General features: G+C 46.8%; 4 protein-coding genes across 11 annotated transcripts; 3 read left to right on the plus strand and 1 right to left on the minus strand.

The window, feature by feature from the left end:
- Positions 1-1,592: 1,592 nt before the first annotated feature.
- Positions 1,593-7,097, plus strand: Il27 (interleukin 27). The gene is made up of 5 exons (XM_057779980.1): positions 1,593-1,623; positions 3,289-3,449; positions 3,538-3,636; positions 4,942-5,100; positions 6,855-7,097. The coding sequence occupies exons 1-5, from the start codon at positions 1,593-1,595 to the stop codon at positions 7,095-7,097; spliced, it is 693 nt and encodes a 230-aa protein (XP_057635963.1).
- Positions 7,098-7,294: 197 nt separating this feature from the next.
- Positions 7,295-11,435, minus strand: Apobr (apolipoprotein B receptor). The gene is made up of 4 exons (XM_057778327.1): positions 11,340-11,435; positions 8,530-11,043; positions 8,200-8,444; positions 7,295-8,115 (listed from the first exon to the last, which is right to left on the minus strand). The coding sequence occupies exons 1-4, from the start codon at positions 11,394-11,396 to the stop codon at positions 8,046-8,048; spliced, it is 2,886 nt and encodes a 961-aa protein (XP_057634310.1). The 5' UTR covers positions 11,397-11,435; the 3' UTR covers positions 7,295-8,045.
- A 314-nt stretch (positions 11,436-11,749) lies between these two features.
- On the plus strand, positions 11,750-27,012 carry Cln3 (CLN3 lysosomal/endosomal transmembrane protein, battenin). Of its 8 annotated transcripts, none has more exons than XM_057778329.1 (17): positions 11,750-12,226; positions 12,947-13,132; positions 13,264-13,443; positions 13,594-13,672; positions 14,616-14,712; positions 15,394-15,465; positions 15,847-15,926; positions 16,031-16,116; positions 16,741-16,813; positions 16,898-17,041; positions 18,474-18,586; positions 21,082-21,128; positions 21,204-21,272; positions 21,359-21,414; positions 21,529-21,622; positions 26,456-26,596; positions 26,681-27,012. In XM_057778329.1, exons 3-17 carry the CDS (start codon positions 13,398-13,400, stop codon positions 26,798-26,800), a joined length of 1,317 nt encoding a protein of 438 aa, XP_057634312.1. In that variant the 5' UTR covers positions 11,750-12,226; positions 12,947-13,132; positions 13,264-13,397; the 3' UTR covers positions 26,801-27,012. The 8 variants fall into 8 exon arrangements, with proteins under 8 accessions (XP_057634312.1, XP_057634313.1, XP_057634314.1 ...); XM_057778330.1 differs by having other exon boundaries at positions 12,994-13,132; XM_057778331.1 differs by lacking the exon at positions 11,750-12,226 and having other exon boundaries at positions 12,758-13,132; positions 13,261-13,443.
- A 6,896-nt stretch (positions 27,013-33,908) lies between these two features.
- On the plus strand, positions 33,909-52,398 carry LOC130880195 (eukaryotic translation initiation factor 3 subunit C). The gene is made up of 21 exons (XM_057779131.1): positions 33,909-33,956; positions 34,082-34,225; positions 35,829-35,894; positions 35,988-36,177; positions 36,993-37,118; positions 37,451-37,505; positions 38,291-38,397; positions 38,920-39,047; positions 39,965-40,124; positions 40,255-40,358; positions 41,426-41,567; positions 41,746-41,871; positions 42,403-42,496; positions 42,812-43,002; positions 43,240-43,464; positions 48,914-49,277; positions 51,378-51,537; positions 51,631-51,696; positions 51,783-51,870; positions 51,960-52,122; positions 52,217-52,398. Exons 2-21 carry the CDS (start codon positions 34,125-34,127, stop codon positions 52,297-52,299), a joined length of 2,739 nt encoding a protein of 912 aa, XP_057635114.1. The 5' UTR covers positions 33,909-33,956; positions 34,082-34,124; the 3' UTR covers positions 52,300-52,398.
- The last annotated feature ends 10,861 nt before the right edge of the window (positions 52,399-63,259 follow it).

Below are 63,259 nucleotides of genomic sequence, written 5' to 3' on the forward strand. Positions count from 1 at the left end.
CTGAGGTCCAGAAGGCAATAATCAGAGATGTGATTTATTCATGAGGGGATGGACAATGGGAGGGGCAGTAGACAGAATTGAGGGAGGACCAAGGACTGTGTGCTCCATGGTGGGGAGTGGGGTGGCTGTGCAGAAGGCCAAACCAATCTCTATTCTTATCATCCCGCAGCTCCCGACCCCCTACACACATCAGAAGTGGGTGGAGGAGCTGCTGACCCTGGGGGGACAAGGCAGCAGACACCTGACTGGACCAGGATGTGCTGGTCCGGTTTCCATTTTCTCCCTTGCAGCTCTCCAACAGCTTCCAGGACTTGGTATCTCCCTGGCACCATGTCCCGGGCATACTTGGGTGGGCAGTTCTTAGGCAGTGCTGAGGAGCTAGGGTACCCAAAGGGGAAGCCCCCTTGGTTTCTGTCTCACAGAAGGAACCCTGTAGGGAAACCCCACAAGTCCCAAAAGGAAAGTGGGAGTTTGGGGAAGACCAAGAAACCCCCTTGCTCTCTCAGAAGATGGGAAATCAAGGGTGTGGCTGAGAGCAGAGTTGTACTAGCAGGGACGCTGTGGTCAGGCTCCATCCCTGACCATGATCCTCATGGTCCTGAAACCCTGGGTTTACTGCGGGGCATGACTGAGGCTTGAACCTCATACAACCCCAAGCTGGCCTCAGGCTGAACCTCAGTTCTGGTCATTGGTTGAGGTCTTAGCCTAGCCTGAGTTTTCACCTCACTGAGTCACAGCCTCAGTCAGAAGCTACACAGTTCTGTCACCCATGAAGCCCAAAGCCTAACACTGACCAGCCACAAGCAGAGGGTTCACTGGTAGTTCTAGCACCAAATACAGAGAGAAAGCACACACACACTGGCTCCAGACTAGGTACTGAGTTTGGCCCTAGACCAAGTTCTGACCCTTGATGTGGACTGATCCCTAATCCTATGTGACTCTGTCCATAGACAGAGCCATTGTCTGAATAAAGCTGATTATGATACCGTGGTCTCGAGATTGGTCTCCTTCAGCCCTGACTCTTGGTTACAGATACCTGAATGCCAGCTCTCGGTGCATCAAACTAGTCCCTGCCAGCCCCACACAGACTCATTCCTCACTATGGAGCTATGACTTCCCGCACACTCTTCAGCCATCTGGTAAACCGAATGAGGGTATGGATGAGTCAACCCCACCAAGTCCCCTCTTGTGGGTAATTCCCTTACCTGGCCATCTGTCATTCACAGGACAATGGAGTGGCAATGGCCCTTGGATGCTAGTAGCAGTAGAGAAGTATGAGGAGATTGGGTCTTTTGAGTTTTACCAGGAGACCGAACTGTGTGAGTGGACTAGAGGTGGGGAGTTGAGGAAGGGGCTGGACCTGGGAGCCCAGCAGTAGGTTCGGAGCTCAGATGGGCTGAAACCCCGAGCTTCCCGCCACCCCCCTGCTTCCCCCTCTGGGAAGGGAAATTACATTTCCCCATTTTAGAAGGGAAGACTTGGTGAGCACAAAGCTGAAAGTACAAGCAGGACAGAAAGTGAAACTGGGCGCAACCCCCAGTATAAGACCCCCCTACCCAGGAGATGGCTGCACTCAGAGGCTGGGCCCTGACATGGGCCAGGTGACCGGAGGCCTTGGCTGGCGTGAGTTCCTGGGACTGGGCAGAGGGATGGGAGGTTTGACGGAGAGCCTGGGAGAGCTGGACAGGTAGGGCAGGGGCAGAGGGCTGAGGGGCAACACCTTGGCCCAGCTCATGGGCACAGCTGGCTGACCACAGCAGCAAGACTGGTGTAAGAAGGCAGGGGCTGGAACAGTGCGACTATAGTCTTGCCCAGACTGGGCAAGTGTTAGGATAGTTTGGCTGGAATGTGTAAGAAAGACTAGATAAGCAATGTGGCCAGGAGTAGGACTCTATAGACAAATGAAGACAGGGCTGAGAACTGAGGACAGTCAGAGGAACGGCATGGGGAGGGGGCTGGAACAAGCGATGCCTGGGACCAAGTGGGCAGCCCCTCTGATGCTTAGAGGTTCCCCAGTCTGCAGCTGGTAACCGAGGAGCTAGGGACAGAACTGTAGGAGGACAAGTGGCAGGACTGGGTAGATCAGGAGAGCCGGAGGATGAGGGCAGGCTTCATTACAAAAGGGGTCTTGGCGTGTCCAGAACTTAAAGAGGGTATGAGTTAGCACAGGTTAGTCTGGGGTGTAATCTTTACTAGGGCCCACGGGTACATGTTCTATCCCCATCCTAGAGCGAGGAAGAATTCTGCTTTGCTTTAGTCTCCAGGATGCTAGAGAGTCAGAGTGGTTCCCAAGCCTAGAAGCCTGAATGCCAGAGATCTCAGGCACTGCCTACTTCTGAAAGCCTATTAACCTCTTCCAAGGGCACTCAGAGGTGGTTAGAGATTATGAATAGACAGAGAAGGGGAATGGAGAAGAGCAGGATTGGGGACGGATTTGGGGATGGTTTGGGTTTCGAGGAGAACTGTGTAACTCCCGATTGAGAGAGAAACCTTTGAAGACTGCCCTCTTCCACTCCACTGTCCGGCTCCCTTCCTCTTCCACTCCACTGTCCTGCTCCCTTCTTGGGAACCTGGGACACAGAGATAACAAGTGACCTGCTCGAGGAAGGACTAGGATAGCCTCCTCCCTCCCATCAGTGCCACCCCACCCCACGTCCCTTCCAGTGCCATGCTGCTGATTTACCCAAGAAGGGCTCCAGTGCATTGTGGCCCTTCCATCTGAGCCCCTGGAATAGAGCCACTGGCTTTGCCAGGTCTCCTCCATAGCCCTAGGTTAGTTCAAAGCACCAGAGCTGCCTGGGAGAGTCCAAAGAATCCTTAGCAGAGCAGAGTCCCCACTTCTGGGACAGGAGACTACTTCATCTGAGTTCCCTGAGGAAAGCATGCTGGGCTGTGTTTGGATGGATCTGGAATCCAGCCCTGCCTCCCGGTTCCTCTCACTGTCTGGTTCCAGCTAGTTGCTTTTCCGGGTCTCAAGATCCATCTCCACTGCGAAACGGAGACAATACTAAGGACCAGGCTACATGCATGCAGTTATGCAGGCAACTGACCAAGGGAATCAGTGGGGGTGGTGTATGTGTCCAGGGCCTACCTTTGTCTCCTTACAACAGTGACATTTGTGCAGAGATGACACAGGGCAGCTTCTGTGGTCCAAGTGGTGGTTCTAAGGACAGCTTGAAGATGCCAGGGAAAGAGACTCAGTGTGATATAGACTTGTTCTCGTCTCTGGGGTTCTCAGGCCTTTATCTTGCTCTCTTTTTTATCTTGAGCCCTTTCTCCTCTCTCCAGGGCTCAGCCTGCTGCTGCTACCCTTGCTTCTGGTGCAAGCTGGTGCCTGGGGGTTCCCAACAGGCCCCCTGAGCCTGCAGGAGCTGCGCAGGGAATTCACAGCCAGCCTGCACCTTGCCAGGAAGCTGCTCTCTGAGGTTCAGAGCTATGTCCACAGCTTTGTGAGTCTCCTTAACGCAGTCGGGTCTGGAGGTGGGTGGGGACACCCCCAAGTCCCATTGGGCCCCACTAACAGAACTTACCCTTCAGGCTGAATCTCGGTTGCCAGGAGTGAACCTGGACCTCCTGCCCCTGGGACATCATCTCCCCAATGTTTCCCTGACCTTCCAGGCATGGCGTCACCTCTCTGTGAGTGAAGGGTAGGGAGTGGGGAAATTGGCAGAGGAGCCTGGTACACAGACAAGGGTTTAAGTGAACATGGATCTCCAAGTTTGTGTGGTTAATATGCTCTGTGTATAGAAGAGAAGCTGAAAGGATAGTGGATAGTGGCACACATCTGTAACCCCAGTCCTTAGGAAGCAGGGACTTCAATTTGAGAGGGGGGAGAGAGGGAGGGAAAGAGAGACAGACGGAGGGAGGGAGGGAGGGAGGGAGAGAGAGAGAGAGAGAGAGAGAGAGAGAGAGAGAGGAACAAGGAGGGAGATGAAGCATGCTGGAATTTGAAAATGGGAAAGGAAGAGCTAGTTCCAGGACAGGCTCCAAAACCACAGAGAAACCCTGTCTCGAAAAACAAAAAAAAAAAAAAAAAAAAAAACAAACAAACAAAAAAAAATGATGGTGAGACTGACTCCAGGTAGGGGAGGAGGTGGGGCTGGGAGTGCAGGGGGGTTGGGGTGGAGGAAAGATACGGTGTGGGCTAGTGACTTGGATGGGAGTGGGGTCAGGTCAGAGATGAGAAGATTGCTGTAGAAATCACGGTGAAAATTAGGCTAGGGACGGGCAAAAGGGGTGGAAGGGGCAAACAAGGAATCTGAGTCTGCAGGGAGAGTTGGATTAGGAGTGGGAATGAGGCAGAAAGAGGTAGAGATGTTGGAAACAGGATGTGATTGACAGGTTGGACAGGGTGGCAACAGAAGGAAGGGAATGAGACTGTGGATGGAGGGAGATGGGCTGAGTTGAGACCAGAGAAGAGTATGGGCTAAGGAGGGGATGGGATAAAGCTCACAGCAATGGTGGGGGAACACAAGAATAAATTCAAGGAGGCAGCGAGATGGCTCGATACATAAAGGTGCTTGCTGTCAAGCCTAACGACCTGAGTTCAATCCCTGGGACTACATGGCAGAAGAAGACAACCAATCCCAGCAAGTTGTCCTGTGACCTCCACAGGCATGTGCACACATACACATACGCACATGCTATAAACAAACAGTGTAACGAGTTCTTTGGGTTTTTTTGAGATAAGTTCTCACTATTTGCTCTGGCTATCCTGGAACTCAGTATGTAAACCAGGCTCGCCTCAAACTCACAGAGATCTACTGGCCTCTGCCTCCTGAGTGAGATTAAACACGTGCGCCATCACGGCCGACATAATACATTTTTAAAGAGTAAATTGAGAATGAAATGAAAACTGGCATGAAAAGAGACCCATATAAAGATGAGGCTGGGTTTGGGGTTCTGCAGGTGTCTCTTGACCATCCCCCTTCCCTTCAATAGGACCCAGAAAGGCTCTGCTTCCTCTCCACCACACTCAGGCCCTTCCTTGCCCTGCTGGGAGCACTGGAGAGCCAGGTGACCTGGACCAGCTCAGAGAGGGTGCAGCTGTGGGCCATGAGGCTGGATCTCCGGGACCTGCACAGGCACTTCCGCTTCCAGGTAGTGTGGCCACTACACCCTTGACCCCCAGGGATCTACAAGCCAAATTAACTCACTGGCTCCCTTTTGAAAGACCCCTGTGAATCAGGTTGCGGAAGCCTAGTGAGACCTTCAGGGCCTGTGAGTAAATGGAGGCATCAGAGCCTGGCTCTGCCCCAAAGTCTCTGCCTGCTCTTGGGGACTGGATTCCAAGGAAAGAACCCAGGGTCACCAGGACAGACTCTGCCATCATCAGGCCCAGTATCTGTTCTCTTCTCCCTCCGATTCTGACATCACTCAGATTCTCCTAGACATGTCAGAGGGCAATAGAAATTTTACCTTAGTAAAAGGAGAATAGAAAACGCAAGCAAGAGTGGGAAGTAGTTATGTCACACCTGCTGACCCTGAAAAATTCCTTAAGAGCAGAGAGGGATTTCCTGAGCTTGACCCCCAGGGTGACCCAGGGGATCAATCCCACCCTGTCTGTAGTGTCTTGCTCTACTATGGCCATCTTTTTAATTAAAAAAAAAAATAGGTAAGGGGGCTGGAGAGATGGCTCAGTGGTTAACTGCACTGGCTGCTCTTCCATAGGACCTGGGTCCAATTCTCAGTACTCACATGGAAGCTCACAAGCATCAGCTCAGGGGATCTGATGCCCTTTCTCACCTCCTTGGGACCTGGCACACAGGTGGTGCACAGACCTACATGTAGAGAAAATATCCATACACATAAAATAAATGTAAAAGTTGTTTTTTTTTTTTTTTTATCTATTAAGCCAAGTGTGGTGATGCATTCCTGTAGTCCCAAACACTTGGCAGGTTGAGGCAGCAGGATTGTGAGCTCAAGGCCTTTCTGGAGTTATGTAGGAAGATTCTGTAGAAACAAACGCATGCAAGAAATATAGAGCTGGAGAGAACACAGCAGTTAAAAGCACTTGCTGCTCTTGCAGAGGATAGATGCTCACAAAGATCCATAACCCCAGCGTCAGGACATCCAGCACCCTCTTCTGGCCTCCAAGAACACCAATCTTGCAAGCCGTGCACATACATACATACAGGCAAAACGCTCATACACATAAGATGAGAATAAGTAAATCATTAAAAATTAAAAAGAATTTTTGGGGGGCTGGAGAGATGGCTCAGCGGTTAAGAGCATTGCCTGCTCTTCCAAAGGTCCTGAGTTCAATTCCCAGCAACCACATGGTGGCTCACAACCATCTGTAATGAGGTCTGGCGTCCTCTTCTGGCCTGCAGGCATACATATAGACAGAATATTGTATACATAATAAATAAATATTTTTAAATAAAAAAAAGAATTTTTGGACTGGAGAGATAGGTCAGCAGTTAAGAGCACTGTTTACTCCTGGAAAGGATCCTAGTTTGAGTCCAGCATCCTCATGGTGACTTACAACCATCTTGAACTTCAGTCCCAGGAGACCTGATGTCTCTTTTCATCTTCTCAAGCACTACACACATGTATTGTACATACATACACTCAGGTACACACACATACACAGATAGATAGATAGATAGATAGATAGATAGATAGATAGATAGATAGATAGATAGATAGACAGACAGATAATCTTAAAGGAAAAGGAAACAGACTCCGATAAGATGTGAGATGCTGACACCCAAGGTGTCTCGGGGAGAGGCTGTCCAGAACAATCATGGCCGTGGTCATGAATGTCATGAGGAGGTGATGGGCAACAGAAGGAATGAAGACTCTCAGGTTCTTCATGTGGCGCTGTGTGATCCGCGGGCCTTTCCTCACAGGTGCTGGCTGCAGGCTTTAACTGCTCTGGGGAGGAGGAAGACAAAGAGGAAGAGGAAGAAGGGAAGGAGCTGCTCCTAGGGGCTCTGGATGGCCCCAACCAGGTGTCATTCCAAGTGTCCTGGCCCCAGCTGCTCTATACCTACCAGCTCCTACACTCCCTGGAGCTTGTCCTCTCTCGGGCTGTTCGGGACCTGCTGCTGTTGACCATACCCCAGCACCCAGGCCCGGCTTGGGATTCCTAACACCTAGCTTCCAGCCCTATGGAGTGACTTTCGGCTCCCTTCCCACACCCGTTAAGACGCTAAGGCTGGAGGCTGGCCAGCAGTATAGGACAGCCTCTAGCCCATTTGCCTTAGACCAGGCAGGGCTTCACTAGTCCCCAGCCCTGACCCAATAACTTAAATGTCCAACAGTCCTCACCAGATATTTATTTCTTGGATATTTATTTATTTTTAGGAAATGATGGTTTATTTATTGTCTCATTCTTGAGTTAGGCCACCGTGCCGGGTGCCTAATAAAGCCTTCTGGCCCACTTTGAGCCTCCACGTCTTCACAGGAGTGTCTGACACCCAAAGAGCAGAACAGCTTGGGAAGAGTCTGAAGCTTCTACCTGCCCAGAACCTTTCCCTACTTCTATATTCTTAAAGTTTCCACAATGTACCCCAACTCGGCCTGGAGGTTACCATAGCAACCTGCAGAGTTGTGATGCTGAGCTATCATTTTGGAAACTCAAAGCAGCTGGTCTGCTGCTCATGGCCTTTGGGCTCCAGGCCCTTGAAGTTCTTTCCCTCGGGCTGGCTTCCACCCCAGGGGTGTGTTACTTTACACAGCTCTCTGTAGGGCTCTAGCAAGATGGGTAGTTGGGTGGGGGGTGATCATACAGGGAAGACTTAGGGGGGAGAGTCTCCCTAATCCTGTCTTCCTTGTAGTCTCCTGAGTAGCCAAGACAGATGGGAAATGTGACCAGGGAGGGACCCATGATAGATGCCAGTGGGACCGGTGCTCCACCAGCTTACACTGTGGGATCAGACTCCTTAGATTCAAGGTCTTCATAAACGTCTGGTTTAGCTGAGGCCCACAGAGGGACAAAGATGTGTTTCAGTAGCTGAGGGAGTCAAGGGTAACCAGAGTCCAGCAGAGCGTCCTGACCCTCCCTTAGGAGGCTTGTCTCACAAGGTCTCTAGGCCCTGTCACTGTGGCTTTGGCCGGCTCAGTCGGGCTTGCAGCTCCTGCATCATGCCAGGATGGGCAAAGCCGAACCTGTGGAAGGAACAGACCCATGGGAACAGGATCCCAGGTGCCCACAGCCTCCTCACCATCCCAAGTGTAGTACCCCATGCCTACCCAGGTCCCAGCATTTTTCTCCTGGCTGGCACTGGGGTGTCTACAGGCCTTGTGGCACTTAGTTCTGAAGTTTCCTCTGGCTGAAACAGCTCCTCCTGGGGTTGGGGACTGGGAGGGTCATACTGCGGCTCAGGAGCGGAAATTCTGCGCAGCGAGGGCCTTGAGCGCCGCCGTGAGGAACTTCGGGAGAGAAGCACACGGCTCCGTGGGACAGAGACGTCCAGGAGGGTTCCAGGGAGCAGGGCCTGCAGGGCAGGGGACACAGAGGACTGTGGAGAGCTGACTTCCAACTTCTGCTTGTCCCTCTCAGGGTCCTGCTGGAGCCCTCACCTCATTCCAGCTGTGAGCATCCTCTGGGGCACTTGCTGTGGCCCCACCCGATTCAGAGAAGCCAGGCACAGTTATTGTGGGGATTTGATGTGTCTGGTGCCTCTCTTGGTCTGAGGGTTCTGGATCATTCTCCTGGACCTCTGTCCTCTGTGCTTCTCTCTCGGCATCCTCCACATCATGCAGCTTTTGTGTCTCTCTCTCAGAGTTGTGGGCCTCCCACTCTCTTGATAGCCCTCTCCCAGCTTCTTCTTCCAAGGGCATCTGATCTCCTAGGCGCCCCTCAGTCTCCATGATGGTTATAGACCCCTCAGCTTTCTCTGCCTGGGAGCCTAAAGTCACGCCATCTATTCCTGTCATTCCTTCTGCCATTCCAGATGTCCCCATATCTGCCTGCTCTCTCTCTCCAGTCCCACCAATTTCTTGGATATCATAACTAGGTGCCTTCTCCTCTACTGAGTTCTCCGAGGCAACTTCCTGCCCACTTTGTATCTCTGTAGCCTCTTCCAGCTCCATGCCTCCCCCGGTCTCTCCTCTGCCCTTGGAATGCGGGGCTCTCCCAAATTCCCTCTCTTGACTCACCCCAGCTTCCCATTCCGGCCCTTCCTCAGCTCCCACAGTCCTGATACCCATGCTAATCTCAGCCTCTGAAGAACTGGTCTGCATATCACTGTCCTGCAGGCTCAGGGCCACCTCCTCCAGGCTCCTCTTCCTACACATTCTGTTTGTCTCCCAAGGCACTGCAGCCTCCCCCTCACTAGTCTTGCTTTCCATGGGCTTGAATTCTCCCACTGACTGGCCTGTCGCTGCCTCTGCTCCTTGGCTTCCCTCCAGCTCCTGGTCTACTGCTATGGAGGTCAGTTCTGCCTCTGCCTCTGCTCCCCACCCTGGAATCTCTGGCTGTTGGGACTCCTGACCTCTTTCAACCTCAACCTCCACTGCCTGTCCTGTTGCAATCTCTTCATCATCATCATCTTCTTCTTCTTCAGCATCTGCTTTTACATCCTGGGTATTTCTATTGTCCACATCCCTTCTCTGGTTTTCCTGAGCTTCTAACTCAGGATCTGCAAATCCCACAGGCCTGAGACAGTCCTCCAAGCTCAGCGCCCCCTCTGGGCTCAGGTCTGGAGCTCTCCTGGTCTCTTCCTGACCCTGCTGTCCTTCCTCAAGGTGTTCAGTCAAGGTCTGGGAACCTCTCAGCAGCTCAGGGTCCTGTCCTTCCGTAACCTTTACTCTCAATACCTCTAGTCTCATCTGAGTGGCCTCACTCTCCTCTGCCATAAACAACTCTTCAGGCCTGGCTTCTGGAGAATCTTCCAAGTCAGGCTCACATTTAGCCTCCTTGTCCAGGGCTAGCACAGCCTCTGTGGTCCCATAGCCCCTTTCCTCCTCGGGGAACTCTTCTGCCTGCATCTCCTCTTCCAGACTCACCCTCCTATCAGCAGGGGCCAAGTCTTGTCTTTCCTCGCCCTCAAAGCTGCCCTGCATCTCCTGGTCTCCCACAGTCTCCTTCCCTACTATCTGGCCTTCGGTCATCTCTTCAGTCCTCTCGGTCTCCAGGGTCTGGGGCTGATGTCTAGCTTCAGCCTCTCTCTTCTCATCTATCTCACCTGGCTGCTCTCCCTGGCAAGCCTCTTCTAGGACCCAGACTCTCCCAGTAGCTTCTGGAATGCTGTCTTCTGAGTCTAACCCATAGTCTGCTTCCCTAATGCCTAAGTCATCAGCGTCCTCCCTGCCTGAGACTCTCCAGGCCTTTCTATCCAGCATGGCCTCAGATTCTGCCCCTGGGTGTTGTGCTCCCTGTGCCCCTGCACTTTGGCCATCCCTCACCAGGACTATCCTCTCTTCTTCCTTGTCAGCCCCTTTGGCCTCAAACCCCTTAGTTTCTGTGACTGCCTCCTTGGCCATCCAGTCTGTCTCTTTGCTATCCTCTGTTACGTTCTGCCTGTCAGGACCAGCATTCCCCTCAGGTTCCCTGTGCCAGGCTGGTTGTGACAACTCCACACCCCTGGCCATTCCGGGCTCTGCTCCTCTGACCACCTCCTCCTCTTCTTCCTTCTGTTCACAGGTTCTCAGCGGCTCCCCACTGTTCACTTCCTGCTCACCGTGCTCCCAGATCTCCTGGGCTCTCTTACTGTTCCTGTCTCTCTGAGTCCCAGGCCCTGCCTCAGGTTTCAGCGGAGCATTTGGCTCCTGGCCCCTGGCACCCTCAGCTGCCTTCCTGGACCCAGTGTCCTGCTTTTCTGCTCGGGGCCTTGGGGAGCTGTCTGCTCTCCACCCCCATGCCTGTTCACCAGCTAAACTTCCTGCTTGGCATCTGATGACCTCTCTAGGTGCTCCCACCCTCTGACTCTGGTCACTTCTAAATCCCTCCAGCGCCTCCTGGGCTTCCTCCTGTATAAACTTCCCCGGCTTCCCTGCAGCCACTTCCCCCAGTTCTTCAGCTGCCTGCCTCTCCCTCTCCACCGTGGGAACTGTATCTCCTATGAGGTAGGACACAAAAGCGCTGAAGGAATCCTAGAAGAGAAGAGAGCAGAGTGAAGACATTCAGGGAAAATCTAGGCCTTTCCCTAGAGGCACTACACCAAAAAGAGTCCAGGTAAGAAATCTGGGATTGGAAACCTGCATAAGGACCAAGACAGGGCCTAGTCTGGAGTACATGCATGCGCTTGTGGAGGCGGGAGATTGAAACCCAGGAAGTCTGGCTGACTGTAGGAAAGGACCCCACACCTGAGGAGAGGCTCTAAGGGAGGGGGAAAGGTGAGACTACAGGGAGTGGCTGGAAGCCTCTGGTATCTCTCTGCCCCTCTCACCAGTGCTCCCCTCAAGGCCTGATGTAGCCCAGGGAGGTGAAGCCGGAGAAAATCCATCCTGTCCGTCTCTGTCTGTCCAGAAAGCTCACAATGACCACCGTCCCCACCCACTAGTGCAAGCCAGTCCTCCCCAGCACCCAAGACACTTCCTCTTCCCCTGCCTGTCCCTGACGTCTCTCCACCCCAGGCCCCGGGCACCTCCCCCAAGCTCATGGATGACTTCACTACAGGCAGGGAGACAGCTGTACAGTGTCCAGGTGTCTCAGGCTCAGGGACACATCTGGAGCTACAGGGCAGAGGATCAGGCCAGAAAGAAAAGGTGGGAACCGGAGGCGGCAGATTTGGGCATGGGGGAGGGGGCATGTGGCAAGCGCAGCCTGAGTGACTCAGGTCTTCTATTCACACCTCAGCCAGTTCCGTCTCCTCCAAGCCACAGCCTTCAGCGAGAGGAAGCTCGGGTTTGTGGTTCCTGATTTGTCTGAGGAGAAGCAGTAGGACGGAGAATGAGGCCAGTGGAAGTTCTGGCTTCCCACTTCCATGCCACTGACACTTCTGAGGGGATGAAGGGCCTGGGTTGGTATTTCCAGTACCCATGTCCTCACCTGTGGCTATAGTCCTGTGGTCATGTGTCATGCAGCTTTCTGTGAATTCGTTGAGAACAGAGGCTGCAGTATCTCTAGGGCCCTGCATGGGGAGCAGGATCCTTGTCTCATTGGTTGAGTGAGCTAGGAAGAACACAACAGGAGGGCATATTTCAAACAGCGATCTTAATGACTGGTGGTTGAAAAGAACCAGTAGAAATGTGCACAAGCTGCTAGAAGCCATTCCCACAGAGGAATGGGCTTGATGAAGAGTGGTCAAGATGCTGCCCTACCACCGAGAGGAAGGTAAGGGAAGGACTCCTTATTTGGGGCTATGTGAGGTGACATATTCCAACTGCCCTCCCAGCCCCGTTTTCCTAATTTCCAAAGAGGACAACTGACTGACATCACAGAACAGGAAAAATTCTTGCTCAGTGAATTCAGCACCTCTGCTCTTTCTTTCTTTCTTTCTTTCTTTCTTTCTTTCTTTCTTTCTTTCTTTCTTTCTTTCTTTCTAACGGGTCTCTAAAGTCACCTATAGGTCTAATGCAGGATTAACATTGGGGAAAGGGGACCTCGGTTTTCTCATCTGTAAAACCAGGGGTTGGACTACTTTCGTGATATTTGTTGGTTCTAGGATAATATGGAAAAGGGCATTAAATGCCTTGAATGTTGCCATAGGCAATTCATGAAAACCTGTTTGGTGGCTGCTATATTTTAACTTTCTAGGTAATCTACTCTGACCTATCTCCTAGTTGCTTACTTTTTAGGTCTTTACAACAGTCTGTGAGGACAACAGATAAGAAGGACTTGAGGCTGGTCGCCTTTGCTCCGAAGCAGAACTAGTCCTTGGAGAGTTGGGTGGGTCTTGGTACCGGAGTAGAAAAGTAGCCATATTTGTTTCAGGCAAGTGAGGGCAGCAGGAAAGAAGCTGAAGCCTCCTGCGCCATGACTAGTACTGGCAGATTTGGTCGGCGACTAGAGTGCCGCTTTTCACGATTCTACTTGTGGCTCCCACCGTTTCAGTTCAAACCAGTGCTTCTCTTGAACTCTCCTTTTCTCACTCGCCGAAGTTTGGGAAGGCCAAAGGCGAAAAAACAGGACCCGGAAGTAGGGGAACCTTCTAAGCACGTGATGGGAGAGGCGCTGGCTCTGACACGTGACCCTCCAACCTGCTACTCTTCCTTGCAGGGAGCTCAGCTGCTCTTAAAGGTACAGGTCCGGGGGCGGGGGCTTTGCTTTAGAGGGGCTGGGGGCGGGGTCCGAAGGGTGGGGCGTGGTTGGACCTGCGATGGATTTCCGGGGATCTGGGGGATCTGTTGACGGACGGTCCTGTGTAGCAGACAGCCGGACCCGGGGCTGACCGCCTGGTGTTGGTCCTTCGCACCCACCTGTCCCAGACTTTCATCTGTTCTCTTGAAGCCAATCCCGAACACACGCTGACTCTGGGCCCTTTGGGGGACTCGAACTCGATGCTATGGAAAGCTCTGCGGGCTCGTGGAGGCGCCTTGAGGATTCCGAGAGTGAGTACTCTTGTCGGTTGTCTTGAGAGTGACCACCTCTGCCCCACGAGGCTTCTGAAGAGCTCGGAAACTGGCCTGACCCCCGCAACAGAATACATAAAACACGCGGGGCCTCCGTGAGTGGTGGGTCATGCCTTCTCTTCCTCCCAGGGCAGGAGACGAACTCAGAGCCCCACGCCCCTCCGGTGGATGGTCAGAGGGCCCAGTGGAAGAATGCGGTGGGTTTCTGGTAAGTGGTCTGAGTGCTGTGCAAAGGTCAGGTGCGACCGGAAGAAAAGGGGGGTGAGAATCAAGCCGCGAAAAGCAACTGAATCTACAAATACTGAGTAAAAAAAACTTGTTTACCCTTAGCTACCTGTGAGCTTTCCAAATCCCCTTAAATTACCGCCGTCACCTATTGATTAGAGCTTCTGCCATCTGTAATGTTCTTAAATGCTTTCCTCTCACCAACTCAGTTGCAACTTTGTTATTTTTATTTTTTTATTTATTTTTTTAATGGAAGCGGGCTTTAAACTCTATGGGCAGTGGAGGCTTGCCTTGAATTTATAATCCTCCTGCCATTGCCTTCCAGGTGCTGGGATCACAGGCCCATAGCACCATGCCCAGCTCCACATTGTCTTTATTTGCAGTGAGGGTATTGAAAGCAGGGCCTTCCGGGTGCTCACAGAGTTCTATCCAAGGGAGCTCTGTCCACAGTCCCTTTGCTTTTGCCTAGTCCTGAGCATAGCTCTGGAAGACGAAAATAAGAACTATTGCTTTACAGATCAAAAGGAGCCCTGGTATTATTTTGATTCCTCCAGTTCTCTTTTAAGGTCAGGTGAGAACTTGCCCCCATTTTACATAAGAGCATACTGAGGTAAGGCCCCAGAAGTAGGAAGCAACTGACTGGGGTTTCAAGCCTTGGTGTTTCTGTTGTACCACAGTATATACATGGATGAGAAATGCCTCCCAGAACTGAATCTTAGTGCCAGCATAGAAGAAAGAGTGGTCAGGGTAGCTTCCTGGGAGAGGCCTTGACTCTTGGCCATGAACTGGTCCAATATCAAAACCTCTTATTTCTAACCCCGACACTGTTATTGAGGTTGCTGTTTGAGGGGTACGGGTAAGGGAGAGATCTTTAAGGGCTATAGGTCGAAAGAAAGCCAGGAAGTGAAGCTCTCTCCTCGTTCTAGGATCCTGGGTCTTTGCAACAATTTCTCATACGTCGTGATGCTGAGCGCTGCTCATGACATCCTTAAGCAAGAGCAGGCGTCTGGGAACCAGAGCCACGTAAGTGAGCCCCTCTTCACCACCACGGGACTGCTGAGGATGCATCCAGGGCCAGAGGTCCCCTGAAAAACTCATGAAGTAGCCACAGGTGGACCAAGGGAGTTAAAGTCCCTAGTCTCCCATACATCAGGGCCGGAGGGATGCTGAAGAGAGCAACAGGTACCAGGTTGGTGAACTCAACTAACTGGCTGCATGAGACTTTGTTCTGTAGCGTGTTTTGTCATCTGAGTCCTGTTGACATTTGGGGCTGGGTGACTATTGTACAACCTAAAGTGACAGCCAAGAATGTCTCCAGATGTTATAAATGTTGCTAGCAGGTAAAATCACCCCAGGTGCAGAACTTCTTGTCTCCATGATCTCGAAAATCCCTAAGAACAACTTCTACTTTGCAGGTTCAATAGGGAATTTGGTCCAAGGTGAGGTTTTTTTTCCAGAAACCCAGATTGCTATATGAATGCTCTTAAATATGTTATATCCATCTTAGGGGGGGTCATCGTTGGCCTCTGGGCCAATAGTTTGAGTTGCTTATCAACACTCTCCTTCACAGTGCACGTGGAAAAATTTAAGGCCCCAGGAAGTCCATGCCTACCCAAAGCCATCTGTCAAGTTAGGGCAGAGCTGGGACTGGACCTTGTTTAACCTCTTGCCTCCTTATAGGAAAGACTTTCTTCTCTCTCATAGGTGGAGCCAGGCCCAACACCCCTACCTCACAACAGCTCATCTCGATTTGATTGCAACTCCATCTCCACAGCTGTGAGTACCCACACAAGGCCCCATGATCCGTGCCTCCGCACCCAGTTGGTACTGTCAGTATGACAATGATCAAGACTGCCAGTTACTGGGGGCCCTTTCTGTGAGTGGTAAATTACTCAGGTAACCAACCCTCAAGGTGGCTTCGTGCACGAGGCACTGCACGCTTCCCCTTTTGGGATGAGGAAACTGAAGCTCGGAGCATTTAAATAAACGCCTTTACACCCATTGGAGAAGCCCAAAGCTGGGAAAGCTGAAACTAAACACTGGTCTGTCTAACTCCAGAGCCTGACCTTGCAGAGGTCTCCGAGGCTGGTTCTACTGCTGGTTTGGGAAGGTTACCTCTGGGAGGGTCTCGGCTCTTACTGTGTTCTCCCTTCTCAGGCAGTGCTCCTGGCAGACATCCTTCCCACCCTCATCATCAAACTCCTGGCTCCTCTTGGCCTTCATTTGCTGCCCTACAGGTCTGGGTCAGGGTAGCAGGAGGAAGGCAGAGACGGGAGGTAGCAGGAGGCTGGCGAGTCTCGAATGGAGGCGGCCTTCTGAGTTCCTCTCCATCTCTTCTCAGTCCCCGGGTCCTCGTCAGTGGAGTTTGTTCTGCTGGAAGCTTTATCCTGGTTGCCTTTTCTCACTCAGTGGGGTTAAGCCTGTGTGGTGAGTATGCAGCTTTGTGGGGTGGATGGGCCTGGAGAAGCCTCCACAGTCTGCTGCTGATGTAGTCTCCCCAGCTTCCCAGAGTAAAAGGCTATGTCTGTAACCCCAAGAGACTGCTAGTGGTGTTTGTCTGGGACACACACACTTGAGAGACAGGAGGATTGTGATTGCGTCTGGGCCACATAATGCGTTCAAGGCTACCCTAAGCTGCACAGCAAAATGCTGTCTCAGAAACAAGGAGAGTGCCAGGCCAGACTGATCTACACAGCAAGTTCCCGACCAGCCTGGACTACATACTGAAACCTTGTCTAAAAAACAAACCTGCTAGAGCTCCCCAATCAGAGTGTGCTCTAGGAACAATTTGGAGGTGTTAGAGGAAGAGATGGGTGAACCAGTACAGACTGGGCTGAGCAGGGCCGAATAATTGGGGGGATGGGGTACAGTCTCAGAGAAGACACGTGGAAGAGGGTGTGGCTCTTTCAGATGAGACCCTACCCTGTCCATTCTGTTCGGTGACGTCTGCTTTTAGCTCGCTGAGCGGATGGAGAGATGAAGCTATAATCAAGCACCGCAGGGGACTGTTCCTTTCCATTAAAGGCCACCATATGCTTTTCATCCTCCCAGGAGTGGTTTTGGCCAGCATCTCCTCAGGTCTAGGGGAGGTCACCTTCCTCTCACTCACCGCCTTCTACCCCAGGTAAGCAGGCTGGTCAGGAAGGAAGAGGAGAGGTATGCCCCCTGCTGGCTTCCATCTTCCTAAGTGCTCCTGTGTTCTCCTCAGCGCTGTGATCTCCTGGTGGTCCTCGGGGACTGGGGGTGCAGGGCTCCTTGGATCGCTGTCTTACCTGGGACTCACGCAGGCTGGCCTTTCCCCGCAGCACACCCTGCTTTCTATGTTGGGGATTCCCATTCTGCTGCTGGCCAGGTGAGTGTCCTTGAGCCCAAAGGACAAAACTGTGGGGGAGGAGAAATTTGATCCGGTTCCAGTCTTGAGATCTGCTCAGCTTTCTGAGGACATGTGGATTCTGGGCTCTCGACAGCCCTCAATTTAAGTACCAGAGTGGGCATGTATTAGCTGGGTGACTCTGGACAACTTCATTCCTGACCCCCAGTTGTCTCTGTAACGTCACAGTGGTTGTCCTTTCGTGTCAGTGGTGACGTGAAGCATCAGCACAGGGGGGCTCTGAGACTGGACTAGGGCTGGAGCGCGCTCAGTGTTTATTCTGTGTGGATCTGTGTGTAGGGAAAACATTAAACCAGGAGTGTTGGCACACGCCTTTAAACCCAGCACTCAGGAGGCAAAGGCAGGGGGATCTCTGTGAGTTTGAGACCAGCCTGGACTGTATAATGAGTCCCAAGACAGCCAGAATTATATAGTGAGACCCTGTCTCCCCCAACTCACACACACACACACACACACAAAAAAAAAAAAAAAAAAAAAAAAAAAAAAAAGGAAAGAAAATATTACCTAGCCAGTTAAAGCTGTAACTTCATCTATAGCTTAGGACTGTTGTGGTGTATTCACCAGAGAAGACTGCTCGAACATGGGCTTAAGTCAGTAAAAAGTATTTGTTAGTCAGCTGACAACTACTCTGGGTGTGCAGGATCCCAGTGCAGCACCGAGCCTTTCTCAGGGTGAACTTTTAAGCACAAAAAAACATGGTCTGGGTTGACTACTTCAGTTCACAAGAACAGTTACCCAGAAACAGAACTACAGAAGCTAAAAATTGAGGGTAGTACATTTAGAGACTTCCCCAGAACTAGGGACTTTGATGGATTAGGTCATTGTTTTAGTTTTGGCAGGTGGTGCTGTCTGTATGCTGAGTTTTATAGCCTAAATGGCACCTCCGTCATGGAGTCAGTTATGCTAAGGTCTGGGAGCCTGTTACAAGGACAAGGCAAAAAAGAAGTCAGGATGTGTGTAGTGTGAAAGTCTATAATCCCGGCACTTGGGCAGCTGGAGCAGAGGGATCACATGTTGGAGACCCTGGCTCAAAAACTAAATATAGATAATTGGATCTGATGGCAAATGCCTTTAGTCCCAGCACTTGGGAGGCAGAGACAAGCGGATCTCTGTGAGTTCGAGACCAGCCTGGTCTACAAGAGCTAGTTCAGGACAGGCTCCAAAGCTACAGAAAAACCCTATATTGAAAAACCAAGAAAAAAAACCCCACAAAACAAAAGGATGCATTTGAGGCTCTCACAGCACAGGATTGGAAACCTGAGAGTCTGTGAGCTCCCCATCTTTAGATACATACAGATGTATAGGGCCCCCCAAAAAGGTGTGGCCTGCAGGACCCCTGGGGCTCTTGTCAGAACAAGAGCTCAGTGACTATTGCTTTTCTGTTCCATCCCAGCTACTTCTTGTTGCTCACATCTCCTGAAACCCAGGACCCTGGAGGGGAAGACGAGGCAGAGACTGCTGCCCGGCAGCCACTCATAGGCACTGAGACCCCAGAGTCAAATCCAGGTAGGAGACGAAGGCCCTCCCAGGGTCACTTTCCTCCTGGGGTTTTGGTCTCAACAGTGGACACAGTTGAGAGGGACAGGCTGGATGAACAACTTTGGGTCAAAGCAGTCGTGTGTACTTACTGACCATATGCCAGGCATTCCAGTTGCTGAGACCATGGTGTTTAAGATGAAATGAGGACATTTTCACAGAACGGAGAACAGCGATCAGGCCCAGAGTGGTGGTGCACACTTTTAATCCTGACCCCTGGAGGCAGACACATGCAGATCTCTATGACTTAAAGGCCGCCCTTGTCTACATAGGAGTTCCAGACCAGCCAGGACTACACAATAGGACCCTGTCTCAAAGTTTAAAAGAAAGAAAGGAAAAGAAATAAAGAAAAAGAACAAAATACATACCTGCAAAAGAAAAAATAAACAAAACCAGAAAATGATAGTTAAGAAGACCAGGGGGAGCGGGCAGTGGTGGCACATGCCTTTAATCCCAGCACTGGGAAGGCAGAAGCAGGCAGATCTCTGTGAGTTTGAGCCTGGTCTACAGAACGAGTTCCAGGCTCCAAAGCTACGGAGAAACCCTGTCTTGGAAAAACCAAAAAACCAAGGCGGGGGATTAAGGGCTCTGCCTGCATGTATGCCCACATGCCAGAAGATGGCACCAGATCTCATTATAGATGGTTGTGAGCTACCATGTGGCTGGAAGAGCAGTCAGTGCTCTTAACCTCTGAGCCATCTCTCCAGCCATGTGTGTGTATGTGTGGTGTGTGTGTGTGTTTTACAGAGTCTCTCACAGGGCAGTGGTGGCACGTGCCTTTAATCTCAGCACTTGGGAGGCAGGTGGATGGATCTCTGAGTTTGAGGCCAGCTCTGGTCTACAGAGCAAGTTCCAAGTCAGCCAAGGCTACACAGAGAAATCCTGTCCAAAAAAAAAAAAAACAAAAAAAACAAAAAGCAAAAAACAGTCTCTTTGTATGGCCCTTGCTGACCAGGAACTCACTCTGTAGAACAGAATGACCTCAAATTCACAAGATCCACCAGCTTCTGTTTCCCAGATGCTAAGACTAAAGGTGTGTGCCACCATACACACCTGGCTAAGATTTATTTTTATCTTTATTTATGTGTAAGTGGTTTTGTGAATTTACACTATGGATGTGTTAAGTGCCCACAGAGACCAGAAGAGGATGTCATATCCCTTGGAGCTGCAGTTGCAGGCGGTTGTGAGCTACCTGATGTGGGGCTGGGATTCTAATTCTGGTCCTCATGATGGAGCAGCAGGTGCTCTTTGTTTGTTTCAAGACAGGGTTTCTCTGTGTGGCCCTGGATGTCCTGGCACTTGCTCTGTGTACCGGAGCTGGCCTCAAATTTAAAGATCCGCCTGCCTCTGCCTCCTGAGTGCTGGGATTAAAGGTGTGTGCTACCACCACCCTGCAAGAGACTCTGTTTTTAAAAGAAAAAAAGTATAAAAGTAAAAATAACTGTCTTAGAACTGTACAGCAGCAAGTGCTCTTAACCTCCTAGCAATCTCTCCATCTCTGAGAAACCTTTTCTTTATTTAATGTTTTATTTTTTTTTTTTTATGTGCACTGATGCTTTGCCTGTGTTGTCTATGTGAGGGTGTTGGATCCCTTGGAACTAGAGTTACAGACAGTTGTGAGCTGCCATGTGGGTGCTGGGAATTGAACCTGGGTCCTCTGAAAGAGCTCTTAACCACTGAGCCATCTCTCCAGCCCCCAAGAGAGCTTTTAAAAACAACAACAAACCATTTATTTACTGAGAGTGGGAGGGTGATCTGGGGAAAGGGCATGTGCTCAAATGTGGAGGTCAGAGATTCTGGGAATTGAATTCCACCCAGTCAAGCCTGACAGCACATACCCTCGTCCGTGTGAGCCATCTCATCAGCCCCAGAAGGCTCTTTAAAGAACAATTTTGGGCTGAAACTTGTCTGTCAGGAGTCACCCTTGTGAATGTGTAGGTGAACATGTTCCGGGCTCAGGAAACATCTCTGACTGAGGCCTTGTGGTAGAAAAAGAGTCTTGACTGTTTTAGAGACAGAAAGCAGAACCAGAGTCTGGGATGGGGTCAGCAGAGGAAAGCTGTACACTGATCTACAGTTTTGCTGCTTTAAAAAAAAAGTTTAAGCCGGGCGGTGGTGGCGCACTCCTTTAATCCCAGCACTCGGGAGGCAGAGGCAGGTGGATCTCTGTGAGTTCGAGGCCAGCCTGGTCTAGAAGAGCTAGTTCCAGGACAGGAACCAAAAGCTACGGAGAAACCCTGTCTCGAAAAATCAAAAAAAAAAAACAAACAAAAAAAAAGTTTAATGTGTGTGTGTGTATACATGTGTACAAGTTATAAAATTTATTATTTTAGCCACTACTAAGTATGCATCCCAGCCCCATTTAATACGAAGGCACTGCTGTGATGGCTGGTTGCTCGCCGCATGATGGTGTCCAGCTAGGCATTCTGTGTTCAACTTCTTCCCCCTTTCTCCCTGCTCTCTAGGTTCCAGCTGGGACCTCTCATTCCAGGAACGGTGGACAGTGTTCAAGGTTTGGATGGTGGCTGTGGGTGCGCCGTGAGGAGCCTCTGTCTCTGCTTCCCGCTTACTTCTCCCACTCTTCCAGGGCCTCTTGCGATATATCACCCCCTTGGTGCTGGTTTACTTTGCCGAGTATTTCATCAACCAGGGTCTTGTGAGTGAGGGCTGCTGGGAAGGGGGTAGGGAGGAGAAATAGGGCTGAGGCTCCACAAATCTCCACTTGTCTGGTCTCTGCTGCAGTTTGAGCTCCTGTATTTCCGGAACACATCCCTGAGTCACGCTCAGCAGTACCGATGGTAAGAGAAGTTGGCAGGTGGGCGGTGGGCTAGGAGGATCCCTCTATGTTGGGGACCTGGAGTTAACCCCATAGGACCAGAGGAGCGTCCTCATCTTCCCTGCCCCCACCTCAGGTACCAGATGCTATACCAGGCTGGCGTGTTTGTCTCCCGCTCTTCTCTGAACTGTTGCCGAATCCGGTTCACCTGGGTCCTAGCCCTGCTGCAGGTACTGAGCCCCTGCCCTTTCTTCCACTCTCACCTCGACTCCCAGCATCCCTCACTCAGCAGATCTTAGTGTACGCTAGCATTCCTAAGTATGGCAGTAAACGCCGGCAGGGTTCCATATAAAAGGTGTGGTGGCATCAGAAGCCGGCCATACTTGTGGGCAAATACCAGTTTCTGTACTGAATAGCTGTGTGACTCAGAGCAGGTCTTTGAACCTCTAATGCGCCTCAGTTTCCCCATTGAGAAATCAGATGTGGTGGGTCAGGATATGTAACTCAGTGGCAGAGTGTTTGCCTAGCCTGTGTAAGGCTGTGGGTTCCATCTTAGTACTGCAGAGACTAAAATGTTTAATAGCTGTGGGCAACAATTATTTCTCATGATTTTGTACAACAACATTGAGGGGCAAGTGGAAGAATAAGATATTGTTTTGGTTTATTTTGGTTTCATTGTTGTTGTTTGTTTTATTTTTTAGGTTTTTTTTTTCTTTGTTTTTGAGACAGGATCTCACTGTGTTGCTCTGGTTGGCCTGGAATCCAGTATGTACAGGCTGTCCTGGAACGCCCAGATCTGCCTCACAAATACTGGCATTAAAGGCATGTACCGACATGCCTGGCCTCTTGTCACTTGTTTTTATGGTCCTTGTGATTGAACCTAGGGCCTTATGCATGTTAGGTCAGTGCTCTTATTGAGGTAAACCTTCAAACTTTCTATTTATTTATTTTTACAATTTAAAAAAATTATAATTAGATTTTTACTTATTTATTGGGGAAGAAGGCGCTTGCCAAGTAGTGTGTATGGAGGTCAGAGAACAACCTGCAGATTGGTTCTCTTCTCCCACATGTGGGTTCTAGGGATCAAACTCAGGTCATCAGCTTGGGAGCAATGGATAAAAGCTTGGGCCTTTATCCAGTGAGCCATCTCATCAGCCCAAGCATTTTATTTGGAGGCAAATTTTTGGGTTTGTTTTGTTTTTCGTGTGTTTGGTTTTTCAAGACAGGGTTTCTCTAAGTAACAGTTCTGGCTGTGGGGACTTCATTCTGTAGATCAGACTGGCCTAGAACTCAGAGATCTGTCTGCCTCTGCCTCCAGATTGCTGGGGCTGGTTTTAAAAGTATTTGCCACTTGGCTGATTTATTTTTTAATAAAATCATATTTATGTATTTTTATTGTATGTTTAATATATGGTATGTGTATCTGCCCACAGGGGTGTGCACACACTTTCCTGAATGTGGAAGCCAGGGAACACCTTTTTTTTTTTGTCTCTCCTTCTGGGTTCTGGGAGCTCAAATTTAGGTTGTCAGACCTGCACAGCAAATGTCTTTACTTGCTGAGTCGTCTTCCCATATTCCCTACTCCTCACCCCAGCCTTAGTGGGGTTTTTTTGTTTTGTTTTGTTTTGAGTTTGTAGGTTTTGCTTATTTTGAGTTTGTATTTGTATGCGTGTTTTTTATTATCTGCCTGCTTGTATGTCTATGCACCACATGCTTACAATGTCTACGAAAGCCAGAAGAGGGCATGAGATCCTGGGAAACTAGAGTTACAGATGGTTGTGTGCTGCTGTGTAGGAGCTGGGAACTGAACCAACATCCAGAGTGTTCTTAACCACCCAGCCATCTCACCAAGCTCCCCCCCCCTTTTTTTTTTTAAACAGGGTTTCTCCGTCAATTTGGAGTCTGTCCTGGAATTAGCTCTGTAGGCCAGGCTGGCCTCAAACTCACAGAGATTCACCTGCTTCTGCCTCCCAAGTGCTGGGTTTAAAGGTGTGCACCACCACCACCTGGCCCCATGTTTTTAAGGCAGGGTCTCACTGTATTGTCCAGGCTGATCTTGAACTTGATGATCCTCCTACTTCTGTTTTCAGAGTGCTAGGATTTCAGGTATAGGCCCACATGCCTGGCTTTTACCACATTTTAATTGGTCGAAATGTGTTTCATGATTATTTGTCAACACTTTATGCAAAGAGACATATTTTCAAATCAGACAGAGACATACTGCTTGCACCTGGGAGCAAACGCATGCTTCTTTCACGGTAGGTTAGGTTACTTAGAATAACGTCAGTGGCATTTTTGGTCAAGTGAGTGTTTTTATCCATGAATAATTGCTGGAAACAAATTCAGCTGCCCTAACAAACAGAGATCTGTGGTTCTTAGTAACTATGGCTCTCCGTAGCAGTCTCCCAAGAGGAGCCTCACGCACCAGCATTCATCTAGAGACCTCCAACCCTAAAGTGACTTAAACCTCTGACTATGGGTTGAGCATCCCTAATGTAAACATCTGAAACCCAAAATGCAGAATGTACTAATGTGTACGACACCACAAAGCTTCATTTCATGGGGGAAATGCTGACGAATACTATAGTAACTGCCTTCAGGTCACATGTGTGAGTATACATGAAAAATGAGTTTCACATTTAGACTTGGCTCTATCCCCAAGATCTATCATTATGTATATGCTAATACTCCAAAGAGCTAAAAATATCTAAAAAATTCTTCTGTTCCCAAGTGTTAAGGGGTCCATTCCCTGCATTACAGGAAAATACTTTTACCCTTAACATTGAGGAGCTCAACCCATGGGGTTAAAGAGATGACTCAGCGGGTAAAGGCGCTTACTCACCACCAAGCCTAACCACCCAGGTTTGATCCTTGGAATCCACCTGGTAGAAGGAGAAAAGGGACTCCCAGAAGACAAGTGCCATGTGCCACCCCTCAAAAAATATGTGTAATTAAAAATATCTTTTTTTAAGTTAAGATGATGGGCCAGAAAGATGCTTCAGCAGGTAAGGGTACCTGTTGCCACCAAGCCTGACTATAGAATGCAATCCCCAAGTCCCACACGGTGGAAGGAGAGGATCAACTACTGAAAATTTTATGATCTCTACACACATGTGCACTGGCATACACACACACACACACACACACACACACACACACACACTTGTACACTCAAAATCAAAAAAGTGTGCCAGGAGGTGATGGTGCATGCCTTTACCCCAGCACTTGGGAAGCAGAGACAGGCAGATCTTGGTGAGTTTAAGGCCAGCCTGGTTTTCAAACTAAGTCCCATGACAGCCAGACCTACACCAAGAAACCCTGTCTCAAAAAAAGTGAAAGTGGGGAGTGGGGTGCATATTTCAGTGATGCCACCAAGCCTAACAACCTGAGTTTGATATCTGATTTCTATACATGTGCATAAGTGCACATATACACCAAATAAATGTAATAATTTTTTAATGTAAGAAAACTTAATTCTATGATGAAATACAGAAGTATAGATTATATTCTGAAGCTCAATAGCCTCTGACCCTCCTATAAATCTGATCAGTGATATTAGCCCAAGGCTAGGTCAATAGTTGTCAGCATTTACATATGGAGATTCTAGAGTCGCCGGATGTATTAGCTTACAGGCTGAGGAGTTGCCTTATCCCTGATCCCTACCATTACCCACAGCACCAGGCCTCATGCCACAGGTGCAGGTTTGCAGCTCCTCCCCTTGCATCTCTGTCACCAGAGTGCGTTCTTAATGCAGATAGCTGAGCCCTTCCAGATGACGTAGTGATGGCTTCAGAATGAGGAGGCCTTCCTGGTCCCTGGTTAACACATCCCCAGTTAAGTCTTTGTATGTGGATCCTGTGAGCCTCCAGGTGGCAGGTGGCGACCTACACTCGAGGGAGGGCATACAGTGTCCTAAAATAGCAGAACCTGGAACAGAGGAAGGATTGGCACCCTCAAGTGGGGGATCGAGGGGGCTTCTTGAAATGAGAGCATGAAAATTATGGTTTCTCAAGCGCCAGTACTCTTAACAATTTTTTGACTTTTTAAGACCAGATCTCTCTATGTATCCTTGGCTGGCCTGGAATGCACTATGTAGACCAGGCTGGCCTCAAACTCAGAGAGATTTGCCTGCCTCTGCCTCTGGAGTGCTGGGATTAAAGGCATGCGCCACCACACTACTGACCCTCTTTTTTTTTTTTTTATTTATTATGCGAATGTTTGCCTGCACATGCATGTGTGAGAGTATGTGTGTAAACTACCTGTGTGCCTGGCACTTGTGGAGGCCAGGAAGGGTGATTATAGATATTCCTGAGCCCCATAGGTGCTGGGAACCACACTCAGGTCCTCTGCACAGCAGTAAGCTCTAGTAACCACTGAGCTGTCTTTCCAGGCTCCATTTTCTTAGTCTTGACATTTGCAGTCTGATAGTTTGTTGTGTTGTCGTCTTGTCCATTGTGGGTGCTTAGCGGTGTCCCTGACTAGATGCAGTGAGACAGTCAGGGAGGCCTTCAGACATTGTCAGAGACCCACTGGTCTCAGTCCAGTAATGAGGGGAGAATGGGGGTGTTCAGGGGAGCCCTGGGGTGCCGAAGATAACACTGGCAGAGCACTTGCCTGTGAAGCACAAGGTCCTGACTTCCATCTGCTGGCGGGGGGTGGGCAGTGAGGAGGAGAGCAATGTGGGGGAGTCTAGGTGTGATGGTTCATGCCAGGAAGAAAAACAAAACAAAAAAGCCAAGGAGGAAATGAGATGACCACTGGCCACAGTGGAAATGACCATGATCCAAGTTCCAAGTTGAGAGATCACCAGTGAGGGACAGTTGAGGAGCATTCCAGGCTAGGAGTTATGGGAGCAAAGGAAGGGAGGAACCTACAAGGTGTGGGGGGATGAGGATGGGGCAAGGGAAGGCCCACCAAGGTCTCAGGGTCCTGCAGGCCCTGCTGGGCACTGGGATCCCATCCAAGCCTGTTAGTCCCTTCTTTCCCTTCCCCAGCTTTGAGACTTGCAACTTCTGTGCTGTGCTGTGGCTCAGTCTCAAGCCTCCCCTTGCCTCTGTCCACAGTGCCTCAACCTGGCCTTCCTACTGGCTGATGTTTGCTTGAGCTTCCTGCCCAGCATCTACCTCATCTTCATCATCATTCTGTATGAAGGGTTCCTGGGTGGGGCCGCCTACGTGAACACCTTCCACAACATTGCTCTAGAGGTCTGTGCCAGCTGGGTAAGGGCTTTGGGTGGCCTCCAGATTCCTGTGGATGGAAGCCTAACACCATATTCTTTGCTCTCCTAGACCAGTGACAAGCATCGAGAGTTTGCCATGGAGGCTGCCTGTATCTCTGACACCTTGGGAATCTCCATGTCAGGGGTCCTGGCCTTGCCTCTGCATGACTTCCTCTGCCATCTCCCTTGACATGGTTTGTTCAGGACACACTGACCTGCAGACAGATGAGACACACTTGTGAGCTCTGCTATAGCCCTTCCTAGCAGGCTGGGGAGTGGGAAGAGCTACAGTCCTGCCCCGCTTCAGCAAGGAGCCCCCATTGTTTCCCACCCCTGAGCTGGTCTCTGGGAGTTTTCCCTCAGCCTCATGCCCTTCTAATAAATGCTTATTTTATCAGTTTACCTTTTGTGCCGTGTAATAAGCTTTCTGTCGGACTATCTTTGTATCGCCCCTTCCCCAAATAATGACATAGAGACTTATTATTAGTTATGAAAACTTGGCCTTAGCTTAGGCTTGTTCCCAACTTTCTCGTATAGCTCAGTTGACCTGCTTCTACTAATCTACCTCTGTCATGTGGCTTGGACCCTCTGTACTGTATGTCCAGTTTGTTGCGTGTTTTCCTGGTGTCTCTGCCTTTCTTCTTCCCAGCATTCTCTCTTTCCCCTGAAATCCTGCTTATTCTCGCCTACTTATTGGCCGTTCAGCTCTTTATTCAGCCAATCACAGTGACACATCTTCACACAGTGTCCACAAATATTCACAACACCTCCCTCCTTTTGTCCAAGTGAAAAGGGAAGGTTTTAACTCTAACACAGTAAAACCATATAAAATAAGAACAGTTATCTGGTAAGAATTACATTCACATGTCCAGTCCATTTGTATTTGGCATATTTAAAGAAATTACTCCACTATCTATCCTATCTTGGTGAGTCCAGAGTTTTATTCCTAAACCATTTTCTATCATAACTTGTATTACCAACTGAAAAATATCTTTTTAAACTTAAAAACATTTTCTTAGATAAACCACTTAAGCTTTTACGTCTCTCAGCCCTACGCACTTTACATCTTTTGTGAGTTTCTTTTCAGAATTTGGTAACAAGGAAGACTGGTGTTGGCAGCTGTCTCCAGCCTATAGGCAATGACTAGGAGCCATGTCTCTCTGTGCACTCTGAGCACTGGCCTGCCTGAGAGACTGCAAGACTAGGAATCCACATCCAGCTCTTTGTCCAGAACTTTTCTTAGCTTCCTCAGGCTCTATGTTGGGCTGTTCAGGTCTCCTCCATATGTAGTTGGATTTTTTTTTTGGGGGGGGGGTAGCTGCCAGCTCATTAATAATGACATGGAGACTTATTAATTATAAAGGCACAGCCTTAGCTTAGGCTTGTCCCTCTAGCTCTTACAACTTAAATTAACCCTTTCATATGAATCTACACTCAGTCACACGGTATTACCTCTCTTCCATCTTGCACCTCCCGTTTCCTCTCTGTGTCTCCTGGCATTTTCCCCATGCGTAGATTCCTTGTTCTCCTTCCTCTCTCTGCCTGAAAGTCCTACCTATACCTCCTGCCTAGGTGTCGGCCATGTGGCTTTTTATTACACCCATCACAGCGATACATTTTCACACAGCACACAAATATCCCACGGCATCAGAGGCCTGAGGCTTCACCTCTGCCTGCCTGGCTGTGTGCATTGGTCTGTAGGTTTGTGTGCTTACCTCTCTGCCACCCGAGTGCTAGTCTATGTGTATGCATATGCCTGTTGCAGCTTCTGGGACTAAATCACTTTTCCGTTGCTGTGAAGAAAACATGCATGGCCAAGGCAACTTGCAGAAGAAAGAGTTTACTTAGAGCTTACCGTTTCAGAGGGTGAGAATATGACCATCAGGCAGGGAGTGTGGCAGCAGGCAGGCATGAACGGCACTGGCGCAGGAGCTCAGAGATTATGGAACAAAGAGGCAGATGGAGAGAGACAGGGACAGAAACTGGGAAAAGTATGGGCTTTGTAAACTCAAAGCCTGGTATACCTCCTCTAACAAGGCCATACCTGGTGCCTAAGGAGGCCAGAGGATGACTTTACATCTCCTAGAACTAGAGTTATGAATGATTGGGAACCACCATGTGGGTGACAGAAACTGAAGCTGGGTCCTTTGCAAGAGCAACAAGTTCTATTAACCATTCAGCCATCTCTCTGGCCACTTAGTTTTGTTTTTGAGACAGGGACCATGTAGCCCAAGCTGGCTTCAAACCTGAGTTCTTTCATACCCAGCCAGGATTTCTTCTGAAGGTGATAAATATGATCTCATATTGTGGACACACAGGCATCTGCGTGGACACATTCACAGGCATCTGCGTGGACACACAGGCATCTGCGTGGGCACACTCACAGGCATCTGCGTGGACACACAGGCATCTGCATGGACACATTCACAGGCATCTGCGTGGGCACACTCACAGGCATCTGTGTGAACACACAGGCTTCTGTGTGGACACACAGGCATCTGCGTGGACACACTCACAGGCATCTGCGTGGACACACTCACAGGCATCTGCGTGGACACACAGGCATCTGCGTGGACACACTCACAGGCATCTGCGTGGACACACTCACAGGCATCTGCGTGGACACACAGGCTTCTGCGTGGACACACAGGCATCTGCGTGGACACACAGGCATCTGCGTGGACACACTCACAGGCGTCTGTGTGGACACACAGGCGTCTGCGTGGACACACTCACAGGGGTCTGTGTGGACACACAGGCGTCTGCGTGACACACTCACAGGCGTCTGCGTGGACACACTCACAGGCATCTGTGTGGACACACTTTACAGGCATCTTTCATTATACTAAGAATTTGTATAGCCTGTGAAGTGTGTCTCAATAGAGTTATTTTAAATGTTTTGATTGGGACTGGGTGAGGTGAGTTTCATGCCAATTAGGGATACATAGTGAGACCCTATCTCCCAAAACAAGGCAAAAACAGTTTACAAAAAAAAAAAAAAAAAAAAAAAAAAAGCTTACTTGGAACTGAGGAGATGACTCAGCAGGTAAGAGCGCCTCCTGCTTCTGAAGGGGAGTCAGGTATGGTTCCAGCACCCACACGGTGGCTCAGAGTCAACTGTAACCCCAGTTCCAGAGGATCCAGCACCCTCTTATGACTTCTGCAGGAACCAGGCATGGATGTAGTGCGCAGACATACAATACAGGTAGATAAAAGATCCATAGAAATAATTTTTAAAATTAAAAACAGGTGGCTCACAACCATCTGTAATGGAGTCTGGTGCCCTCTTCTGGCCTTCAGGCATACACGCAGAAAGAATATTGCATACATAATAAATAAATAAATGAATATTTTTTTAAAAAAATAAATTTAAAAACAAAGGACTAGAAAGGTGGCTCAGTTGTTTGGAGCACTTACTGATCTTTCAAAGGGCCCTGATTTGATTCCCAGCATCTACAGAGAAGCTCACAGCTGTCTGCAACTACAGAGTCAAGGGATCTGATGCCTTCTTCTGGCCAAATGGGTATCAGGCACACATGTGATGCACAGACATGCATGCAGGTAATACACCCGTACAGATACAAAATAAACCTTGAGTCTGGATTTTGGTCTTTTTTGAGACAAGGTTTGTTTACGTAACCTTGACTGTCCTAAAACTAGCTTTGTAGACCAGACTGTGATGAATTCACAGAGATCCACCTGCCTCTGCCTCCCAAGTGCTGGGATTTAGAGCACTGTGCCATCACCACCCAGCTAAAATATTTTTTAAATGTAAAGCAAACAAACAAACAAAACTAGTCATAGTGGCGCATGCCTTTAGACCCAGCATTGAAGGAGCAGAGGCAGGTGAATGTCTATGAGTTTGAGGCCAGAGTGGTTCGCTTACTAAGTTGCAGGTCAGCCAGAGCTACACAGTAAGTTCGTCCCTCCCCTCTCCATATAGAATGCAGTTCAGGAGTAGAGTGCTTGCCTAACATCCATGAGGTCCTAGATCATTTCCTAATAGTGAACAAAGAAAGGGAAAGAAAACAGGATTGTAGACACTCATCAAAATGAAATATAATGCCAGGTATGTGGCTCATTCCTGTAATCCCAGCACTGGGAACCTAAAGTGAGAGGAACATGAGGGAAGACCAGCTTGGGCTATTGAGTGAGTCTCTCTCTCTCTCTCTCTCTCTCTCTCTCTCTCTCTCTCTCTTTCTATCTGTCTGTCTTTTACCCTCAAGAAAGGGATCACTGTATAGACCTGGCTGCCTTGAAATCACAGAGATCCACCTACCTTTGTGATTAAAGGAATTAAAGGCATGCACCACCACAGCAAGGCTTGAGGTCCTTTCTTTTTTTTTTAAGCGTTACTTGGGTTTTTTTTAAAATTTCATGTGCATTAATTAGCGTTTTGCCTGCATGTATGTATGTCTGTGAAAGTGTCAGATCCTATGAAACTGGGGCCACAGACAGCTATGAGCTGCCATGTGGGTGCTAGGAATTGAACCTGAGTCCTCTGGAAAAGCAGCTAGTGCTTCCAACCTGAACCATCTCTCCAGTTTTGAGGTCCTTTCTTGAAAGAAGGAAGGAAGGAAGGAAAGGAAGGAAGGAAGGAAGGAAGGAAGGAAGGAAGGAAGAAGAAAGAAGGAGGAAGTAGGGAAACTTCTCAGGGGATCTATTGTGCTCCTCTGGTCTCCACAGACACTGCATGCACACGGTTCCCATACACTTGGACAATACACATCAAACAAATAAGTCTTTTAAAAAAGGAAAAGCATAATTCAGTAATTCTCCAAGTTTGCTTCCAGTAACAGTGGCTTTGTGTGCACATGTGTGTTTCATCATACCCTTCTCAGGATCCTAAGTCAGTAAAAAGAAAAACAACCAAAACTTTACCAAAGGATGATGGAAATGTGTGTTTTACTACCCACATCACTGCAATTATTGATTTGGGATGAGACCAAAAAGGGGTGGGGGAATGTGTGTGGATTTTACTGCTATTTGTTTGACTGGGGCAGGGTCTTACAATGTAGCCCAGATTTCTTCTTCTGCCTCATCCTCCCAAGTGGTTAGTAGTTAGCCATCTATAGTAATAATCAAACTTGTAGTCAAGTTAGAATGCTATCACTTCCTTCTCTTTCAGGGTTCCCGAGACATTTCACTCTGCCCACTCGTTCATAGAAAGAGGCCAGCCGGGCACCGAGATATGCACAATATCCACTATCTGCAGGCATTTCTGCTAAGCGACCAGAGATTTCTCTGAGGGTCTCAGCCCATCTAGAGGTAGAGTCAGCCATCATACTGACGTGGTGGCCCACGTCACGGAAATATTCTGGTAGTGTAATTCCAGGGTAAAGAGAGGCTTCTCTTGCAGCTACAGGCATATTGGAGGTATTGGCCACCAGTGCTGTCCTCTCCATGACTGCCTCTACTTTACCCTCAACTTCCATAGTGAGCTACCTCTGCCTCCCAAGTGCTGGGATTAAAGGCGTGCGCCACCACCGCCCGGCTGAGCTTGGAAAGTCCCAAAGAACTTCGGACATCTCATTTCCTCTTTCTGCACATCCTACATAGATGATCACGTCACTGTTGGAATACTCGACAGAGACTGTGAAATCACTGCCTTTCCACAGCCAAAAGCACCTGGGAGAGCAGTAGTTCCTCCCTGAACACATATGTGAATTCTTTTTTTTTTTTTTTTTTTTTTTTTTTTAAGATTCTCTGTAGCTTTGATGCCTGTCCCGGAACTAGCTCTTGTAGACCAGGCTGGCCTCGAACTCCCAGAAATCCGCCTGCCTCTGCCTCCCAAGTGCTGGGATTAAAGGCGTGCGCCACCACCGCCCGGTCATATGTGAATTCTTTAAGTTTGCCCACTTTTACTCAATGTGTCCTGTGCCTGAACCATTGCTCAGTCACAAAAAAACATTTCGTTAATAAGTATGCATGAAATAATGGCTGAATGTGAGGTTATATTTTTATTATTATTTTCATTACATTTAGAGAGATAGAGAGAGAGAGATTGGTTAGAGGACAAACATCAGGAGTCTGTTCTCCTTTTCCACTCTGTGACCCCAGAGAACTAAGGTTCTCAGATTTGGTGACAAGTGCCTTTTTGGCTGAATTTCCTCCTGGGTCCTATGGCTAGTATAGGCTCATTTTGCCCTTAGATTCTTACTCTAAAGACCAAATGGGAGCCAGAGCATTTTTCTTGGTCCAGTCTGGTCTCAAAATAGAGAGGGCCAGGCAAGTTCCATGGCAAGTCCCTAAAAACACAGTTAAGACCTAGGCCTCAGTTCCTACACACACTTGGCCTGGGCTAAATCACACACACACACACACACACACACACACACACACACACACAGAGGCAATAACCAAAAAATGACAGTCTGGGACATGTCCAGACCAGACTTAACCAATTAGTAATATACTAATATGATTGCCACTTTCATAAACCAATCCTAAGTAGAATGCTTTTAAAATTCCTGTAGCTATGTTATGCCCAGATCGGGTACCTCCAAAAGACCACCATGGGGACCGAATCCCATATGTTAAAGTGAAGAACCTTTATTTCAAGCTTGAGCCTGTAGCCTCCGTGTGTCCTAAGTAGGAGTAGGAGATCAGAGAGTGACCAGCTTGGGCAGGGTAGGGTTTTTATCATAATAGTTGTTGGGAGTGATGGGATTTCCAGGGTTCAGGACCCTGATTTGTCTAAAGCTGTCTACGTGAAAGGGGAATAGGTGCCTACTGGACTCAAGGACAATGGTGATCTTACCTAACAGTTGAGAGGTCTGGAATGTCAGTTACTTCCCTTAGATGCTGGGCTTTTCTGAATGACGTCAGCTTATGACTTTTCTTGGAATCCAGTACTGCCTCCCAGTAAATTCAGGCAACTGTTTTTATGAAGCCTGTCACGTCAGCCGTGTGACCAAGCTATTCCAGCCCCACAGCTGTGCTTAAAAGGAGCTGACAGATTCCTCTCTGGGTCGTTGTGACCCCACCTGCATGTGGTATCATAAATGCTGTTGCTGATTGCATTGTGACTGGAGGTCTTCTGGTGACTTTTCGAGGATCCTACAGAACCCAGTATCTTCCTGCTTCAGCCTCCCTAGTCTGGGGATTACAGACATAAACCATCAGGCGGGAACCACATTCCGTGTTTTCAGTCCTACAGCCTAGGGGCAGCAGTTTTTGGAAGCAGCAAGTCAAAGAGTCTCACAGCAAATAGATGGTGCAAAGACCGCTGGGAATTGTAGTTATTTGACGCATTCTTTGGCCCTTCCCGGAAGTGACGCAGAATCAGTTCCTTTTCCGTCGTCGCGGCTGACTCGTGTTTTCCCGGGGAGTCCGTCGGACAGCTGGTTTGTGTCTCTTAGGCAGCGTGTTCCCCGGCGGGCGAGGGGGCGGTGTGCAGGCGGAACCGGGTCGGGGTCGGGAGGTGGTCGCCACGGTTGTCCGCCAGCCCTGACGCCGCGGATTTCCTCAGGTTCCGGCCGCGCGAGCCTCAGCCCCTCAGCAGCGCCGTCGCCATGTCGCGGTTTTTCACCACCGGTTCGGACAGTGAGTCCGAGTCGTCCTTATCTGGGGAGGAGCTAGACACTAAGCCCTTCTCGGGGACCCACGGCAAACGGTGAGCTGGGGGAGCCGAGAGGCCGGGTTTGGCAGTTCGCGGGGCGGGGGGACCGAGTGGGCTGGCGGAGTCTGCGGAGGGCAGCTCTCCTAGCGGCTGCCGACTTTGGGAGTCCTCTCCGCGGTGCTGAGGTCCGAGGACCCGAGGTTTCCCGCCTCTTGATGTTGCATCAGACGTCTGCATCTTGAGATTCCGTCCCCACATTGCCTTGCCCGAGTCCTCTTCTCCCTGTCTGCGTCGCACTGGGCGTGGTAAAACTCTTCCCACCAAGCAGCCCTCAGTGACTTTGTATTCACGGAAACATTGAGTGCCGCGCAGTCTCTGGTCTGTTGTTGGAGTCTGCGTGCAAGTTGTTAAACGCTGCTGTGCTCGCCTTTATTTTACTGTCTTAACCCCCATCTCTGCAAATTGAATTTTTTTTTTTTGGTTTTTCGAGACAGGGTTTCTCTGTGGTTTTGGAGCCTGTTCTGGAACTAGCTCTTGTAGACCAGGCTGGTCTCGAACTCACAGAGATCCGCCTGCCTCTGCCTCCCGAGTGCTGGGATTAAAGGAGTGCGCCACCACCGCCAGGCGAAAATTTTTAAAGTTCTCAAAACTTCAATTATTTTTCTGTGTGCCTGTGGTGTTTTAATATATTACTATTATGTATGTACCTCTACAGAGACTTATGAACTGTAAATGAGGATATGTTATAAAATAATGTAGTATTATATATAACTATGTGTATATATGTATTTATACACACACAAAATCTTATTATATATATATAAAATCTTCATGTGACTACGATTCTGTAACTGTTCAAAAGTGAAAAACCATCAGGGAAAATTAACAAAAAAAATATTTAAAAATATTAACTGTTCTGAATGAATGCTTTGGCCCGTCTCAAAACTTTTTAAAGAAATATTTATTATGTAAATAGTGTTCTGTCTGCATACTTGCCTGTATGCCAGAACGCATCATATCCCATTATAGATAGTTGTGGGCCACCATGTGGTTGCTGAGAATTGAACTCAGGACCTCTGGAAGAGCAGTTAATGCTCTTAACCTCTGAGCCATCTATCCAGCTGCAAAAGTTTCTATTTATTTATTTATGTCCCAGACAGAATTTCTCTGTGTAGCCCTGATGTCCTGGAACTCACTCTGTAGAGCAGGCTGGCGTCAAGCTCAGAAATCCACCCTCCTCTCCTGAATGCCGCCACCACCCTGGAATCCACTAAAGCTTTTTCTTACTAGTGGCCACTCCTGTTTTGCAAGATGTTTCTTTTTAGGGCCTGGTTCAGGTACCAGCGCCTTGAAGGGTCGAAGCACCTTTTCTCTGCTTCTTTCTTAGGTACTTCTGTAGCCGTGTGTGTGCCGTTATGTAACCAGTTTCGTAGGGTATATACATACACTCTTCAGTTGTTTGCGGGGGGTACCCTTGTATATGCTGTGTGGGTTTGACTTAGGGCCATGTTGAAAGTTATGACTGTTAAGCTGAGTATGAAGAGCAGAATCAGAAAAGAGAATGTGTGGATGCTCTAATTCTCTACCTGGTTCTTCTGAGAAAAGGAATCACGATAGATAAGAATGAAGGTTAATGGTCTCTGTTTCTTCCATACAGGCCTTTGTTACTGAGTGAAGATGAGGAGGATACAAAGAGAGTTGTCCGAAGTGCCAAGGACAAAAGGTGAGGCCACTTGTAGGCTCTGTACTAAGGAAGTTCTGATGTTATTTTCTCCATGCTAGAAACAACCAATCTGGTATCGAACTCTCTGCCTAGGTTTGAGGAGCTGACCAACCTTATACGAACCATCCGTAATGCCATGAAGATTCGAGATGTCACCAAGTGTCTGGAAGAGTTTGAGCTCCTGGGAAAAGCATATGGGAAAGCCAAGAGTATTGTGGATAAGGAAGGTGTCCCCCGATTCTATATCCGCATCCTGGCTGACCTCGAGGATTATCTTAATGAGGTGTGACTCCGTGAGGATACAGAGGGGGATGCAACCCCGGCTATGCTCCTCCTCGGGGTTCTTTGCCTTATTACATACAGTACCGTGTTCTCATAAAAAATGAGATAGAGCAGAAGAGAAACTTTTTTTTTTTTAAACAAGAGCTCGATTATGTTTATGGAGTGTTTGTTTTGTTTTGTCTTTTTGAGACAGGTTTCTCTGTAGCTCTGACTGTTCTAGAACTGGCTCTGTGGACCAGGCTTGCCTCAACTTCAGAGATGTACTTACCTTTGCCTCTGAGTGGTGGGATTGATGGGGTGTGACACCACTGCCCATCTTGTGTTTTGTTTTTGTTCTTTTAATCACCTTTTGCTTACGGTTTTGTATTTGTAGTCGTGATATATAAAGAATCTTCAAAACCATAAGTTAGTTAGGGTTGGAGATACAGGTCAGTTGTGGCTCACTTGCATTGGTTCAGTCCCCAGCATTACAAATAAAGTTACAGGGGCTGGAGAGATGGCTCAGAGGTTAAGAGCATTGCCTGCTCTTCCAAAGGTCCTGAGTTCAATTCCCAGCAACCACATGGTGGCTCACAACCATCTGTAATGAGGTCTGGTGCCCTCTTCTGGCCTTCAGGCATACACACAGATGGAATATTGTATACATAATAAATATTTAAAAAAAAAACAAAAAAAACAAATAAAGTTACAGTCTTGGTTAATAGATGGTTTGGGTGGTATCTAGATAGCAAGATCCCAAAATGTGATTATAAAGCCTGAGTTTTGGAAAATGCCACAGAGTCTTGGATCCCTGTTCTTCCTTTCTTACCGTTCTAGCTTTGGGAAGACAAAGAAGGGAAAAAGAAGATGAACAAGAACAATGCCAAGGCTCTGAGTACCTTGCGGCAGAAGATCCGAAAATACAACCGAGATTTTGAGTCACATATCACAAACTACAAGCAGGTGAGTCAGCTCGAGGCTAACTTCAGACTAGGAAAACGATCCTGTGACCAAACTCAGTACTAGTTCATGGTACCGTTGCCAGAGAAAGCCTTGACAAACTCCACAGGTGTGAAAAGGAGGATTGGTTATATTTAGCAGGCTTTTTTGTTGTAGTTGAGATGGGGATCTCACTATGTAGATCTGACTCTGATGAAACTCACTGTGTAGATCAGCCTGGCCTCAGACTCAGAAATCTGCCTACCTCTGCCTCCTGAGTGCTGGGATTAAAGATATGCACCACCATGCCTGGTTTATGGCAGGCGTCCTGAATTCTCTGATTTTCTTCAATGCAGAACCCTGAACAGTCTGCAGATGAAGATGCAGAGAAGAATGAGGAAGATTCAGAAGGTGAGAGAAAGATCCCTTGATTGCAGATAGTAAGAGCAAATAATTTTACCCACTTTGCTATGCAGACTTTTATTTTTGATTTGATCCGTGAGAAAGAACTTCCACGAGATGTGAAATTAGTAAAGAGAGAGATTTACTCTATAAAGAAACTTAACTGAAACAAAGGAATAGAGTGGGAAGCCCCAAGACAGGGTGCTTCACCCGGAAATTACCACTAGGCGTTCTGTATACAGCACCAGAACAGGGAAATACACATTCCAATAAATGTCACGGGACCAGGCCTTACAAATCACTGGAACAACATGGGAAAATGCATCACCAGTACATCACAGGCACAGGCTTACATTCATCTGCCTGCGTGTCTCTCCCGGGTTGAAACAGCAGTGGGTAGAGGCATTCTGAGGCAAGATTTTAAGCCTCAGGAACAAAGTGGGCTCATTGCCCAGTCATCAGCAATTGTCCAAACACCTGGTCCAGTATGCACGTTCACTCCCAGACATTGGACAGATGTCAAGGATGTGAAGCGCATCAGTGGGTCTCCATCTTAATTAAAACAAAACATTCCCCATTCTCGATTCTGAGAACTGGTCAGGTTCTCAAAACAGAGAAGAGGGGTCATCTACAGTTAATGCCTTAGACTGTGCAGAGCCTTAACACAAGCCTCTCCGTTTTTAAATTACCCTCCTCTCACTGATAGTTAGAAAGTCATGGGTTCCTTTGTTCTAGTTTCTCATTTCAGTCTTGCTCTTTAATGTTCTAGCTCTTTTCTTCCCACCTCCTACCAGGCTCTTCCGATGAAGATGAGGATGATGACGGAGTCAGTGCTGCAGCTTTCTTGAAGAAGAAACAAGAATCTTCTGGAGACAGCCGAAAGTTCCTCAAAAAGATGGAAGTAAGATGCAGAGTTAGACTGGGAGGTGATGTCAGAGGTTATTTGGCTCCTTAGAAGAAGAAATTTGATCTAATAAAATCTTGCAGTTCAGACAGTGAAAGTTAGGGAATTTGGATTGGAACACCAGGTGAACTGGGATCTAGCTGCCAGGCCCAGCACTGTGCAGGGGAACTTTGTGGTACTTACTTTGCAATAATTTTTGTGTGTGTTCTGATTTTTCGAGATAGGGTTTCTCTGTGTAACAGTTCTGTCTGTACTGGACTTTACTCCATAGACCAGGCTGGCCTCAAACTCACAAGATCCACCTGCCTCTGCCTCCTGAGTGGTGGGGTTAAGGGCACACCACCATTACCTGACCTTTTGGGGTAATTTATGATCTCGAGAGTTTTAGTGGTCGGTTTTATGTAATTGCTTGGTTCTATCAGTAACTGCTCTTTTTCTGGTAATCAAATGCCTGGAATGTGTGTCAGCAAGAGCAGAGAAAGTCTCTTGTTTTTCTCCTGATCCTCTCTTTCCTCTAAGGATGATGATGAGGACTCTGAAGATTCTGAAGATGATGAGGAATGGGACACCAGTTCTACCTCTTCTGACTCAGACTCAGAAGAAGAAGAAGGAAAACAAACTGTTCTGGCTTCAAAGTTCCTTAAAAAGTAAGGAAGTCATGGGTTTGAGCGTTACAGTGAGAGGGTAGAAAAGCCTCTATAATCATTTTGAAGGCTGTTGCTCTTTGTTTTCATGGAATCCCACTGCTCACCTTTTATAGCCAGTTTTTAGATTCTAGTGCCTGATCACAAAGCTTGTCTTGAAAATACAGGATTTGTAGTTCGAATCTTAACCACATTCTCATTACAAAACTCACGATTTAGGCATCTGTTAGTTATGTGATAGTGGACAAGCTGCACCTTTTCAGTCTTAAGTTGTCTCCCGGGAGAGCTGTTTGAGGTAGCGTAGGGAGTGGCTCAGTGTTACTGAAAAGGGGGGTGAGGACATGGGTCACATAATCCCAAGCTAACTCAAAAAGATTCTAGTTATTCTTTATTATAAGGGGCAAACTCATGGAACAGGTACAAGAAGTTCTATGTCAGAGCTGTGGATATAATTTATAGTCACTTTATTTTTTTTTTTCTTTTTTAAATATTTATTTATTTATTATGTATACAATATTCTGTCTGTGTGTGTTTGCAGACCAGAAGAGGGCAGCAGACCTCGTTACAGATGGTTGTGAGCCACCATGTGGTTGCCGGGAATTAAACTCATGACCTTTGGAAGAGCAGGCAATGCTCTTAACCTCTGAGCCATCTCTCCAGCCCTTATAGTCACTTTAGACCAAGAAAATTCAACTTAATGAGTATGCTTGTCATATGTGCAAGTCAGTTTTGGGCCTAGGTTTGTAGCTCAGTTGATAGAGTGCTTACCTGCCATGCAGGGGGCTCTGGGTTCGATCCCTAAGCAATACGTAAATTAAATATTGGTGTATATCTGTGACCCCAGCATTTGCAGGGAGAAGGAGGCCTCAGAGGTGGGGTGAGGAGAGGATTTATCTTTCATCTCCCTTGTCTCCTGTCAGGGCACCCACTACAGAGGAGGACAAAAAAGCAGCTGAGAAGAAACGGGAAGACAAAGCCAAAAAGAAGCATGATAGGAAGTTAAAGCGCCCAGATGAGGAAGAGGAAGACAATGAAGGCGGGGAGTGGGAAAGAGTTCGTGGTGGTGTGCCACTTGTAAAGGTGAGGGTTTTGGAGTAAAGGAGACTGATTTAGGAAGGTGCACAGGTTCCACCTTGTTGGAGTGGGAAGGAGCTTAAAGCAAGAATAGGTTTCTGTTGATGTATGTATGACAGGATATATTTTTGCCCAGGAAAAACCAAAAATGTTTGCCAAGGGCACTGAGATTACTCATGCTGTCGTCATCAAGAAACTGAATGAGATTCTGCAGGCCAGAGGCAAGAAGGGAACAGACCGGTGAGATTCATGGCCTTGGCCCATGGCTATGTTTTCAGAGTTTGACAACTTTTTTTTTAATTGTTTTAATTGAACTATACATTTTTCTAAGCTCCCCTCTCTTCCTCCCTTCTCCCATTCTACTCTTTGCCTTGACCCCCATGCTCCCAATTTACTCAGGAGATCTTGTCTTTTTTCTCTTTCCTGTGTAGATCCATGTATGTCTCTCTAGGGTCCTCTTTTTTTTTTTTTTTAATATTTATTTATTTATTCTGTATACAATATTCTGTCTGTGTGTATGCCTGAAGGCCAGAAGAGGGCACCAGACCTCATTACAGATGGTTGTGAGCCACCATGTGGTTGCTGGGAATTGAACTCAGGACCTTTGGAAGAGCAGGCAATGCTCTTAACCTCTGAGCCATCTCTCCAGCCCTCTAGGGTCCTCTTTTGACAGCTTTCTTTACAACACAAACATTGATGTGGAAATCATTCTGTTTTGAGAGAATATTATATGTGGTTGTATACTGGGAGTATACCTGTCCATTTTCTGCTAAGTGCTTTTTTTTTATAACTTTGAACTACTGAACTTCTGTTACAGTAATTAAATGGAAATGATACGTGTCTTTAGTTATTAGGTAACCAAAAAGATGGAAACAATCAAGACCTTTTATAAATAGCACTTCAGGATGGCTGGCATTACCATTGTTTCTGTTGGGAATTTAAAAGAGAAGCAAGGGTTGGGGATGTAGTTTAGCTGGTTGTAGTTCAGTTGGTAGAGTGCTTGCCTAGCCATACATGAAGCTCTGGGTTTGAATCCTGACAGCACATAAAACCAGCTGTAATCCCAGCACTTGGGTGGTGAAGGCTTGAGAATTAGAAGTTGAAGGTCTTCCTAGCTACATAACATGCTCAAGGTCTGCCCGGGCTACGTAGAACCTTGTCTCAAAAGAACCCATAAATAACAAGAAGTGCATACACAGACGGTAAAGATGTGGAATTGGCTGCTTTGCTGGTCTGAAAGGATAGCCTGCATAAGTGAGACTGGCGGATTTATCTTCAAAGCCTTACCCAGTTCTGTGTCCCTCCAGTGCTACCCAGATTGAATTGCTTCAGCTGCTGGTTCAGATTGCTTCTGAAAACAACCTAGGGGAGGGTGTCATTGTCAAGATCAAGTTCAATATCATTGCCTCTCTCTACGACTACAACCCTAACCTGGCCACATACATGAAGGTGAGAACAACAGAAGAGTACGGGGGTTATGTTGAGGGGGTGCTCACGAGAAAATACCTAGAGTTTTAAGGTTTGGGGCCCACAACAGCCTTGTTGAAGGCCCTGTGATTCTCGGTGAATAGCTCTTCAGAAACAACATTTATCTATTCTTTAACTTTGTCCCTTCATCTCTTGGCAGCCAGAGATGTGGCAGATGTGCCTGGACTGCATCAATGAACTGATGGATATCTTGGTTGCACATTCCAATATCTTTGTTGGAGAGAACATTTTGGAAGAGAGTGAGAACTTAAACAATTTTGATCAGGTAAGGGGAGGGATTGGCAGGATAACTGGGAAGTCCTGGTGGATTCAAGAGTTAAATTTAGGGGCTGGAGAGATGGCTCAGAGGTTAAGGGCATTGCCTCCTCTTCCAAAGGTCCTGAGTTCAATTCCCAGCAACCACATGGTGGCTCACAACCATCTGTAATGAGGTCTGGTGCCCTCTTCTGGCCTGCAGGCATACACACAGACAGAATATTTTCTACATAATAAATGAATGAATGAATGAATGAATGAATGAATGAATGAATGAATGAATGAATGAATAAATAAAGGGGGCTGGAGAGATGGCTCAGAGGTTAAAAGCATTGCCTGCTCTTCCAAAGGTTATGAGTTCAATTCCCAGCAACCACTTGGTGGCTCACAACCATCTGTAATGGGGTCTGGTGCCTCTTCTGGCCTGTAGGCATACACACAGACAGAATATTGTATGCATAATAAATAAATATTTAAACAAAAAAGAGTTGAATTTAGGCTAGGACCCTGGATTAATGTGTTTCTTCTTTGGATCCTTCAGCCACTGCGTGTACGTGGCTGCATCCTAACTCTGGTGGAGCGAATGGATGAAGAATTTACCAAAATAATGCAAAATACTGATCCTCACTCCCAAGGTGAGCCTAAGGAAACAGGGGCTTTGATGAGAGGAACAGTGCAGACGGTCATACTAACTTAGAGGTTTTATAAGCATTAAAGTCAGAGTGAAAGGGCAACCCTGGGGAGGCAAGTCGTAGATTTGTAGTCCTTGTTGACCAGAGTGGTAACTCAGATACTTTCCTAAGCAGTGAGATGGTAAGCTCATGGGAGAGGGTGATGTTTTCAGGGTGTAACTGTAGAGGGCAAATCAGAGTGAATGGATAGACTGCAGACAGATGGTTGGGAAAGCCAGTACTCACATCTGAGATGAGTGTGGATATCCTCCCTACCAGAGTATGTGGAGCACCTGAAGGATGAGGCACAAGTATGTGCCATCATTGAACGTGTACAGCGCTACCTGGAGGAGAAAGGTACCACTGAGGAAATCTGCCAGATCTACTTGAGGCGCATCCTGCACACTTATTACAAGTTCGATTACAAGGCCCATCAGCGTCAGCTTACTCCTCCTGAAGGGTCCTCAAAGGTGAGACCACTTGGCAATCATGTGAGGAGTGAGAGAAGTGTGAATTTGTCCTCTTTATCTGTTAGATCTTGATGGTAAGTCTTCTGTCTCCCAGGGGACTTCTGAAGTAGGACAGGAGGGAATTGGAGAGATTGCACTGAGGTTGGGAAGAATTCCATGTTTTGTTGCTGGAGCCTCAGCCATTTAAAGCCATCGTCTTTGGTGGATAGCCATCACTGATATCTTCCATTCTTCTAGTCTGAGCAAGACCAGGCAGAAAATGAGGGTGAGGACTCAGCTGTGTTGATGGAAAGACTCTGCAAATACATCTATGCCAAGGACCGTACAGACCGGATCCGTACCTGTGCTATCCTCTGCCATATCTACCATCATGCTCTCCACTCCCGCTGGTATCAGGCCCGTGACCTCATGCTCATGAGCCACTTACAGGACAACATTCAGCATGCAGATCCACCAGTACAGGTAGGTGGGGGAGATTTCTGGCCTTCATGGTGAAGGAGAAGCCAGGCCTTGGACCGCTGTCCTCTGTTAGGTAAATAGACTCAATAAAAATTATTACCTGTTTAGCTAGTGCAGACCCAGACAGGTGCTTGGTCTTTTCCAAATCCCAGCATTTTGATGCTTTCACACATGGACATAAAATTTGTGCTATCCCACATTAGAATTTGCTTAGATTTGGGTTCAACCAACATTTATGTATATAAATCATATACCTTGTATAAATAACCAATATTTATTTGTCTACTGTCTAGGTTTAAAGTATTAGGAGGTGATCTTTTCTAGAAAGATGAAAAGGATTTTGAAGCAGTTGTTAAACTAGAGGAAAAAGGAACCTAGATAACTGCTCTTTCGGGGCACTATCACAGTGAAATTAGCTGAGTTCATGACAAGGCAGTTTTCTGTATAGCAACATTTTGAGAACTTTTTATATAAATTACCAAAAGCCACATTTGAGGTGTAGATCCCCTTTTGTGTGTATTTAAGACAAGTGGGAAACATGTTTAGGTTTTTTCCCCCTGACACAGTTTCTTCATGTAGCCCTGGCTGTCCTGGAACTCACTCTATAGATCAGGCTGGCCTTGAACTCACAAAGATCTACCTGCCTTTGCCTCCCTAGTGCTAGTGCTGAGATTAAAGGTGTGTGCCACCACTGCCCGGTTTACATTTCCATTTAGCAAACCTGTCTTATAATGGTGGTTTTAAATTTAAAGTACGTGTGGGGGTAATGTGTGTGCCATGACATGTGTAGGGGTCAGTGGGCAGTCTCAGGTGTGGGTCCTCACCTTTCACCTTGTTTAAAAGGTGTTTTGTTAATGCTGACCCATGGCTTCCCAGGAGTTCGTCTCCTCTGTTCCTGTAGGAGCAGTGCGATTATAAATGCACTCTTCTGGTGCTGGAGAGATGGCTCAGTGGTTAAGAGCATTGCCTGCTCTTCCAAAGGTCCTGAGTTCAATTCCCAGCAACCACATGGTGGCTCACAACCATCTGTAAAGAGGTCTGGCGCCCTCTTCTGGCCTTCAGGCATACACACAGACAGAATATTGTATACATAATAAATAAATTTAAAAAAAAAAAATAAATAAATGCACTCTTCTCCATCCAGCTCTTTGTGTAGGTTCTGGGGAATTCGAATGCCGATCCTCATGTTTGCACAGCAAGTGAACCATACCCCGCTGAGCCTTCTCTCTAACCCAGTTGTGGTGGTTTAGACAGTATCTTCTCTTTATTCTTTTATTTCATTGATGAAAAGCCAACTCTTGCTTAGTCTTTTACATTTGAGTATTTCTGTTTTTATTATGAAGAGGTAGGAATTCTTTCTATATTTGGATGGCTGCTTCTTTGGGGTGTTTGATGCAGGGTTTTTCTGTCCTGTAATTCACTCTGTAGACCAGGCTGGCTTCGTTACTCACAAAGATCTTTGTGCAAGTGCCGGGATTAAAGGCATGCACCACCACGTCTGTCTGGATGACCACCCCCTTATCAAAGCTCAGATATTTCATTCCACACTGTAGTTTGCCTCCTTTGTCTTAGTTGTGCTTTTTTGTCAGAGTACTTTATTTGTTCATTCATTCATCCATTTATTTATTTGTGTTTAGGGATATGGTTTCACTGTGTTATACTTGGCCAGGCTGGCCTTGAATTCGTGGAGATCCAACAGCCTTTCTAGTGCTGGGATTAAAGGCATATTGCCACCATGCCCAGCTTAAGGATTTTTGATTGTTTGTTTGGTTTTAGTTTTGTTTATTTATTTGTTTGTTTATTATGTATGCAGTGTTCTGTCTTCATATATGCCGGCAGGACAGAAGGGGACACTAGATCTCATTACAGATGGTTGTGAGCCACCTTGTGGTTACTGGGAATTGAACTCAGGACCTCTGAGCTGAGCCATCTCTCCAGCTCCTAAGTTTTTTAAATAAATAAAAGTAAATAGTTGGGCGGTGGTGGCGCACACCTTTAATCCCAGCACTCAGGAGGCAGACAGGCGAGTCTCTGAGTTTGAGGCCAGCCTGGTCTACAAGAGCTAGTTCCAGGACAGGCTTCAAAACTAGAGAGAAACCCTGTTTCGAACAACCAAAAAAAAAAAAAGAAAGAGAAATATAAAAATAAAATTCAGAAAAGTATTTTCACCTTTTTTTCCCATCTCCTTTCATAAGCTTTTGTAGTTTTAATTTTTACATTTAGACTTACAGTTTATAAGTTTATCTTAAGTTTAAAGTTTATCTTAATATTCTCATGCAGTGTGAGATTAGAGTCGGTTCTCTCTTCTGCTCACATGATACCCAGTTGTGCCAGTATCATTTGTAACAAATACTTCCTGCCCTACTAGTCTGCTTAGGTGGTTTTGTGAAAAACTGCAAAAACAACCATAAGGCTGTTGGAGTGTCGCACTTCTGGGCTCTCTGTTCTGTTCCACTGATCTTGATTTTTGTCTAGCATTATACCAGACCAACAGTTTCAGGGATGAACTGATGGAAAGACAGGCAGATAGACAGATTGGTTGATTGATAGAGGTTGATTAAAGGTGTGCACCACCCCTCCTGACTTTTGAGCAGTTTTAGTGAGTCCCTAGTCCAGACTGGCCTGGAACTTGTGCCAGTCTCCCGTCCTACACTTGGATTTGTTTTTCTGATTATTATGGTGTGTACATGAGCACGTACATGTGGAGTCAGAAAAGTTTTAAAGAGTTGATTCCTTAATTCTACCATGTAGATCATTGGGATTAAACTAAGGTTGGTGGCAAATATTTATCCCTCTGAGCCATCTATCTGGCCCTGCTAGTCTTTCTTTATTTTTCTTCCCCAACCCCAATTGCTAATATTTTTTTAAGCCTTGAGCCTTGACCTCAGACTTGCCACATAGCTAAGAATGACCTTGAATTTCTGTCCTACCTCTACCACCTGAATGCTGGGAATGTAGTCCTATACTTCCGTGTTACTATGGTTCTGGGAATCAAACCCAGGGCCTTGCATGTGTATCTATGTGTGGGCATGTGCACATAAGTTTGGGTGCCCAAAGAAGCTAGAGGCTCCCCAAAGCTGAAGCAAGAGGTAGATTGTGAGACATCTGATATGGGTGCTGGGACCCATACTCAGGTGCTCTGCAAGAGACGTATGCGCTCTTGGCCCCTGAGCCGTCTGTTTAGCTCAAGTAGTAGTGTTTTGTTTGTTTGTTTGTTTTTTAAATATTTATTATGTATACAATATTCTTTTTTTTTTTTTTTTTGGTTTTTTTTTTTTTGGTTTTTTTCGAGACAGGGTTTCTCTGTGGCTTTGGAGCCTGTCCTGGAACTAGCTCTGTAGACCAAGCTGGTCTCGAACTCACAGAGATCCGCCTGTCTCTGCCTCCCGAGTGCTGGGATTAAAGGTGTGCGCCACCACCGCCCGGCCATGTATACAATATTCTGTCTGTGTGTATGCCTGCAGACCAGAAGAGGGCACCAAATCCCATTACAGATGGTTGTGAGCCACCATGTGGTTACTGGGAATTGAACTCAGGACCTTTGGAAGAGCAGGCAATGCTCTTAACCTCTGAGCCATCTCCAGCCCAGTGTTTAGTTTTGTTTTGTTTTTTGAGACAAGTTTTCTCTTTGTAGTCCTGGCTGTCCTGAAACTCTCTCTAGAGCAGGCTGTCCTTGAACTCACAGACATCACCTGCTTCCTGCCTCTTGAGTGCTGGGATTAAAGGTGTGCATCACCACTGCCCAGTCTGGTAATATTTTTTTTTGAGGTTTTTTGAATTTACATTCATGATCCCTTAATATTTTTATTATTGTTGTTAATAAAGCTTATTGTTGGGCTGTGTTCTCAGAGGTAGTAGAAAACTTGCCAGTACGTAGAAGACCCTAAATTTAATCCCCAACCCTGGGGGATGCAGCATCAGTTCTACTAGCCTTTAATCTCTGCACCAGAATTTGGGAAGCTAAAGCAGGAGGGTTATAAGTTCAAAGCATAGCCAGACCCTCAAACAAGAAGCCTTAATCCCCTCCTTGCATATTTTTGGTTTACAGTTGTCTGTGTCTTGATTAGTGGCAAGCCCACGCATCCTTGCTTCTCGTTGACCATAATCCTCAGTGCCTTGTTCGGGGCTGGTTCTCTTTTCTTTCTTTGGAGACAAAGTCTCATTTCATTTAGATCTGCCTGCCTCTGCCTACCAAGTGCTGGGATTGCCAGTGTGTGTCACCTTGCCTGGCCCATGCCTGGTTCTTTTCTTTCATGTTACGTGTGTTCTCGAGTCATTTTTATAGTAGCATTTCATTTGTATTTTAATAAATGAAACTTGCCTGAGAATCAGAAAAGTAAAACACCACACTGACCAGCTTTACAGACTAGGCAGCAATGACACATGCCTTTAATCCTAGTAGCCACACTAGTTTACCATAGAAACCAGGCAGTAGTGGTGCACTCCCTTAATCCCGCACTAGAGAGGATTATAAAATGGGAGGAGACAGTTCTCAGTCTCAGTCTCATTCTGAGGTTTTCTGGAGGCGGGATCGTCATTTTCATACTAAGGTTGAGGTAAGGGCCAGTGACTGGCTGCTTTGCTTTTCTGGCCTTCAGTTTGAAATCCCAGTTTCTGTCTCTTAGTTTTTTTAATCGTGCTTCACATTTTTCTTTGTAGTCTGTCTGTGTGATCTTTTTTTAAATTTATTTTTATTTATGTGCGTGTATGTATGTCTAAGTATTCCAAGTCTCCTGAAACAGGAGTGCACAATTGCGAGCTGTCATGTAGTTCCTGGGAACTGAATCCCAGTCCTCTGGAGGAGCAGCCAGTGCTCTTACCACTGAGCTATCTCTCCAGCCCCTGTCATTTCTTAACAGATTGTCCTTTCCTTCCCCTTTTCCTGAACATTGTTCTGGTTCGCCTTCATGTCCCCTTTGTCTTTCTGTGAGTTTCTTAGTATGACAACCAGAGTAACGCTGTTGAGTCAGATTTTATCACCAGCTTGCTCAGAATTTTCCCGTGGCTTCCTGTCTCTAGACCCTGCTTTACACACGCTCACTCCCTGGTTATGGTGAGGTCTTTGACCAGTATCAGCTACATCACTCTTGTTCACGTGTACTTGGGTCAGTCATTCATCTGCACCACAGCATTCCCTTTTTCTAGTGTGGACGGACTTTATCCTTGTTTATCTGGCTGGCTTCTTTAGTTCTTAGCTATTCTTCACAATGAAGCCTTTATCAGATTGTCAGCCTCTGTCACCATACAAACTCACTTTCTAAACCTTCCCCTCAGTTTATTTTTCTCCTTAGCTTACATTATTATTCTCACAGTAATTTTGTCCTCTAGAATGGAAGATAGGCCTTTATCTCTGGCCCTGGCCTACTGCTCAAACATAATAGATGCTTTATGTATATTTGCTGAATAAATGAATAGTTTGCTTGTGGCTATCACCTCTGCTCTTTGTGCTCAGATCCTGTATAACCGTACCATGGTGCAGCTAGGCATCTGTGCCTTCCGCCAAGGCCTGACAAAGGATGCACACAATGCCCTTCTGGATATCCAGTCAAGCGGTCGTGCCAAGGAACTTCTGGGGCAGGGTCTGCTGCTACGCAGCCTACAGGAACGCAACCAGGAACAGGAGAAGGTAGAGCGACGCCGACAAGTGCCCTTTCATCTGCACATCAACCTGGAACTGCTGGAGTGTGTTTATCTGGTGTCTGCCATGCTCCTGGAGATCCCCTACATGGCTGCCCATGAGAGTGATGCCCGACGACGCATGATCAGCAAGCAGTTCCATCACCAACTGCGGGTAGGCGAGCGGCAGCCTCTGCTTGGTGAGTGTGACACTCTAGAGTCTGTACACATAGTGGATCTTTGTTTACAGGCATCTTTGCTTGCCTGTAAGCATTAAGAGAAGTTGATGGTATAACTTCCTCACAAGATGATTGCATTTGATTTCTATTTTATATTGATGCCTCCTCTGCCTGACACAGTCTCTGAGAAATAATAATTTGTTACTCAAGACACAGTGAGTTTGAGATCAGCCTAGTCTACAATGAAAGTTCCAGGCTACCCAGGGCTACTTAGTAATCCTGTCTCAATAAAACAATATTTATTAGATTTTCATTAAGTAATAAAACATGATGTGTGAGTATTTTTGTTATCTTTCACCTGATGATAAATCTGCAGTACAGAGAACATAAATGGCTTATCCTTGTTTAGTGCAGTTACTACTTTTCCTTTTTTTTTCAACTTCATGTGCATTATCTTTGGACCAAAACAAGCATAATAGAGTTTTATCAGCCAAGAATCTTAACATTGGTTTCTTTAATCACTGATTTTTTTAGTTTTTTTAGTGCATGGTCTTACCATGTATAGTGCCCAACCTGAAACTTATGGTATAGACCAGGCTGGCCTTAAACTCAAAAAGATTTACTTGCCTTTCTCTATGGTGCTGGGGTTAAAGGTGTATGCCCATTTCTATCCACCTGTATTCTGTTACATACCACCTATCCTGCTTCTTGTCTCTTGGTGGCTCTCTGTCTTATACCTAGGTTCGTCACGAGTTTCCTCTCTCTGCCTAGGAGTCCTGCTTAGCTCTTGGCCATTCAGCTCTTTATTAAAGCAATCACAGCAATATAACTTCACAGTGTACAAATATCCCACAGCAGGTAATATAAAAATAAGTAAGGTTGCCAGGTGGTGGTGGCACACACCTTTAATCCTAGTACTTGGGAGGCAGAGACATCTGCAAGAGCTAGTTACAGGACAGGCTCCAAAGCTACAGAGAAACCCTGTCTCGAAAAACCATAAATGAGTAAAATTGTAAAGCTTGGTAAATATTATCCTATTTGAAATATGTTAAGCTTTTTTGCTTTGATTTTGAGGCAGGGTTTCCCTGTGTACCCCTAGTTGTCCAGGAACTAATTCTAGACCAGACTAGCCTCTTAACTCATAGGTCCTCCTACCTCTGTCTCTCGCATGCTGGGTTTAAAGGCGTACACCACCTCAAACATTTTACACAGCTCAAACATTTTTTTTAATGTGTATACATCTTTATTTATGTGCACCATATGCATACAGGTGCCAGCAAAGACGATAATAGGATATCAGATTTTCTGAAACTAGAGATATAGATGCTTGTGGATGCTGACAGTCGAACTTAGGTCCTGCTCAAGAGCAGGAAGAACACTTTAACTGCAGAAGAGCCATCTGTCCAGCCCCAAGATCTTACACCCTTTTCTTTTTAATTATTTTATGTGTATGTGTATTTTGCCTGCATGTATGCCCACATATTACATACCCACAGAGGCAAAAAGAAGGTGTTGCATCTGCCGAAACTTAAGTACAAAGGATTGTGAACCACCGTGTAGGTACTGAAAATTGAACCTAAGTCCTCTGGAAGAGCAGTCAAGTGCCTTTGACTACTGAGCCATCTCTCCAGCCCCTAGACTTTTTGTTTTGTTTTTCGAGACATGGGCTCCCTGTGTGACTCTGGTGTCACCGAATTTACTCTGTAGACCAGTCTGGCTTCAAACTAAGGTCTGTCTGCCTTTGCTGGAATTAAAGGCATGCTCTACTACCACCCAGTAACTCTTTTTAAGGTCAAGGAACTTTAAGTGAATCTGATGAAAAGCTGTGGGCCTTTTTCCTAGGAAAATGCACCCGAGTGTATCCACAGCAACCATTTGTCAGCAGTTTCAAGGGAGTCAGTAATCCTTTGAAACATCTGTATAGATTGGTTCACACTAAAGTCAGTGTCTTCAGCTATTAAGTGACTTGTACAGTCCTGTGGCTACTCAGTGGAGTGCTGGGAAAGCCTCTAGTCCGGTTATTTGCCCTTCTGGCCTCTGTTTCTCCTTAAACAATACTCATCTGGGCAGGAGTCATGGTCCCAAGTTTCTTTCAGTCCTGCCTTATTCTTCCCCTTTCAGGTCCTCCTGAATCCATGAGGGAGCATGTGGTTGCTGCCTCCAAGGCCATGAAGATGGGTGACTGGAAGACCTGTCACAGTTTCATCATTAATGAAAAGATGAATGGGAAAGTGTGGGACCTTTTCCCTGAGGCTGACAAAGTTCGCACCATGCTAGTTCGGTGAGCAGTAGAGGAAACCATGGTAGGTGGGAAGGAAAAGATTGACTTATCTCCTTCCCTTGGGACCTCACCTTTTCTGCCCTCTCCTCATAGGAAGATCCAGGAAGAGTCACTGAGGACCTACCTCTTTACCTACAGTAGTGTCTATGACTCGATCAGGTAGAACGGGCTCTGGGGGTGCAGAGTCCCAGCTTTGTCATCAGGATTCCTTCCTAACAGCCCTCTTTCCTGCCTTATTTCCCCAGTATGGAGACGCTGTCAGATATGTTCGAGCTGGATCTTCCCACTGTTCACTCCATCATCAGCAAGATGATCATTAATGAAGAATTGATGGTGAGGGACAGAGGTGGTGGGTTGAGCAGGTCACAAAGAAGCCAATATAGTTCGACCTATATCCTGCCTGTCCCTCTCACTCCTGTCAGGCTTCCCTGGACCAGCCGACACAGACAGTGGTGATGCACCGTACTGAGCCCACTGCCCAGCAGAACTTGGCTCTGCAGCTGGCTGAGAAGCTTGGCAGCCTAGTGGAGAATAATGAACGGGTGTTTGACCATAAGCAGGGAACCTATGGTGGCTATTTCCGAGGTGAGTGGTTCCATCTGTCCATTCTCCGAGGATCCTTGAACCTTTGTCTCTCCACTCACTCACCCCCTCTTTCCTATGTACCTTTCACCTGCAGACCAAAAGGATGGTTACCGAAAAAATGAAGGCTATATGCGCCGTGGTGGCTACCGCCAGCAGCAGTCTCAGACAGCCTACTGAATTCTCCGCTTCTGTCCCTGTGACCAGACTACTTAGCTTTTCATTCCTAAATTCACCCAGTCATTAAAGATCTGTTGAGAATTTATATAGTTGTTGTCTGCTTGTTGCCATATAGCTGTGTTGGACTCATTTGCCAAACATGTTTTTGAGTTTCCACCCCATGATAGGTGCCAAGTTCAGATGCAGGATGAATTTTACATGCTTGTCAGTTGGGAGGGCTGCTGCTCTTCAGTGTTCTCAGGAAAATGTCATAACGTGTTTAACAAGAATATGAACCAGGTGATGGTGGCTCACGCCTATAATCCCAGCGCTTGGAATGCAGAGGTAGGTGGGCCTCTGAGTTTAAGGCCAGCCTGGACTGCAGAGTGAGTTTCAAGACTACACAGAGAAACCCTGTCTTGGGGGGAATGTCTGAAGGAGGTAGGTATATTGAACAGGATCTGATTATGGGGTATAGTGTACAGGAGGTGTAGTGGACCTGGAGTGGGGTCGGTAGTGATTTGTCAGGCGGGGTAATTAGTCCGGACCACTGTGGTCCAGTGATCACAAAGACGCACTGTTAACTGGTGTAGGCCAAGTGCCACGATCACAGTGAACATTGAGAAACTGAGTGACTTAATGAAAGCCTATTGTTATTTTTCTGCTAATTTGTATGATTCCTGCTGCTTGTGTTTTATGTTTTCATTCCCAGTAGATAGGAAGTTTTGTTTTTTGGGTTGTTTTTGGTTTTTTCAAGACAAGGTTTCTCTGTTGCTCTGGCTGTCCTGGAGCTCGCTCTGGCCCCAGTTCATAGAGATCTCCCTAGTGGTATCAAAGGCATGTGCCACCACTGCTGGCCTGTGGAAGTGTTTTGTTGTTTTTTTTTTTTTTTGGTTCTCTATGTAGCTGTGGCTGTCTTGAAACTTGCTCTGTAGACTGGGCTGGCCTGGAACTCGGAGACCTGCCTGCCTGTGCCTCCCAGGGGCTAGGGCTAAAGGCATCTAACACCACCACCCAATACCAAGTTTTAATAAAATGTATGTGGGAAAGGTCATTTTGCAAGATGATTTTGCATAAGTTTAACTGCAACAGAAGTCATGAGACAGCTCAGTATCAAGAATTTACTGAGTATGGAGTTGAGGAATTATAATTGTTCCAGCCTGTGTCTTGTTTCTCACTGGAGATAGAAAGAAATGAGAAAAATTATGAGAAGTACCATCAACTTTTCAAACTATAAGCAGATTGGGGACTCAGAACTTTAAGTGTTCCACACAGGTAGTTAAGACTTCCTGGTATTTTTCCTTTCTTGTGGCTTTTTTTAACTTTTAAGGTCAAACTGAGGACTAGGCAAAAGGACTCTGTAAGTTAGGAGTGTGGTAGGTGAATCCATTCCCTTCTCTCCAAGTATAGGCAGCAGTGGCTATGGATCCTGGCTCTGGCGACTAAAAATGTTGGCAGTAGTGGGGTGAGCCACCACTTAACACTTTTCTTCTGGCTTAGCCTAAGGATGTCCTCTACCACAGAGCTGTAACGGTATTAGAAGCATCAAAACTTTAACAGTTCTGCCCTTCTGATAGGTGTCAGTTGTCCACACAAATGTGAGTAATTGAGGGTTTGTGTGTGTGTGGGGGGGGTATATTGTTTGAGGTGGGGATCTTTCTATTTTGTCCTGACTGTCCTAGAACTCACTATGTAGATACCCTGCCCTGGAACTCCAGAGAAGTGCTGGGACGAAAGGCATGTACCACTACACCAGAAAGAGTTGAAATTTAACAATCTAGCAATGGAGTATTCAATATATCCTAGAGCAACCTGCTTATTTCATAAGCGTAAACAGCATCGGAGTCTAACAAGTGAAACCTGTCAGCTTATTGAAAGAACTGTGCACGCTGACCAAGTAGAGTTAGACCAGGAACACAGGTTTTAGCACCAAGGGTGTCTAGAAGTTTGATTCAAATGGATCTAAATAAGGTCGGAAATAGGATACTAATTTTCAGATGACACAATTCATTATGTAGAACATAAAAAAGAAAGAAATCTCAAGGAACTAGAGAGGTGGCTTAGCAGTTAAGAGTACTTGCTATTTCAGAGGACCTGGGTTTGATTCCCAGCACCCACGTTAGGTAGACAACAACTGTCTGTCACCCTAGCTCCTGGGTACTTAACATTCACAGACACCTCCGCTTCATGCGTGACACTAACATCTACACATAATAAAAAATTTTTTTAAAGAAAAACCAAAAATGTTAAGACTAAGCCTAAGAAATGAATTCAGCAAAGTTGTAAGATTAAAAGAAATCAGATGCGTACATTGGAGACACATTAAGGGACAGGAGTATAGCTCAGTAATGTGGGCCTGCCTGGAGTGTGGAAGGTAGGTAAGTGTGCATCGGTGACTTCCTGGGATTTTACCTAAATCCAGTTTGGAGAGCCTGTGGGTTTAAGTTATCTAGGGGAACCTGGGTAATTCAAAGGCAGCTGTCTGCTGCTTTTATGTACCTAGAAGAAGAGCCTTTCAATCTTCTAACTTTCTGAGTTTCCTCAGTCTTGGGAATGTTTTGATTAGGACAGATACTGCTGCACTAAAGAAAATAAGGTAAGGACACTTGTTTGGTGACAGCATTTCCCTATTGTGTTAACTCTATCGCTGTGACAAAATCATGAGAATTAAAGCGGGGAGAGGCTTGATTGTTGGCTTACAGTTCTTAAGTTTGAATTCATGGTGTCTATTTTGTTGCTGTGAAGAGACACCATGACCAAGGCAATTACAAAAGAAAGCTAACAGCTGGGCATGGTGATACACAGGAGACGTAGGCAGGTGGATAAAACATTTCATTGGAGCCTTTGCTTACAGTTTCACAGAGTGAGTCCATGACCATCGTGGTAGGGAGCATGGTGGCAGGCAGGCCTAGTGCTGCCTGGAGGCAGTAGCTGAGAGCTTACATCTTGTCTACAAGTAGGCAGAGAAAGACTGAAACCTCAAGGCCTCCTCCCAGTGACACACACTCTCTCTCCCTCAACATGGCCAGCCTTGTAATCCTTCCCAAACAGTTCTGGCAACAGGGACCAGGCATTCAAATATATGAACCTATGGAGGCCATCCGCATTCAAACCACCACACGTGGTTACAAAACTCATTTGTTTCTGGCCTTGTGAGACAGCATCATGGTGTGGGGCACATACAGCAAAATTATGGACTGGAAGACAGAAAAGGCAAGGGAGAAGGGAACAAAACTGTTGAAGGGCAATGCCCCAGTGACCTGAGGTTCCCACCACCTCCCAGTAGTCCCTAAGCTATGAATCCATGTTTGAGTCAGACAGCATTCATAAACAATGACTTTCCAAGGGCTCTGCCTACAGATGCTCACTGCTGCACTAGGAACCAACTCTTGAGCACATAAATTTGGAGGAGACAGTAAAATCCAGCCATCATCTCTCTCATTTGCAAAGCTCCAGGTTTTATCCTAGCATCAAAAGAGAAAATAACCACAGTGAAAAGGCAGCTCGTGGATGGTGTCCTCGTTAGGGTTTTTGATGCTGTTAAACACCATGATGCAAAAGCAAGTTGGAGAGGAAAGGGTTTATTTGGCTTACACTTCCACATCACTGTTCATTGAAGAAGTCAGGGCAGGAACCTGGAGGCAGAAGCCATGGAAGGGTGTTGCTTACTGGCTTGCCCCACTCCCATTGGTGTTGTTCCAATCTGTTTTGGAGTCCAGACGTTTAAAGAGATGAAAGGTAAGATTGGGTGCAATCATAGACCCAGTCTCTGACGTCCTGTTTTTGGTGTATGAGTGAAGGTGGTCACCTTATGTCTGAGTTCATCTGGTCTTCCCTGATTGTGTTGTTATACTGTCTGTCTCTGTCCATTGTTGTCTGTTAGGTGTGTGTTTTCAAGCCTTGTTGAAGGGATGGGAATCAATCAGCACAGCCAAATTGCCCCTGAGGTACATACTACATACATTTTCAGGTTTCCCACGAAGTAGACTTGGGCTCCCTCCTGGAGCTTCTCTGTCCCTGTTATGTTGCCTTGCTGGAGCCTACTGTTTAAGTCCGCGGTGCATCAGATGGTTCTCTACACTCTCCCTTTGAGATCCTTTCCTCTCACTCTGCTTCTGAGGGATGTATCTCCCAGCTGGATCCTGGGACTGACCATGGAACTCTCCATGGTCACTCCCCTGCACTGTTGGTCTGGGCAGTGTGGGTTCCACTCCCTGCTGCTCACTTCACTGCTGGAGCTGGCCCACACTCAGAATTTTTTTTATTTCTAATGCTTCTTTGTACTCTGCTTGCTCTGGTTTCTCCCTCTGATTGCTCAATTTGGTTTTGCAATAATTCGGGTCTTTTGGTTATGAATAATATTAAAATACTGTGTTACGATGTTCTACTTTATTAAAAAGCTGACTCTGGAGTTGGGTCTATGGCCTCCTCTCTTGGTCCAAGCATGCTCGTTTAAAAATTTTCCTCAATCTCTGTCCTATGTCAGGAGACCATCTTATTCTAGGGCAAAGGAAAAACAAACAAAAAACAGCCCAAGAAAGACACTATGTGCTTTAATATTTTCTGTACCTTAAGATTTATAAGCATATGAATACTTATTAAGCTTTTCCGGTTGTCTGACTCCATCTGTAGACACACACACAGATTATATAATAAAACAAATCTCTCAATAATAACACCAGATATGCTTGCTTAAACTAATCAGAGTTGGCTGGGAAGTGGTAGCCCATGCCTTTAATCCTCCAGCACGCAAGAGACAGAGACAGGTAGTCTACAGAGCGAGTTCCAGGACAGCCAAGGTTGTTACACAGAGAAACCCTGTCTCAAACAGAATAAACAAAAATCAGAGCTGAACTTCTTAAGTGTTAATATTCTTGCTGGGCCGATATTCTTGCTGGGCCGTGGCGATGCTTTTAAATCCCAGCACTCAGGTTGCAGAAGAGGCAGGCGGATCTTTGTGAGTTCAAGGCCAGTGCTAGTTCCAGGACAGGCTCTGAAGCTACTGAGAACTCTCTTGAAAAACAAACAAAAAAACAAAAAGTAACATTCTTGCCGGGCAGTGGTGGCGCACGCCTTTAATCCCAGCACTCGGGAAGCAGAGGCAGGTGGATCTCTGTGAGTTCGAGACCAGCCTGGTCTACAGAGCTAGTTCCAGGACAGGCTCCAAAGCCACAGAGAAACCTTGTCTCGAAAAACCAAAAAAAAAAAAAAAAAAATCTGTTACTTCTGAATGTTTCCAAAGACACCTTTCTTGGCAGTCTCGAATTTGCCACAGAGGATTGTTCAGCCTGCTAGCAGCTGTAGCAGGCTTTCTTTTGGGCCACCGACCAGCTCCCAAATCATGACACGGAGACTTATTAGTTAGGAATGCTTGGGTTTATCTTCTGCTTGTTCCACTAGCTCTTAGAACCTAACCTTGGGCTTTTTACCCTCATTCGGATGTCCTCCTCCGCTCTCTCCCTGTTCTCTCATTCTCTTCTCCCCAGCCTAGATTCCTCCTCCTACCTATTCTCTCCCCACCAGTCCCTCTTCTCTACTGCCTAACTATTGCTTGTTCAGCTCTTTATGAGACCAATCAGGTACCTTGTGCAGGCAGAGTCACACATCTCTACATATTTAAACAAGTGCAGCATAAACAAATGTAACACATCTTTACATAGTTAAATAATATTCCAAAACATTTCTCCCCTTTTGTCTTAAAGATAAGGATGTAGCTTTAACATAGTAAAGCTATATACACTGTAAGAATAAATATCAAGTAAGAATTACATTTGCACTATCCAGTCCATTGGTATTTGGCAAGTTCAGAGAAAATGCTCCATTATTTATCCTCTCTTGGTGAGTCCAAAGGTTTATACCCTATTTACCTTCTAGCATAACTAAGGAAAACTGCAACTATAACGTCTTCAACTGCATCAAAGATGTTTTTGGTGTAACCTTGGCTGTCCTGGAACTTGCTCTGTAGACCAAGTTGGCCTTGAACTCAGATCCGCCTGCCTCCTGAGTGTTGAGATTAAAAGTGTGTGACACCACTGCTTGGCTGTTTCCTAGTTTTAATTCTTTTTAACCTGATAGGTTCTTTGGTCAGATAAATGGGATCTGAGTCCTGTCTATGGCTCTAACTGGAGACTAGACACTAAATGCCAGAAAGACAAGAAAACACCCTTCAAGAGATTGCCGGGCTGTGGTGGCGCACGCCTTTAATCCCAGTACTCAGGAGGCAGAGGCAGGTGGATCTCTGAGTTTGAGGCCAGCCTGATCTACAGAGTAAGTTCCAGAACAGTCAGGGCTACACAGAGAAACCCTCTCTCAAAAAAAGCAAAAATAAAAACCCAAAAAGGGAAAAGACAATGTCCTTAGTGAGCTCTGTACTGACCCCAGGAAGTCCTTTCCCTACAGTTTGTAAGTGTTTCTGTTTTGCATGGGTCTGTGGAGAATTAGGAAGAATTCAGTCCAGGATGAATTTTGGCTTAGCAAAGCAGCGGGGTGCACCAACTTCTGTTGAACAACTACACATTCTTCCCAAGAGGCCTTTTCATTGTTACATAATTTACATCTTAGCAAGTCAGTTTCCTTTCCAAGTACGGAAACCTCTTATCTGGAGGTCATTGAAGAAAGCAAATGCTAAAGCAGTTCTCGGTCCTCTTGCTGTTCTAAGTTCTCTCGTAACCAAGTGCAAAGACTGAACTCTTCGGAAGAACTCAGATGAGAATCAAGTACTTCAAACAAAAGGTAACAGTAACAAAAGGTAGCATCACAAGAGGTAGCTCAAAGCCCAGGTGCCAGCTACCACTGCTGCTTACAGACATTCACTCATTGACCTGCTCTCTAGATTCTGGGGCTTTCTCGGATGTTGTGCCCGCCCAGCTGCTTTCTTGATTTCTAACTTAAAAAAAAATTACTTTCTCTTCCCCATTTTCCTCCCAGAGGCTTGTCTGCAGTGTTTTTTTTTTTTCTTTTCTCAAATTATAATAAAATTGGCCTTAAGTTTTCATCTAAGACCATTTTTATTTATTTATTTAAATGTCCTTTTGTTTTTGATTTTTGAGACAGGGTCTCTCACTATATAGTCTTGGCTGTCCTGGATCTGGCTGTGTAGATCAGATTGACCTCAGATTCATGGAAATCCACCTGCCTCTTCCTTCCAAGTAATGTTGTTAAAGGTGTGCACCATCACACCCACATTTTAAGGTTTATTTTTTTAATAAGTATTTTTTAATAAATTTATTTCTTATGTATAGTGTTCTCCTGCATATATGCTTGGATGCCAGAAGAGGGCACCTTTCTCATAGATGTGAATCACCATGCAGTTGCTGGGAATTGAAATTAAGGTTCATTTTTAGTGCTGGTGTGTTTATGTGCATGCTTGTGCAGATGCTCAAGGAGGCCAGAAGGGCAGACCCCACTTCGCTCCTGCCTGGAACTATAGTTAACAGGAAGTTTTGTGCCACCTGACATGGGTGCTGAGAGCCAAACTCAGGTTCTCCGCAAGAGCAGTACAAACTCTACTGCTGAGCCATCTCCCCTGCCTCCAACCCTACAACACACATTTCTTTTCATTTTACATACAAACCACAGTTCCCCTCCCCTCCCCCCACACCTTTCCTATACCCAGCCCTCCCTCCACTCCTCCAAAAGGGTAAAGCCTCCCATAGGGAGTCAACAATGTCTGGCATATCAAATTGTCAAAGGACCAACCCCCTCCCTGCTGTATCGAGACTGAACAAGGTATCCCTCCTTAGGGAATGGGCTCAAAAAGCCAATCAATTCATGTACCTGGGATAAGTCCTGGTTCTACTGCTAGTGGACCTACAGAACTGTCGCTGACATTCAGAGGGCCTTGTTTGGTCCTATGTAGGTTCCCCAGCTATCAGTCCAGAGTCAGTGAGCTCCCACTAGCTTGGGTCAGCTGTCTCTGGGTTTTCCCTATCATGATTTTGACCCCTTTGCTCATATAATCCTTCCTACCTCTCTTTGGCTGGACTTCAGGAGCTCGGCCCAATGCTTAGCTATGGATTTCTTCATCTGCTTCCATCAGTTACTAGATGAAGGGTCTATGATGGCAGGGTGGTCATCAATCTGATTACAGGGGAAGCCCAGTTCAGGAACCCTCTCTACTATTACTAGGAGTCTTAGCTGGGGTCATCCTTGTGTATTTCTGGGAGTTTCTCTAGTGCCAGTTTTCTCCCTAATTCCATAATGGCTTCCTCTATCAAGATATCTCTTTCTGCCAGGTGGTGGTGGCACCCACCTTTAATCCCAGCAGTAGGGAGGCAGAGGCAGATCTCTGTGAGTTCCAGGCCAGCCTGGTCTACAGAGCGAGTTCCAGGACAGGAACCAAAGCTAGAGAAAAACCTTGCCTCAGATAAATACAAAAGGGAGCCGGGCAGTGGTGGCGCACACCTTTAATCTCAGCACTTGGGAGGCAGAGGCAGGCGGATCTCTGTGAGTTCGAGACCAGCCTGGTCTACAAGAGCTAGTTCCAGGACAGGTTCCAAAGCCACAGAGAAACCCTGTCTCGAAAAAAGGAAAAAACAAAAGGGTCCTTGTTACCTAGCTTCTCAAGGGTTGTATATTGTGGGCCTGGTTATCCTTTTTTCCTGTTTTTGTTTTGTTTTGTTTTGTTTTTTTGTTTTTTTGGTTTTTCGAGACAGGATTTCTCTGTGGTTTTGGAGCCTGTCCTGGAACTAGCTCTTGTAGACCAGGCTGGTCTCGAACTCACAGAGATCCGCCTGCCTCTGCCTCCCGAGTGCTGGGATTAAAGGCGTGCGCCACCACTGCCCGGCTGTTTTTGTTTTTTTAAGGCAATGCTCTTAACCGCTGAGCCATCTCTCCAGCCGAGTTTCTCTGTATAGCTTGATACCTGTACTGGAAGACTTGGTAGACCAGACTGGCCTCAAATTCACTGTGATCCTCCTGTCTCTGCCTCTTGAGTGCCAGGATTAGAGAGATGGCTCAGCCATTAAAGGCTAGGCTCACAACCAAAAATATCCTTTTCTTTATAGCTAATATCCACTTATGAGTGAGTACAGTAGTGTTTGTCCTTCTGGGTCTGGGTTACCTCACTCAGGGTGGTTTTTTCTAGTTCCATATATTTGCCTGAAAATTTCAAGATGTCATAGTTTTTTACTGCTGAGTAATACTCCATTGTGTAAATGTACCACATTTTCTTTATCCATTCTTTGGATGAGGGGCATCTAGATTGTTTCCAGGTTCTGGCTATTACAAATAACGTTGCTATGAACATAGTTGAGCAAATGTTCTTGTGGTATAAATGTACCTCCTTTGGGTATATGCCCAAGAGTGGTATTGTAGGATTCTTGAGGTAGATTGAGTTCCAATTTCCTAAGAAACTGCCATACTGATTTCCAAAGTGGCTGTACAAGTTTGCACTCCCACCAGCAGTGGAGGAGTGACACCCTGACTCTCATCCTCTCCAGCATAAGTTGTCATCATTGTTTTTGTTCTTAGCCATTCTGACATTTGTAAGATGGTATCGTGGGAAATAGCCTTGAACACACTGGCACAGGAGACCCCTTCCTAAATATAACATCAGTAGCACAGACACTGAGAGCAACAATTAATAAATGGGACCTCCTGAAACTGAGAAGCTTCTATAAGGCGAAGGACATGGTAAATAAGACAAATGGCAGCCTACAGAATGGGAAAACATCTTTACCAACCCCATATCGGACAGGGCTGATCTCCAAAATATATAAAGAATTCAAGAAACTAGGCATCAAAATACCAAGTAAACCAATTTAAAAAATGGGGTGCAGATCTAAACAGAATTCTCAACAGAGAAACTCAAATGGCAGAAAGACATTTAAAGAATAGCTCCACATCCTTAGTCACCAGGGAAATGCTTACTGTGGAGACCTTTGTCCTTCAAGTGCTGGAATTAAAGGCACATGCCACCATGTCCGCCTTCATCTGTATCTGAGAAAAACTCTTACAGGCAGGTGAGATGGCTGAATGGACAAAGGTGCTAAACCTGACAACCTGAGTTGGATCTCCGGGACCAACATTTTGCAGGGAAAAAAGCAATTCTTTTTTTTTTTTTTTAGTTTTTTCGAGACAGGGTTTCTTTCTCTGTGGTTTTGGAGCCTGTCCTGGAACTAGCTCTTGTAGACCAGGCTGGTCTCGAACTCACAGAGATCCGCCTGCCTCTGCCTCCCGAGTGCTGGGATTAAAGGCGTGCGCCACCACCGCCCGGCCTGAAAAAAGCAATTCTTGCATCTTTCCCTTTGACTGCCACCTGCACACGTGTGCGCGCTCTACTCTGCGGCTCGCCGACCAGCAGGTGGCAGCACTAGGCCAGCTCCCTTTGGAGGTCACACTTCCTCATGGGGAACCAAGCGTGATGGTTAGTTTTTGACTTTAATTTTGCACAATCTAGCATCACTTAGGCAGTCATGGGGCAGTGGTGGCGCACGCCTTTAATTCCAGCACTCGGGAGGCAGAGGCAGGTGGATCTCTGAGTTTGAGGCCAGCTTGGTCTACAAGAGCTAGTTCCGGGACAGGCTCAAATAAATAAATAAATAAACAAACAAACAAACAAACAAATAAATAAATAAATAAATAAAACCAAAAAGAAAAAGAAAAGAAGAAAGAAAGGCAATCACAGTCAGGGAGTCAGGGATTGTCTAGATTGGGTTTGCCTATGAACATTTCTTTTAGGAATTACCGTGATGCTGTTAACTGAAAAACTAGCCCACTGTCGGTGGCATCATTCCCTGGGCATTGTATGAGTGGTGAAAGCAAATGGAACACTAGCATGGAGCAATTCTCGGCTCTTAATTGCTTCAGGGTCCTGCTCCTGTAACTCCCCTGCTGTGCTAGACTGTAACCTGAACTCTGAGCCAACAGGAAGGGGGACTAAGACCCCAAGTCAGCCCTTCCCCCGCTTCCCTGGGCTCCACCTGACACCAGACCACTGCCCTTCAGTCTGGCCATTCTACTCCTTTGGTCTACATTACTG

The sequence above is a fragment of the Chionomys nivalis genome, chromosome 8, assembly GCF_950005125.1.
Source record: "Chionomys nivalis chromosome 8, mChiNiv1.1, whole genome shotgun sequence".
Taxonomy (NCBI): Eukaryota; Metazoa; Chordata; class Mammalia; order Rodentia; family Cricetidae; genus Chionomys; species Chionomys nivalis.

Coding starts and splice junctions, on each gene's coding strand:
- LOC130880195 (XM_057779131.1), top strand. CDS start 34,125: ATGTCGCGGTTTTTCACCACCGGTTCGGACAGTGAGTCCGAGTCGTCC. Junction 38,398..38,919: donor AGTTCCTCAAAAAGATGGAA/GTAAGATGCAGA, acceptor CTTTCCTCTAAG/GATGATGATGAGGACTCTGA. Junction 41,568..41,745: donor ACCTGGCCACATACATGAAG/GTGAGAACAACA, acceptor ATCTCTTGGCAG/CCAGAGATGTGGCAGATGTG.
- Il27 (XM_057779980.1), top strand. CDS start 1,593: ATGGGCCAGGTGACCGGAGGCCTTGGCTGGC. Junction 1,624..3,288: donor GACCGGAGGCCTTGGCTGGC/GTGAGTTCCTGG, acceptor TCCTCTCTCCAG/GGCTCAGCCTGCTGCTGCTA. Junction 3,637..4,941: donor AGGCATGGCGTCACCTCTCT/GTGAGTGAAGGG, acceptor TCCCTTCAATAG/GACCCAGAAAGGCTCTGCTT.
- Apobr (XM_057778327.1), bottom strand. CDS start 11,396: ATGGATTTTCTCCGGCTTCACCTCCCTGGGCTACATCAGGCCTTGAGG. Junction 8,445..8,529: donor ATGCTCACAGCTGGAATGAG/GTGAGGGCTCCA, acceptor CCTGCCCTGCAG/GCCCTGCTCCCTGGAACCCT. Junction 8,116..8,199: donor AGAAAAATGCTGGGACCTGG/GTAGGCATGGGG, acceptor TTCCTTCCACAG/GTTCGGCTTTGCCCATCCTG.
- Cln3 (XM_057778329.1), top strand. CDS start 13,398: ATGGAAAGCTCTGCGGGCTCGTGGAGGCGCCTTGAGGATTCCGAGA. Junction 14,713..15,393: donor CGTCTGGGAACCAGAGCCAC/GTAAGTGAGCCC, acceptor TCTCTCTCATAG/GTGGAGCCAGGCCCAACACC. Junction 18,587..21,081: donor GACCCCAGAGTCAAATCCAG/GTAGGAGACGAA, acceptor CCTGCTCTCTAG/GTTCCAGCTGGGACCTCTCA.